The 72,089-nt window shown below is 35.4% G+C and overlaps 1 protein-coding gene across 1 annotated transcript; it reads right to left on the reverse strand.

Moving 5' to 3' along the window:
- Window positions 1-32,233: 32,233 nt before the first annotated feature.
- On the reverse strand, window positions 32,234-36,724 carry LOC131048394 (syntaxin-125). The gene is made up of 2 exons (XM_057982344.2): window positions 35,921-36,724; window positions 32,234-32,904 (listed from the first exon to the last, which is right to left on the reverse strand). Exons 1-2 carry the CDS (start codon window positions 36,397-36,399, stop codon window positions 32,487-32,489), a joined length of 897 nt encoding a protein of 298 aa, XP_057838327.2. The 5' UTR covers window positions 36,400-36,724; the 3' UTR covers window positions 32,234-32,486.
- Between the last annotated feature and the right edge of the window lie 35,365 nt (window positions 36,725-72,089).

Consider the following 72,089-nt stretch of genomic DNA (forward strand, 5'->3'; position numbering starts at 1 on the left):
GTGTTTTTGAGTGCTTTTGAGTTGATTTGCAGGTCAAAAACCCAAAAACAGAGTAGTGCAGGGCTTTCTGAGGACTTATGCACCTGTGTGAGACAACCTGCGCCTGTGTCAAGCAACCCGCGCTTGTGTTGAAGACATTTTGCGCCTGTGTCATGCATTCTGCGCCTGTGTCATGAGTTCTGTGCCTGTGTAAAGTCCAGAACAGAGGTAAAAAGACAGTGTTTTGCTTAAAAATTTGTTTTGTTTTTGCATTCTGTTTTCTATTTTTTGGTTTTTGGCACTAATTATCTGTGCAGCATCTTGGCATACGCATGGAAAAGACAACAAATGAAACTACTAACATGTTTTATGCAGAATCGATAGTCAAAGAATAAACACCTCAAACTTCTAACTTGGGTTTTGCAGGTTGCCTTGGAGAAACAACTAAACTTGGTGTTTGCAGTTAATTTTTAGGCACCTAGTGATTTCTAAATAGGTTGGAATGAACATGTTTTTGCTTTGATTGTTGAGTGTGACATTGGAGTAGGAGAGTATGCTCTCATCCTTCTTAGGGTGATCAGAAATCCAGATCTTTGATACCATGCTCATGTCTTTGATTGTGTGTCACCTTTAGAGGGCCTGCCTTCCCGACCATTTGCTTTTGCAAGCAAGTGATAATCGTGAGAAGGGAATGACCCAAAGTGAGTATGGCTAGAATACATTGGCATTCTAACTCACTATAAACAAATACCTGATGGGCGAAAGCTTTGAAGGAAGGGTTACGTGGGAATTGCAGTTACTTGGGAAGTGATGACCCTTGAACTCTTTCTCATATCAACATCTAAGTAGGACCTCACGGTCTAAATCGTGCTTGCGCGACTACATTTGTTTGGTATCTTGATGGGCTTAATGTCTCAATCACGCTTGTGTGACATCAAGGAGTAACGCTTAACAGAAATCCTGAGGAACCCACTGATAGCTCCTGCCAGCATTGTTAGTAGCGCCAATCCTGTCGCTGTCATGGTATCCCAAGCCACATGTCTCGCCCTCATCTCTAGTCTTGGATCCTGAAACGCTTGTCTCAGTGCATCCCTACCGCCCTCTTGATCGTAAGGAACCAACTCCCCAATGATCGGTATCCTCAGTATCCTGTACACATCTTGTAAGGTGACTATCATCTCACCCATTGACAAATGAAACGTGCATGTCTTTGAGTGCCATCTCTCAGCTAATGTAGTCAGCAATCCCATGTTCGCTCGAAACTCAGGCACATACATAATGTATCACAATCCCATAGCCTCAACTGTAGCTCTATCCTCAAATGTCAACTCTACTTGTAACCCCTGAGTCAAAGGGAATCTCTCCTATGACTCCAACATCGGCAGGTCCTCCTGCAATCAAGCAAATCAATTGTGTCAATCTTAGTGGTACTCCATGTTCATCACAAAGTGCTGATTTTTTATCCTAGTGCCTATATCTATCATATGGCACTCTATCCTAGTAGTACTCCCTGTTCATCACAAAGTGCTACTTTTTTATCCTAGTGCTTATATTTATCATATGGCACTCTATCCTAGTAGTACTCATTGTTCATCACAAAGTGCTTCTTTTTATCTTAGTGCTTATATCTATCATATGACACTCTATCCTAGTAGTACTCCCTGTTCATCACAAAGTGTTGCTTTTATTTTATCTTGTAGGGCACCTACTTGAGTGTATCCTCTTGAGTAGCTTATCCAATTGACAACGTATGTTCTATCACAAAATTGTCAATTTCAGCCTAATTCAATTGGCAATGTATGTTCTATCACAAAATTGCCAATTTCTTTGGTACTCCCTATTCATCACAAAGTGCCTCACTCTATCCTATCCTAGGGCCTCTACTTGAGTGTATCTTCTTGAGTAGTTTCCTGATTGGCAACATATGTTCTATCACAAAATTGCCAATCCTAGCCCTATTTGTTATCCTAGTCTTCCCTAGAGGACCTATTTGAGTGTATCCTCTCAGCAGATTATCCAATCGATAGCATATGTTTATCACAGAACTGCTGATTCGACCTTGAAGACATAAACATGCATTCATGATACAAATGCGCTTACATATTATACAGACATTTCTGCATTTCACAATCGCCCCTGAAACACACAGACGTGCCTCTGTTTTGCATAGACACGCCTGCATTTCGCAAACATTCTCGCATTTGACATAGATGCTTTTAGACTCATAGACACGGTTACATTCTATATAGATGCACCTAACCTACCCGGACACACCTGGCACCAATGGAGACGCGACTTCTCATCTTTTGACCCACTTGACATTTTTTTAGACCTACCTAATGCACATTTATTGACCTACCTAACATGCATTTATGAAAATAATTAATGCAACAAGGTACAGGGAGGTTTTGTGGTACTCACTAGCTCTCCTGCATCTACTAGCCTCTGATATCAGCAAATGCGATCGAATATGTGTACCAATGCCATCGTTGTCGACTGCTCTCTGCTCTCTCTGCACTCTGATCTCTTAGGTGTGTGGATGACAATGAGGATGTTTTCCCTCATAGTCTATCTTATAGACTACCCTAGCCCTAGTTTCCCATGTCAGTCTTCTTTATCCCGTGACTCTGTCACTCTATCCTATCTTGTCAGTCGTTTCTAGCCTTTCTTTCTTATCGAGAGATTGTCTGCAATCTTTTCAGACATTTTCATCCAACTCTCAAGGGGGTATATCATTCCCATCTTGGGGCAACTTTGTATCAGTTCATCTTATCTTCTTTGAAACAACGCGACAAGCTGCATTGTCTCAAAGAGGGGCAAAATGTAGATACCTAAAATTGTCCTGTCTAATTAAATAAATATTTTTATCTATTTAATTATTTTAGCCTAAGTGTTCTATTTATTAAATGAATATTTATTTATTTAATTAATTCATTTATCCTCTTCTGGCCTTATTTCTCATTTAAATAAATACATTTATTTATTTAAATTGTCCTTTCCTAAATTAAATAAATATTTTATTTATTTAATTGATCCCACTTCTTCTATTAATTAAATAAATCTCTATTTATTTAATTAATTCATTAGCCTTTTCTACCCATAACACATGTCATTCATCTCTTAATTCCTACACTACCTACCCTCTTATTATTTTCTTATTTCTTCTACCTACCCTCTAATCCTAGCTGGCCATTTATCTTTTATACCTTTCAATCTTAACCCTCCATTTCTTATAGTGTCTTCTATATAAGAGGATGCTTCTTTCATTATCAATCCTCCTGGACTAGCATTCGAACTTTCATATGTGATCAAGCGTACTTGCAACCACATTTATGTTCTTTGTTGAGCTCTTGTGCACACATAAAATCTGAGAGCAAATATATCAAGCAAGATCAATGGAGATAGGAAGAATGGAGATCCAAACCCTATTAGACATGTGATGGTATCATCTTTGTGATTTTGTTGATTTGCATTGTCTTAGGTAATATTCATATGTTACGGTGGATCTTTGTTGTTGTTAGGCTAGGGTTTTGTGGTTGAATCTATTTTAGTCTTTCAATATTGTTGTTTCCATTTTTACCATAAACAAAAGGTTACTTGTTAATCTGCATAAGGCTTCGATCAAGAGGATCTACTTGGGGAGCATTGTTATAACACCACTTACCACATGGCAAAAAAGATGAGGTCATTCATGGATTTTTTTTGAGAATGAAGATTGAAACTTCATTGAATTTATTTTGGTAGATACTATAGACACCTAAAAATGTCTCATCAATCATGCACTAATTATTCATCTTATTAATTAAATAATTTTTTAATTATTTAATTAAACTAATTAAATTCTTCTAAATTAATTTTAATCATTAGTTCATCTTTTCTAATTATCCCATTCCTCCTCCAATAATCTAATCAATTAATCCCCTTTCTTACATTAATTAAATATTTATTATTTAATTAATTTTGATTTAATTCCTTTAATTAAATAATCTATTATTTAATCAAATTCAATTTCTAAATGGTTAATGCTGTCACAGAGGATTGCACCCATGATGCTAGGTGTGAAACCAAGTAATCCTGTGAAACATGGAAACACCTTTGAGCCCATGGGTTGCTCAAGTTGAAGATGAATCTCCGGAGACCAGGTTGACTTCCTGTCTTGATGGATCTCCTACACTAAATTTTTGTGGGAAAAGGGTAAAAAGCTTCTATGTAACGAAAAACCTATCCTAATGGAGGTGATACAACAAAATGATGCAGTTCTACTTTGTTGTCCTAAAACTATAATCAGCTGCAACAAGACCATAAATTATTTCACAAATCAAATAAGATCATGAAAGTCATAAACATTTCATGTGAAGGCTCAAAGTTATCCAACTTTTGCATGTACGAAAAGTGATTTTTCACAACATGCAAAGAATTGGAAACCAAATGAACACAACCCGCAACTTGAATTTACTATGAAATCTTCCTATTTCAGCAAAGCATAAATGAGACAAAGAAAAAGATTCAAAATTAAATCACAATAACTCTATCCAATCATTTAACTGACAATGGAAAATAAAGAATAATTGACAATAAAACTGAAAACTCTCTATTGCAAACTAAAAATAATCTCTATTACAATGCTGAAAACTGAAAAAAAGTGCTAAGATACAATGTTTTTTGCTGTATGTGTAAGAAAAAAGAAAGAACCAGAGGGAAAAAAGAAGGAGGAGAAATGAATATATAGAACCAATCATGTACATCTCCTTCATAACCTTTAATAGAAAAAAAATGCATGAGAAAAAGCCTTGGGCGAATTTGCCCAAAAAAGCTAAAAAAACTCATGTCAAAAAATGTCAAAAGAAGCTACTGATGCTCAAAAAAGGCCCCAAGAGATGCTGCATGAAAAAGAACTCCCACTGCCAAATAAAGAACTGCCAATCTCGCAAAAAATAGCCCCACTGAAAAAGAAAATTGTCTCAAAAATCTGCATGCTGCTTTGCCAAATATAGCTCAAGAAAAGAAAAACTCCACTGCTAGAAACTGCATGACTCACTAGCATTAAAAATAGTTCATGAAATGAAGAGGCCCCTCTCCCATCTAATCTGCATGCTGCTGATAACTTCTAAGTGCATTTATTATTTAATTATTTCATTTAAATAAATAAAAGTATTCTTTATTTAGCTTTGCATATACTTTTATTCAAGTAAGTGAAATAATTAATTATTTAATTATTATATTTATCTATTAATAATGGTATATGTTTTTTTAATTTTATTTACCATTATTAATAATTAAATATAATAATTAATTACAATAAAAGAATCTTGCACTTTAAAAATAAAATATTAGGGGTTTTAAGCCTCCCACGACTATCATGAACTAGGACTTACAAGTCCGTGTGGGAGTTTGAAAACTTGACCATATTGCATTATAAACAACAACTTTCAAAAAATAAAACAAGCCCATAAAAATTCTAAAAGAATTAGGGCATGGAGGAATAAAAGGTTTCGAAAACCCTAAATACTTTATTTGCATCACTTTGTTTGTGTAAAGTGTTAAAAGCTAGGGTTGTCGTTGCACCAAAAGATCGACCTGTCAATGCCCGATACAACCACTAGACTTATAGAATCCATATGAGGCTATTAAACCATGTTGCAAATCCTCGTGGGGATGCTGACCCACTGCCAACAATTCCCCTCCTAGCGTCATTGGTCACAGCCTGCATGTTTCGAACCTGTGACCAAGCTCTGATACCACTTGTTACAAGCTAGGGTTTTCATTGCACCAAAAGATCGACCTGTCAATGCCCGATACAACCACTAGACTTATAGAATCCAGGGAGGCTGTTAAACCATGTTGTGAATCCCCATGAGGGATGTTGGCCCACTGCCAACAAAAAGAACTTCTGCCGTCATGCATGACTGCTGTGTGAGATCGGACTAGAGTTTCACTGGGACTTTGAACTCGGTCAGGAGCTTGAATTTTTCTCCTCACAGTATGCGTAACTCTTTTCCTCTTTTTAACATTTACAAATAACAAGGAAGTTTTTTGCATATATCTAGGGGTTCACTTGAAATATTTCATTTATGCCCTCTTTCAAGAAATTATTCTGTGCTTTAGCAATAAAGGTCTGTTCACTGGTTTTTTGGACTGAAAATATCTCTGCTTCTTAGATCATTATCTTGGGTAAATAATAGTTACTTGTATCTGTCTTGGTTTCTCTTTAGTGCATTGTTATTTATAATTTAGGCTATCACTTTCATATCATTAAATTGCATCTCTGTTAATTTACTGTGCATAGATTTTAAAAACAAAAAACCCTAGTGGTTTGTGAGGTTTATATCTTTATATGGCTATATGCAATTTTTCACATAATAATTGTAGATCGTCATTAACTATTCTTCAACGGTTGTATGGATTGTACCCTGAAGACTTTCACTACATCTCTATACTTTTTGACACCAACATATTGTGATATCTGTGTTTGAAGGACTTTTAGGTCTGCAACTTTCTAATACTTTTCGGGACTGTATACTTTGTCTATTCATTGTTTATTACATTATTTCTCTGCATATTTTTTCCTTCAATAACTATCATTGTTCAATGAATCTATGACTGTGCAAGTGTAGGGCTGCTCTTGAGACTAAACTCACTGTCTTCTTCCCTTTGTGAAATTCATTGATTGAGCTTGTATTAAGTGAGACTGTGAATCACTGCCAAGCTTGGTATCATGACCAATACATTGAATCATACCATTGTACACTGCAATAGTGATCACTTTACTGTATATGATTAGTATTGCTCTTGAGACTGTAGCTACACATGTAGTGAAATAATTTCTGTTCCCATTGAGATACATATTCATGCATACACCTTCATCTCCATGATAGTAAATATGTTTCCATTTACGTCCAATCTGCCCCAATATTGACATGATGGTCTGTAACTATGAAATTGTCCCCGTCAATGCGCTTTAAATGATTGCACACTAATTTTTCCAACAATCATTTTATGATTGTGATAAAATTCACTTTGTTTCATTGTCATTCTTAACCCTCTATGGCCCTGCTTAGAAGAATGTCTTGATATTGTCATTCATACTTTGTCTGTAACTGCAACAAAGATTGCTGATTGTATAGGTTCTTCTTGCAAATGACTTACTGTTGATGAACATCTCAATTTCCCACCTAGGTACACTATGACTATCAGTGATTTTCTAACTATCATTACATTGTAAATTCTTTGCATAGGTCTTTAAGGGATTTTGACTGATATTCCTAGTGCACTGTGTTATTAGCACTTGCTTCAAAATTTTCTCTTGACCTGTGGATTTATGATTACTGTCTTGAGCTTATAAGGTGTGCAACCTACAAAAGTTGAACCTTTTATCTATGATGCTTGTATTTGTACAATGATTTATATTAGATGTTGGGTTGTCTCAGATACGACTGTCTTGTAATTGCTTATACAAACTTATGACTGTCATAGTCTCTATGAATGTATCTTTTGATGGTGATATGAGTGCTCACTATGACATTGAATCTTGACCGAAGAGGTTGCTCTAACACTACTTATGCCTTATGACTATATTTTTACATTATGATTGTCCTCTTGACAACGAGTCTCCTTTTGAATGTTGCACCTACATTCATTGTGATAACTGCTCTTCATGCTAACATCATATTCATTCTAAGTGATTCAACAATTCCATGATAATGAGATGTATTAAGTTATCCATGAATGCTCACCGTCTGATCTTCTATTATTTTTATTGCTCTCATGACTGGAATTTTGATGGTTATTGACTTTCATAATTTGTTGTGTACTTCTGTCGTTTGAATGAATTCTTTGCATGTCATTAATATTTTCAATATTGGCGTTGATCTGATGAATTGACTTTCTTTTATGACTGTCTACACTTGCATCACTGTCCTGTGCATGTGACTGATAGAATTCTTTGTTCTCATGCATAATTTTACCAATGAATGCTTTGATACCTTTGTTTTTGGAGTTGCATTATCATTATCTTTTGAATGCTCATATGACCTTAAACCTACCACTTTCCTGAGAACTAACACTATGAACAAACAATGAGTTGAGTATTGTCACTATCTTTATTATCTTTTGAATGATGCATTAACATGAATGTTCCTCTGAATACACTTTGACTGTCCTTATGATAGTGACTAGCTCCTTCTATAAAGTTTGTTAGCACCATGATTATCTTTGGCACTGTGATAGAGTTGCCTTTCTCAAGTTAATGATTTGTATAGTGCAGTCATGAAACTGTGATCCTTATTGTAGCAACATTTTATGGACATCTATGGGTTTATGAGTTTGTTTCTTTAGGCATAATAGCTTACTATTTGAATATCCTCTGTGGTGCTCTCCATAAAATATTGTCCTTTATGTGGCTTGGGCTTCAAGATGCATTGTATAATTTTCATATTGCTGTTCATAACCACTGTATACCATGTATTTATTTATTGGAAGACTGTGATCTTATCTCTTATATGCTTGATGATGTACTTTATTGACTGTGTTTACTGATTTAGACTGAATTTTATATTCATAGTCATGTACTGTCCTTTTATTATTAACTATGATTATATTTTGAGTGTGAAAGGTTGCCATTGTATACTGTGTTGTCCTTGATTTCAGTACGACTAAAATCATGAGGTAACCCTACGAAACTGGGCCATTTCGTACCTTTCGTCCTCCGGGAGAGCTTGACCGACTCCGTTGGTTAGCTCCTTTTGCTTTTCACTTTTTGTTTTTATTGTTTTTAAGTTCTTTTATTTTTGCAGTTTTGCCTACAAGTCTGACTTGCAGGGTTTTCCCTAGTGAAGAATTGCACATTGGAAGTCCGATGTACAATGTTTTGGTTCTGCCCCTGCAGATCGGACTTTAAAGTCTGACCTGCAGGTAGTCCTTCTCCTACAGATTGGAATTTAAAGTTTAACCTATAGGGTCTTTGCTCCTGCACATCGGATTTTAAAGTCTAATGTGCAGGTTGTTTGCAATGTCTTGCATGTCGGACTTTAAAGTCCGACTTGCAAGAGGTTTAATCTTGCATGTCGGACTTTAAAGTCGGACATGCATGGTGCACTTAACAATTAATGAGGGTATTAATGGCTAATTTGGGGGTTATGTATTAGAGATTGGTTTTTAATTCCTCATTTAGTTTTGCAATCGCTCCTCCTCGCGTGCCCTCCCGTTCTTCTTCTTCATTTTTGATCTCGATCACCTCATGAAGTCATCATATTTTCTTTGATCAGACTGTTTTGAGGTATGGTTTTCTCTCTTTTGGGTTTTTATGTTGATTTTTCCCTTGGTTCTTCATTCGCATTTTTTCCCTTTCTTTCAAGGTCGAGGGCACATCGGACTTTAATGTCCAATTGCCCTTTGATCTCTTAGTCCATCTTATCCTCACCTGCATGTCGGGTTTTAAATCTTGACATGCAGGCTAACAGACTGAGATGTCTCCCACATACCGGACTTTAAAGTCCAATATGCGGGAGATACCCTCTTGCTAACAAGTTGGGTTTTAAAACTCGACGTGTTAGTAGGAGGGTTACATCCTACATATCAGAGTTTAAAGTCCGGTATGTAGGATGGGTTTGTCTGATTGACATGTCAGGTTTTAAAACCCAACATGTCAATCGATGTTCTTCCCCAATCACATCAGACTTTAAAGTTTGATGTGCTTATCCTATGAATGACCCTTCCCTGCACATCGGACTTTAAAGTCCGATGTGCTAATAACTTTTTCCTCACTTCCACATCGGACTTTAAAGTCCGATGTGCCAATGACTTTTCCCCAACTTGCAAATTGGACTTTAAAGTCCGATATGCAAGTAAGATGTTTTACCTCTGCACATCGGACTTTAAAGTCCAATGTGCAAATTTTGACTCCTAAGGGGTAGGTCGGACTTTTTTTCTCAACCTGCTAGTTTTTGCAAATTTTGTTCCCAAGCCTGTTTCGACTTCGAATTTTCGATCCAGTTGATAAAATTTGGTTTTCTGATGACGATGACTATTGAAGAAGCTAATCCTCGGTGTTAAATGCAGTAATTTGTAAATGTCGAGACCCCCTCATGATAAATCAAAGCCTTCTTCCAGTCAATTGGAATCCTCACCAGACAAGTCATCAACAAAGAAATTGAAGTACAAGTATGATAAATACTTGAATATGTACCTGAAAAGCTCAGTATATTCCAACATCAAGGAGATCAAGGATACAAAGATTGGTCATGTTAATATGCATGAGTTTATTGATCAAGTTGAGAAAGCTCCTTCCTGCTCGACAAACTTGATCAGATCTGAGTTGCACAAATATGCTTCCTTCGCTGTCACAACTCATGATCCAGACTTTGTACTTGCAGTGGTGGATCATTTCGATCCAAATACAAGAAAGGTTAAGGATGCTGATCAAAATGTGGTTATGACATTGGACAGTGTATTTAAGGGTTCTCCAGTCGAGGAAGTGGCCAAAATTTCTCAAGAAAGTGCTTAGGAATATTATGAGAAAAATGAGGTAAAATGCAAGAAAGTAATTAATACAGTTTACCTCTTTGCTGCTATAAATTCTACTACTTCAAGATGGCCTAAATATTTCCATAGAAGTGACTTCAACGAGGAATACAATGATATGGTCACCATGTTGGCACATGTGAAAGGTTTGAAAGACTCTCATTATTTTCAAAACTAGATGTGCTATTATATGAATATAATTAGGAAAGGAGTTGCTAGGATTGATTGGGGTGAGCAGATCAGTGATGCACTCTGCTCACAATTGAAGGAGGTTAAGGTAACATTGAAATTCTATATGACCTCGTACCTGGTATATGTAGGTGCTTCCATGAGGTAATATCCAGGTTTATCTACAAAAGGTGACATGAAGTTAGCGTCTGTCTGGAATTATTATGATCAACTCATGATCAGTAATCAAGGGAACCATTTCAGAAGAGTCAATGACGCTTTCTTTGTTGTATGGAAGTGTATGTTTGACAAAGACTTGTAGAAGAAAAGGTTGTCGGAGGCAGTATATAATAGGGTTTCTCATTTTGGATGTGCTTTTCTTCAGTTCCCAACATTCATTTACATCCGGATAGGATGTTTCTCAGGAGAACCTTTCATTCTACCAAGATATCCATCTAACAAGATTATACTCATGGAGCTATGTTGGCAACTGATTTATGTGCATGAAAAGCAATCACAAGCCCATAAGAATAGATTGAAGTTCACAAAATCTATTGGCTGATATTCAGTTTTGACTAATCCTAAGGCCAAGAACATGGAAAAGGAAATGCAATGAAATACTATGAGGAGGTTCAAAGCACAAAATAATTTTGATTTTCGTGGCATGAAGAATAAGCTCAAAAGAATCTATACCCATGTTTTTAGGTTTGAAGATGTATGGGCGGATTGCCAAGATGAAGAAGACATAAGAAGAATGGATTTCAATCGTCTTACCCTAAAGCAGATTGAAAATCTGGATCTAGCGAAAACCCGAATGACCATGAAGGATACCAATGACATAGTAGACCTAGTCTATTATGAAAAGAATATTGTTGATTCTCCACTCCCATCGGTGCAATGGTTGAAAAAGGAGAGTAAATATATTACTCAAAGAATTTCCCCCATTTTGGCAAATACTAATGCATGGTTGTTGAAGAAGAATCTTAGAATGAAACAACTTCCTGCTAGTTTCGGAGATGATGACAATAGTGATGGTCCATTTTGTAAGATAGCTATGGCTGAAATAAGAACAAAGAGAAAAGCAGGTCAGTAAGCGCCATCCTCAGCTCCTACAACACAATCTAAGGGAAAAGGACCCAAAATCAAATTCACAGTTAAGGGGTCTAAACAAGGTGAGTCATCTTCAGCAACTCAGGAGACAACCACAAAAGAGTCAGAGCGACAATCTACTAAGGAGACTAAGAAAGAAAAGGAACCAGAAGAAGGTGAAATTCCTCATCAAGAGGAAGCACAGGTTGAAGAGCCATCACATCATGGTGAGATTAATATCCTTGCCACCTCACAGGCACCAACCCATTCAGGAGTGGTTGTCCATTCTATCGAATCTGACTCAGATTGAGAGGATGAGGAGTTAGATATGGACATGACACAGTCAGAAGCTGCTCAACAGTTTTTTACATTATCCAATTTTTCCAGTTTGGATGATATTCCTTCAACCACTATCAAATCCTCAATGTTAGATTTTCCTGAAACTATGGAGCAAGCATTTGCAGAACATCAGATGATGACTTTACCTTCTACAACGATCATAACATAAGTTCCACCCTTTGTAAGTACTGACATTATTTCCATTGCACCTTCCACTCTCCCATCTGTGGCTGTAATTGAAGGGGTGTCAGTAGCAACTATTGTTACTACATCAGGTGGCATGTCACCAGATACTTTTGCTTTGATACCAATAACAACATCCACAACCGCTGGAAGTTCAAGTCAGTTTGCTCCTGAAATACCAATTGATACTCACCAAGAAGCTACTACTCCACCCGCCAGCCCAGAATTACCACCTTGGATGGAGGTAGTAGCATCCAAGAGAAAGAAACATGTGATTTCACTGGATGAGTTTAATTTTGAGCAGTTGGTTCCCCCAAAGCCCAAAGGTACAAAAAAGCCGAAGACTGTTTCTTGAGTATTAGTAGATCTAGCTACTAAGAGGAAATATGCTAAGGTCATGGTGCCATCATCAAATAAGAGTAAAGATAATATACAACCCGAGGACTATACCATGCAAACCGTAGAGCTTGGAGTGGAAACGCATGAGAGCATTAAGCTGGATTCTCAAACTGCTTTTGACTCTTTGTTGTAGAGATTTGATCAGGAAAGAGATGCAAAGAATGAGTTAAAACAAAAGTGTGAGCAATTAACCAGTGTTCTTCTCAAGGTTACACAATCCTGCCAAGAAATCGAGCCTATTGGTTCCTCAATAGATATTGAGGCTCTAAAGAAGGTTGAACAGGTGGGAGTCAAGGGCCGAGTAGTAGATGAGTGGATTGCACAATTGAAATCAGAAGGATCCCATCTTCTAAGTTGAACAATTAATTTGTTGACTGATTTTGAAGTAATTCAAAGTCAAATGCAAAGTATTAAGACTTCCTTGTCTCAAGAAATTGAAGATATTGAGAGATGTGCAACTCTTTGGAACAAAATTGAGGACTTTAGGATAAACGTCCTCGTGGAAAATAAAGTAGTTCCAATAAGAGAGAAGTATATCCAAATCTTGTCATTGTTGTCTCACAAGAAAGAGACAATAAGATTGATGATTGCAGAGCTGGATCGAGAAAGGAAGGAAGGTGATGATGAGATTGCTCTCATTTCTGCCAGAATTGCTGACATTCCTTGTTATCTATATGATGACAATTAGAATCTTGTTACTAGTGATGCCACCATGCAGGAGTTTCTTTCCCTAATAGATCACTGCACGGAACAAGATTTCTCTCTAAGTGCATTTGATAAGTTACCAGAGATTCAAGTCATTTTTGAGGTCCTTGCATCCATGTTGAAAGATAGAAAAAAGAAATATATGAAGGCTGAGGATGCAATTTCCTGTGTTCGTATTATCACAGATTCGAACCCAATGCCGGAAAAAAGTTGAGATGGAGTCCATCCTGACCAAGTTCGAAGAATTCCACAAATCGAATGAGGAGGAGAAATATGAATAAAGTGTCCCCTTTTCGACATTTTCTTTTCATGTAGTTGCATTGTTAGATGCTACAAGTTTTCTCGCAGCTGCATATTTTCTTTCTGCTGTAGTTGTAGTCAAGTGGGAGTGTGCAGTTGAATTAGTTAAATGTGCCCACATTTTTCTCTACTCTTTTCATATATAAGGAGGACCCTCATTTGTAAATATTTATCTTTGATTATGCTAAGCAAAAATCTGCCGAATTTTTGCCTCAACTAAGACTTTGAGCTTTTGTTGTGAAGATTCAATCAAGCAAATAAAGAAAGCAATTCTATTTGATCTCAAACTTTGTGTTGTGTCAAAGATTGTTTATATGAGTTAATGTTCCTATGTTCATTACTTATATATGTTCTTTAATTCCTTGATACTGGAGATATTGTTATGTGGGTAAAAGAGCTCTTGAATTGTGGAAGTAGACTTTGTGCTCCTTGCATATTTGAGAAATTTTCTGATGTTAAGTGATTAGTGGTAGGCTTTGTATTGCTGATGTTACTTGTAGTTTTAGGGAGTGGGGAAGTACACTTGAAGACTTTGAGCTACAAGTTAGATTTCTTACCATTTGTGATAATTAGTTTAAGTCAGTGTTACATTCAAGAAAGACTTTGTGCTTCTTGATTGTAAATTTTGGTATAGTTTGTTGGATTAATTTGTTTATTTCTTTAAGTATCAAAAGTGATAGAGAATTGTAACAAAGTGGACGAAGAATACATAAACTTTGAAAAAAGAGAGTTATATGCCTAAAACTAACCCACATATTTTAGTTTCTTGTTAATTAGAGAAGAAATTTCAAAGGGAACCTCCCCTTGACGAGAGGAGAGATTAATTTCTCAACATAGTTGTGTATGAATCATATATTTTATCATTGGTACACTAGCGACAAAATATTCACCCAACATACTATCAACATATTGGAGGCTTTCTGATGTTGCCAAGGTCTGAGATCATTGTTATAATCACAAACTTTGATATAAATTGTCTTGCATCTTGAAATCATAATGGTGATGATAGTCACTATTTTTATTACTAAGGGTATATTTTAAATCATTCACTGTTACTCTTATGATTGTTGTATCTTATAACTTGTACACTAGTGACTATATCATATGCTCTATGTGACTTATATTTCATTGATTTGGATATTCCTAACACTAATCATTACTCATGTGTGCAACCTTGTATGACTAGTTTGAGCTGATAAGTATAGGGAAGGGTAAGTATATGTTCTAGGATCTTGTGTAACATTAACCTCATTATTCCCCCTTATCATATAACTGCCTTGTGATTATGATAACTCCTTAGATCTAGTTAGGGTTTAATCAATCCCCGTCTTAAAGCTTTGACAATGGCTACTCCTTATTGCTCAATACTATTATGATTTTCATGACTACAATCTTTTTTAACTGTATTCACTGTCATATACTTTACTTTATTGGATGCTATGAAATTGTTTGACCTAAGTCCCTCAATATCACTGTCAGAGATTGTAATATACTGCCCTCTTGACTCCATTTATTTGATAGTGATTTAATACTGTATGATCCATTCTTTTATATTCTTTATGTTTTGACAGTCAAATGATGATTGTATCTTTAAGGCTCCTTGATTGTGTCCTTGATTCCTCAATACCTGGTAAGGCTTAATGACTATGAATGAACTGTTATATTAACTATAGCTCCATGGTGACTGTGGTCTAACATTGTTTTGTAAAAAACACTCTATACTCAAATTAAATGTTAAATTAATATATGAGTTTATGTGTGCATACTCTATTGCAGGCGCATAGGGTGATGTTTGAGGATTTGCACATTGCCATCGACCCTGTTCATGAGGAGACACATGTATACATTATAACTTTAAATTAATTGTTTCTTTTAAATATTTAAGTTCTATATTTAAAGGGTTAGGTTCCAAGTTATAAATATATGTGTATGTATATCTAACAAAATTTCACCATTGTAGGATGCACAACTATCAAGCAGGTTGAGTTCCTCGTCACATAGACGTCCTAGAATCTTGCATGCACATGGTGGTGATGTTAGAGAATCTTCAAAGGTATGTTTGTCTACGCACAAATGCTCTTAATCTACGTTACTTAATTTTTTTTACTCTAGTACATTCAAATTAAATGTTTAATGTATGATTTTATGCGTGCATACTCTATTGCAGGCGCATGGATCAGGACATAGTTCAGGACAGGGCCTCGAGTGACCCATTGTTTATATATATGTGCATGTGCACACATTTTATAGACATTTCATATTTGTACATGTGTACTAAACATTTCATACATGTGTATTGTACACATTTCATATGCGTATGTGTACTAGATATTTATTTTCCATATTTCATGTGTGTGTGTGTACTAGACATTTAATACATGTGTACATGCGATAGATAGACATATATGTGTATGTGTTAGGTAGATCTACATTTCATACTACTTTGCATATATATATATATATATATATATATATATATATATATATATATATATATATATATATATGTAAACTCTATAGACATGTGGAAAAAAGATTGTTATTCCCACTTGGGCTAAGACATCACTTTTACCAAAAATTAAATTGAATTCAATTAAGGTAAAGCAAAGTAAGAAACAAACTAAATTGTTTGATTGAATCAACAAATAGCTTTTACAAGTTAGTTATTACGAGTAGTTTTTACAAAGGATCAGATTAATGACGTGTACAATATATATATATATATATATATATATTACGTTTTTGAAAGTTAAGTGTTTAAATGATAGAATCTCTAAGTCATTTGAATTTAGTTAAGTGTTCTAGTTAATTGTATGTGTATGTGAAAGTTAAGTGTTTATGTATATTTTAGTTGTTCATTGTTAAACAAATTTAGTCATTAAAATTTAATTTAGTTGTTCATTTTAGTTAAGTGTTTATGTACATGTTTAATAAACTTACTTCAAAAATTTAATGAACTTATATCCATGACACAAATATCCCCTTAAATCCCCTTAAGACCACTTAAAACACCTTAGGACAACATAATTAGATGAATCCAAACAACATAATTAAATGAAATAATATATGTGTAAATATAAATTAAATGAATGTACATAAATGAATAAAACGAATCCATGCATGTGTAAAAATATAAAAGAATCTATGATGCAAATATCCCCTTAAATCCCCTTAAGACCACTTAAAACACCTTAGGACAACATAATTAGATGAATCCAAAAAACTTAATTAAATAAAACAATATATGTTTAAATATAAATTAAATAAATGTACATAGATGAATAAAATGAATCCATGCATGTGTAAAAGTCTAAAAGAATCAATGATGCAAATATCCCCTTAAATCCCCTTAAGACCACTTAAAACACCTCAGGACAACATAATTAGATGAATCCAAACAACACAATTAAATGAAACAATATATGTGTAAATATAAATTAAATGAATGTACATAGATGAATAAAATGAATCCATGCATGTGTAAAAATATAAAAGAATCAATGATGCAAATATCCCCTTAAATCCCCTCAAGACCACTTAAAACACCTTAGGACAACATAATTAGATAAATCCAAACAACATAATGAAATGAAACAATACATGTGTAAATATAAATTAAATGAATGTACATAAATGAATAAAACGAATCCATGCATGTGTAAAAATATAAAAGAATCAATGACACAAATATCCCCTTAAATCCCCTTAAGCATACAAATTTAGTCGTTAAAATTTAATTTAGTTGTTCATTTTAGTTAAGTGTTTATGTATGTTTAATGAACTTAAAAAATTTAATGAACTTATATCTATATATTTAAACTTAATGAACCTATAAAACATATTTAATTTAAGAATAAAACATGTAAAATCATAGTATAAAACGTAAAATAAATGTGCATCAACAAAAATAAATTTCTACAACTTATCCAAATTGCTACACATGTCTAGAAATATCTAAATATATATATGAGTTTATCAAAATAAGACCTATCTAATATAATTTACTTGTTCAAACATGACAAGTGAACTTAAAGCTCGTGGTACATATAATCTGGATCCTCCCTATGTTTTATAATTTCTAAATTTTTTTCATGATCTTCAATAGGCAACCTCCACTTTTGGTTGCCACGTCCTCTTTTTGGCAATGTCTCCAACTGCAATCTTGTCGCTATTACTAAGTGACTATAGTGTAGAACTTTTTGGCCAGGTATATAATCAATGAATGCTACACCATTTGTATCTATCTTTATTTGTTGATAATAGGTGCCTTCAACAACAACTGAACCAGTGGGATATTGTTGCCCATCATCATCATCGACTGATTTCAATAACTTGCATTTTGATTGTGTGCATCTTAGTAGATAATAATCTACACTTTTAGTATTGTCAGGATCAACAATCACTGCAAAAATATCACCTGTGAAAATAAACCACATGTATATATATTTCAAGCAATATTAGTTCATTACACATTTTTAAATTAATTTTGAACAATATTAAATTAAATAAGAATTAAAAAATTTGTACATGTACATATATATAATTTAAAAAATATGCATGCATGCACCTGTAACAACTAAATTAGAAACACATTCATAAACAAGTGAATATAGAGGATCATGAATATCAATAATGTCACTATCTTCGTAAGGAGGCATTGTGTAAATTTTTTTTATTTCCTATTGCAAAACATATCCATTAGCAATATTTTGATAATGAGTATTTGTGTTGTTCGCAATGCAATCAACACAAAAACATGGTTTTCCTCTTGCAAGAATAACACGAGGCTTGCTAAATCCCGTAGTCATGACTTGATGAAAACTTCTAATACCATTAATTGATTGACAATTATAAGGATTTGATCGATCAATATCTGATAATACAAAAACTATTTAGTCAATTTTAGTTCATTTCACACACACACACACACACACACACACACATACACATACACAAATTTTAAAAATAATTCAAAAACACTTGAATATTTAAGAATATATATATATATATATATATATATATATATATATATATATATATATATATATATATATATATATACCTTTAACTTCCCAAAAATAACGCTTGTTGTAAGTTGTATCACGACCAACAAAATAATTTTTGCACCATTCAATAATATCATTATAATTATGTATGGTGTTACCTGTACATAAGCTCTTTCTTTAGAAAATTGGACAACCCACACTCACACACACACACACACACATAAATTAATCTATGAAGAGAATTAAAACTGTACACAAATATGAAGAGAATTAAATCTGTACACAAATATGAAGAGAATTTACAGGTGCAAGTTTATGTTGGCGAAGTGCAAGCTTCACACAAGCTCCTGCTCGATCATGCTCTCCTTTACCATGTCCACTCTCAAAGAAGTTCCACAAAAACTTTATGGTACGTTGAGCATGTTGTAGGGATAACTAGTTAAAAGCTTTTGCAAACTTAAATTGCGCTGACATGATTAACACACACACACACACACACACACACACACACAAACTTTTGACCTATTATATACAATCAAATCATATATAATAAAAAAACAACTTAAATAATCAATTTCAAATCTAATGTACTTACCGACACATCCATCTGACCAAATCCAATGTTGTGTACATTCTATCCCACGATCTTTAATATCTTCAAAAAACATTCCAAAACAATGTGCTACATAGCTCCTATCATGACACGTATCATCACTGATATAGAAATGGACCTCCTTGATGATAATGCGTTCATTTTCAGTACTCTCTATACCATCCACATGAAATTGTGCATGTGTATAGAAAACTTGTACAAATATTGCAACTTGATCAGAATGATAATATTGACTTTGAATTTTTGTGTGAGGACTAAATGTATAGTTCTCAAAGAAATCTACAATTGATATAATACAACCTGGTGGAAAACAATTCTTTGAATCACGAAATTGTTTAGCCTGTCATCTTGCACCATGACAATGTTGGATATGTGGATATATCATATTACGAAATCTATCTATAAACTGAATGTAGGGCAATTCACTCTCTTTCAACATAATTTTTTTGGTATGTCTCATATTCAAATCTCTTCCATATAACTAGTGCATCAATATCAATATTCTCAGTTTGCAACACAAACTTACTCAAAAATCCATAATCATTGCATTCACCTTTTAGACATTTTATTTTGAACTCATATGAATCTTCTAGTTTATCACATAGAATAGACTTCACAAATTGTGTTGTACTTGTAGGAATGACTAGATTTGGATTAATTGTTGCCATGAACTTCTTATATTACTGCAAGTGTAGATGAAATTCAACATGATTTCGACAACAACAAGTTTCACGTACCTTATTTATGCGTACAAAGAAAGGATGAAATCTCTCAAACATCCTTTGGCAAATCTTTACATCTGAAAATTCTTGCTTGAATGCTTCAAACAATTCACTTTGTGTTGTATCTAAGAATTTTTTTGGATGTGTAATATTTTTACCATTTTCATCTATCATCTATATAGTATCCCTTCTATTGGAAGAAACATGAGATTGGTTGGTCCAATAATCAATGACCTGTCTTTTTAAATCTTCATAAATTTTGTCTTTTCTAGGAACCCTACAGATATTTACCCAATTCTTTTCAATGTTTTCATCCAACATATTTCTCTTCCTAATGTATCTTTGAATAGTTCTTCTAGATACATGCATTAATTGAGAAATTGCATTAACTTGTTTTCTATGAGTCAATTCCTTACTAGCAATCATAGTCATCAATGCTCTACGTGCAACACTTAAATCAACACCTCGACTTGTGTTGTCAATACAATTCAATGCTTCTTGTAAATTTTCAATTATAGTTTGTTTTACTAATGTATCAGGTGAACTTTTCTTATTACCAACACCCAACAACTCCAAAATAGGTTTCATTTCCTTTTTCCTATATAACTTAGCAAATAATTGTGCTTTTCCAATAATAGACTTATTCTTAAAATAATCATCCCACAATTTCTTACAATGCAATTTTAATGTGCTTTCAGGGATCATATCTTTAGATGGAATTTCATTGAAAAGACTATCTTCATCCATTTCCATCAAATTTTTCATACCAGAATTTTTTTTCATCTCGTACCTGAGTAGATGTTTCTTGAACATCATCAGGTTGATCTTGAACAACAATGTATTGTTGTTGACTACGTTTTGTATGACCTTTCATCTTATTGTCCCTTTTATGATCATACAACCTTGATCTAGTCCTCTTATTCCCCATTGCAAACAATATTTAGATCTTCAAAATTTAGTGCTTTGAACTAAAAAGGTTATATATCAGAGTTACTTTTCCTCGGTTCTTAACAAAAAAAATGTAATTAGTGAAATGTATAAATAATTTTACATTTTTAAACTTAACATGTGTAAATTTCATCCATTTAAATCATTTGACTTGAAGTCCAACTTTTATAATTTAGAAAATGAAAAAATAAGGCTCAAGAAATTTAGGAGCATTGATAAAAAGTAAGAAATTAAGTATACTTCAATTAGATACATTTGACTATATGCAATGTACATATGAACGTGATTTAATAACATTAATTGCTTGAAATCATTTAGCTAATATATATAGAATTTGAGTCAAGTATTGGATTCTACATTTGACTATGCAATGTACAATGAACATGATTTAATAACATTAATAACATGATTTAATAACAATAATTGAAAAAATAATTTAAGATAACATAATTGAAAATAAATGATTGAAGCATAATTAACGCATAATAAAATAAAGTTTTAAATTTAATCTAAAAAATATTTAATTTCTAAAAAAACATCTAATATTGTAAATTAAGCATGATTGAAAAAATAATTTAAAATAACATACTTGGAAAGGGTAGACGCCTTCCAAAAAAAATTCAAAATCTTCACCCCTTTATAAAATTAGAAATATTGCACTTATTTGAAAAAAAAATTGATTTTTTTGCAAAAATAACTTTTATTATTTTCGTACTTGATTGTTTTGGTTTTTTAAATGGGAAAAATAACTCTTTTTTATATGTGGTTCAAGCGACCGGTCGCTCAAGTACGACCGGTCCCGTCGGCCCTCACAGTTCCGACCGAAACTATTTTTGAATAGTTCCGACTGGAACCCTTCTAGTCGGAACGACTTATGTGGAATGCCAAGTGGTAGCCACATTACAAAAATGATGATTTTCTCAAACTTGTCACTTCTGCAACAAAATTCAATAGGTAAATTAAACTTATTAAAAAAATTAAAAATACCCTTTTGTAGAGATCGAAGTCATGATTCTACTCATATAATTTTTTTAATGTTTTGATTATATTTAATATATAAAAAATTAAAAATACTACAACTAGGTATTCTTTTGTTCAATAATATGCTGCTTTGAAAAACAAAAAAAAAATCAAATTACTTCAAAAAAATTGAAAAAAATATGGTTCACTAGAAGAGGAGTCTTCTCAAAAAGGGTATTTTTAGTTTTTTGATTATCATAAATTGAATAGACAAATTGTGGTGGGAGACAAAAACTGTCAAATCATGGTGTATTCGTCTTCCAAATGCTATACAAAGAAAATATACATCAATTTTTTTTTTTCATGCACTGTATAAATATGTGATCTATAACGGATATCAAAATTAGAAAAAAAAGGTTGATTTACATTTTCTTTTGAGGTGGGAACTAAACCCCCTGTTTTTCAGCAATAAAAAATGGACTTTAAAGATTAAAAAAACAAATAAATTATTGATTTTTTTTTTTTGAAAAATAGTAGACTTAAACTTCAACAAGTTTTACACATTTCATCAGTTTACATCATCTTCAAATTCAAAATGCAAATGACACTTTTATGGCGACGAAATTGAATAGTTATTGTTGTGTTAGCCTTTTCCTTTGTAAAAGTGTGACACAGGTTTGTACTTTTACCCTAAATCCTTCATTGATTTCTATCTAATATTCTATTGTCATTTATGGAATTGCTTAATTAGAATTGCATATTGGTGGTTTATTCGTTTATTCTAATTATTCACAAGTAATTTTTCCATAGAAACATATACTAGGCATCATAAGTAAGTGATGCAATCAAATAGAGCCAAGACATTATGAAGTTAGATAAGGATGATATCCAATAGGCTCAAAACTAATAAAGATGCATGTTGATCATCATAGAGTTGAGAGAACATTTTAGATTAGAGACATAGTTTTTGTGAGATTGCAACTATATAAGCAATCTTCATTGAAGGTAAGTGGGGTAGAAAATATCAAAAAAAATTTTTGCGGGCCTTACATAAATTTGAGAAGGATTGGTGAAGTGGCCCATGACACAATGTTTTTTATGCATATTTCCTTGAGAAGGTGTCGGGAAAATATATAGAACCCTCGGATGATTTGTTTTCAATTGATGAAGATGAAAAAATAGTTCTCATACTCGAAGCAATCATGGATGTAAGGGAGATGAAGATAAGAAACATAAGCACCAAGGAGTGCCTAATTCAATGAAATAACCTTTCAATGAGGGATGGAGTATGGGAAGACTTAGATAGATTTTGGAGAGTACAAGAATTTTTGGGAGGGCCATTACTTGTAATATATTATTTCCAATTTTATTCTAAGTCTATACATATTAGGTCTGTAATTGTGTCCTACCTATTTTCATCCAGTTTGTGCTTTTCCTTCCTAAGTATGTGTTTTATTCCAACTTTTCTCTTCCCTTCTGCTAGTCAAAATTTCAAACTAAACATTCCATATTAAACTATGCTTTCTTATGCTTTCTTATATGCCTTGTTTAACTATACATTGCATATTTACCACTTATGTTTTCCCATGTTTCTTTCTAGGTTATATGTTCCTATGCTACGTAATTTATGGTGTTCCTATGAGCCATTACTATGTTTAGTTTTAATTCTATCTACAATCCTTGCTTATCTTTTGCTTATAAATGTCTATCATGTTATATGTTTCTCATGTAACATTTACATGTATTCCTATAATTATCATGCTAATAACTTATACTATCATTTTCATGCTTAGATATTTATTTTATGCTCACATTTCTTAAATGTTTAAGATTCTTATTATCCTTATATCTTATGATTCCAATTTTATGATCCTTATCATGCTTATATCATATGATTATATATCATGTTTTTTTGTCATGCACATATCTTTTACATCTTATTTTTGTTGTGCATGATTCTTATCTAGTATTTATGATTATGATTATCATTTGATTTCAATGGGACAATATTGGAGGCATCTTGTCTTTCCCCTATTATATGTACTAATATGATGAGATCTTACCTATGTCCTTATTAGTTATTAGATGATGATATCTTTGACCTATGTACTAATATTCTTTTGTCAGTTGTGTTTCACAAAGACAAGGTCGTAATCATTCTTGTGTTGAGAGGAACTTTACCAATCTTTCCATTTAGTTAGAGTCTCACCACTTTTCTACTTAGTTGAAGCTTTACCACTTTTTTCTTAGATAAAATTTCTTACTCTTATTTTTAAAAATTATTTTTATTTTTAAAAATAAGTTGTACTTAATGCATGTGTAATAGATGCTATTTATTTAATGTTTTCTATGTTTTGCATGTTTCTAATAATATGCTCATTGCAAAGAGAATTTGATATTGACTTGTATACTTTAAACAGGTCATATTCTTTTGTATATTTTAAAAATATTTAATTTCTATATATTAATTCCTCATTTTACTTTGAGATGCATTTATTTAGAATATTGCTTGGATATCAAAGTAGGACAAAACAAAATATAATTAAAAAATCTAGCATATTCTTATATTTTCTACTCGAATGTCTTAAATACAATACCAAATCTACTAATAGCATATTCTTTTGTGAATTCAGATTATAACATTAGCATATCCAAATCCCTTCTCATCCAGAGAATACACGTTTCAAATTAATCTCCTAGAGAGAGAACATTCAAACTAATCTCATACTTCTAGAAGGAAAGAAACGCGACTATGGCTGCACACGTTTTCAGCCGCCATAACTTTTCTACATATTGAACAAGTTAAAAAATATGAGTGTTGACAGGAAATGAAGTTTAAGAGCAATATGAAATTGAATAGAATATAAGGCCACTGTATAAATATCACAATCATGAATATATTACACCTCCAATCTCTTTTACTCCTACAGAGCACAAAGCTCATCAAATTCCTCATCTCTTATTCCAGCGCTATACAATAAAAAGTAATAATTTAAAGGCACAAGATTTACAGTCCCTCTCTCAACAAATGAAAATGAAGATGCAGCCCCTACTTGGGCTTCTATGTCGTTGAATTCTTCCCATTGAGTGTGGACCAGAACAGACATGTCAATCATCTCCGTGGAAGGAGTATGAGATTGCATGTAGAATTGTCATTACAATTTTGGATAGATGTTGTGGATACTGTTGTTTATTTAATAAACATGGGGCGTTTAATTTCTTTTGATGGTAGTATTCTAGAAGAGGCATGAATGGGTGAAAAAGGTAAACTATTTGTTTCTCAAAGATTTTAGGTTTGAACCATTTGCAAAACAAAGCTTTAGGCAAAATCTATAAAGTGTACTTTAATGAATGATTTTGTTCATCATTTATAGAATTACGAAATCATAAAATCATTAGGAGTAGAGATGTGATATTCAATGAGAAGGTCATGTACACAGATTAGTTGCATGGAAAGAAACATGACTAGAAAAACATAGTTGATATGGCATTTGATGAAATCTCAAAAAAATGAAATTTTAGAAGTGCCAGAAAATCAAAATATTCAACAACTATAACAACAGCAAGTACCTCAAACTCATGCAATAAGATCTAGGAGAATAAGATATCTTGAATTATACTCTCCTTCATTGTATTATGTATTGTTGATTGATTTTGGTGAAATAGAAAAAGGTGGAAACAAGGCATGAAAGAGGATATGGAATCATTGATGCTAAACCAAAATTGAGACTTGGTTCAACTGCCTAAAGGTAAAAGAGAATTGTGCAAAACAAATGAGTTTATAAGATCAAGGAAGAAGATGGATGAAAAAGGAGATACAAGACAAGACTTGTTATAAATGGTTTTGCACAAAAGAAGGGTATATATTTTGATGAAATATCATCTCCTATTATTAAAAAGACTTCAATTAAAACTATTTTAAGTCCAGTGATAATAGAAGATATTGGAGTTGATGAAAAATCAACTCTACAACTCCCAAAGATCACCTGCATGCAAACCTGTCACAGAAGGAGAGAAGCAAAAAAGCTATGGAGGCCATAAATTAGAGATCCAAAAAAGAGGAGTCATATTAATTGTGCAACAAGAAAGCAATTCAATAATTACAGTTGTTATGAAAATACAAAGAGAGAATCCTTACAAGAGGATACTCGAAACCCTAAAGAAGAAAAACCCTAAAGAATTATAAGATTCATAAGTTTAGCTTAAACATAGAGTATAATAGACTAATAATTAAATAAATAATTATTAGCTAATAAAAGATAACTCTAACACCCCCCCTTAATATGAACTTAGGGAGTAGCTAAAAAACAACTAAGGACTAAAAAAACATGTAAAAAATGCAGAAAAGCAACAATGGGTCTTGACAACTAGGCCTGATGAGGTACCCAAGTACAATAAAATCTCTGTAAAGTGGACAAAAAAGAGAAAACCCCGTGGGAACAAAAATCTTCTCCAAGAAGAGATGAAAGCTCAAGTGAAGGACTAAGAAGCCTCCAAACAAGAGTGTTCCAGAAGACAGGAACAAAAAAAAGAGAATGAAGAACACCATTGAAGCATGAAATAGCTGCAAACGCTGTCAAAGAGTAACTACCGATCTGAAGAACCTCCACTGAAATAGAACATGACCAGGTAGAGAAGACTGTAATTTGCATGAGTGTCCTCAAATGACACTATTCGAATCAAATGGCAAACAAAGGCAAACAACTGAACTCGAAGATACAGATGACATGAAAACACCGAAGTCTGAAGAGTTTATCAATCGAACCAAGGAAGCATTAGAACCAACATGACAAACCTCCCCATAATGCTGAAAAGGGAGACGGATAGGTACACTGAAAAGAACAGCCAACAAGAATTGTATGACGAAGAACCAGGAACATCGAAGGTGTAGAGAAAGTACATAGTGTCGTGGAAGGAACACTCACTTGACACACATCATGAGACTAATATCATGGAAGGAACACTCATATGACAAAGGTAGATGGCAAACAAAGGCAAATATCAACCCCCCATGGCACTTTATAAGTAGTGCATGTACAGTAAGACACAAGATGTGCAAGATCTCAAGTATAAAATGCATGATGACACTTTATTTCAGTGCGTTTTCATAAATAAAATGCTATAATGATTAGAAGAGACATAAGACTGGAAACAAAAAGAATAGCCAAAGATGATACATCTTACTCAAAGAAAGAGATCCCAAGACTTGAAACATCCAAGATATTCACTAGAGTGCTAAAAAATAAAAAAACTGAATAAAATATACCTGGAGCAAAATTTGGAAAGAAAACTCATATGAATGGAAATAACACAGAACAAGCTTTTCAACTATCTAAAGTTTTCGAAAAATGGAGTTTGGATGCTCAAGTTATGTCTCTTGGAGTACAAAAAGGAACTTTTGGCTTTGATAGCAAAAAAATGCCATAAAAAAAAATAAAATCAAAAGTTAAAACCTCTAGATTTGGATAGAGCTTTCCGACGATATAAGGTTTTTGAAAAAGCGCCTCCGTATGACAAAGTTACGGCCAAAAGAAAAAAAAAACTCTCTTGTAGGGCATAATGAGGGAAATTTTTATTATTATTATTATTATTTTTTTGACGAAAATTTTCTGATGCATTTGCAAGTACAACCGTACAGATTTATGTGCCTCGAAAAATGTGCCAATAAAAAATCATGCCATAGATGCCCCTATCACCGAAAATAGGCAAATTATATATCAAAATTCATGGAATCAACCTTCTGAATCCAATTGTGAGGTCCTTTTGGCACCAAAATGTACCAAAAAATCAGCTACCCACAGAAATGGAAAAAAATAACTGCACAAACCCCCAAATACACATATTTGAAGAACAAGGCCCAAAAACTCTCATGAAGAGAACATGGGCATGCAGATCTGGAGCTCTGATACCATATTGGAGTTGATGAAAAATCAACTCTACAGCTCTCAAAGACCATCTGCATGCAAACCTGTCATAGGAGAGAAGCAAAAAAGCTACGGAGGCCAAAATTCAGAGATCCAGAAAAGAGGAGTCATATCGATTATGCAACAAGAATGCAATTCAATAATTACAGTTGTTATGAAAATACAAAGAGAGAATCCTTATAAGAGGATACTCGAAACCCTAACGGAGAAAAACCCTAAAGAATTATAGGATTCCTAAGTTTAGCTTAAGCATAGAGTATAATAGACTAATAATTAAATAAATAATTATTAGCTAATAAAAGATAACTCTAACAGAAGATTTGCATCTTGAACAAATAGTTTTAAAGACGATTTTTATCTGTGGGAATTTGGAAGAAGGGATTTTTATGTAGTACACATAGGGGTATGAACTCAAAGTTAAGGAGGACTTAGTGTGTAGGTTAAAGAAGAGCTTGTAAGGCTTAAAGCAAGCACCTCGACAATGATATTTAAAATTTGATAGTTTTATGATTGAACAAAGTTACAACAGATGTCATTTTGATAATTGTGTTTACTTCAAGAGATTAAATAATAACAATTGTATTATACTTTTATTATATGTTGATGACATGCTTGTTGCTAGATCTAATATGCAAACATATAAATGGGTTTAAGCAAAAATTAGCAAAGTCAATTGCTATGAAGGATTTGGGTGCAAAAAAATAAATCCTTGGTAAGAGAATAACAAGAGATAAAAAAAAATTGCACATTAACATTGTCTCAAAATGAGTACATAGAGAAGGTGTTGAAAATATTTAAAATATAGGATGTGAAACTAGTTAGTACACATTTGCTTAGTCATTTTAAATTGAGTAAGGAAATGTGTCCCAAGGCATAAGAGGAGATGGAATACATGTCCAAGGTTCCATACTCTTCAACATTTGGCAGCTTTATGTATATCATGGTGTGTATAAGACTGGATATTGCACATATAGTGGGAGTTATGAATAGGTATATAAACAATCTTGAAAAAGAGCAGTAGAATGCAATAAAGTGGATTCTCGAGTATTTGAGAGGTACTACTACCTAGGCATTATGTTTTGGAGATTTCAACTCCACTTCACCAAGATATGTTGATTCAAATTTGGAAGGTGATATGGATAGCAAGAGAAGTACTACATGGTATGTGTTTACTATAGGTGGAACAACAATTAATCAGTTAGTTGGATTTCATGCTTGCAAAGGTTACTGCACTTTCAACAACAATATCATAATATGTTGCTGCTACAATGGCTACTAGAGATGATATGATTACACAAGTTTATGGAGGAATTGGGAAAGCAATAGGAGAATATCAGGTTGTACACTGAAAGTTAGAGTGCCATTCATCTTGCAGAGAACTCGTCCCTTCATTCTAAGACTAAACATATACAACTAAGGTACCATTTCATACAATCAATTTTAAAAGATGGACAACCAAAACTAGAAAAGATACATGTACTAGCCAAAATCTTGTAGAAATCTTAAAAAAGCTAGTAAGTCGAAATAAATTCATTTCTTGGTTTTTGTTGGCCTTTAAAAATGATAATGGTGGAAATAAGAAACAAGCCAAGTCTAGGTGCGTCAATCTAATGGGAGCTACATGAGTAGCAATTTTACTCCACTATTATTCTCCAAGTGGGAGATTGTTTGTTATGGAGTCTGATCAGTCTCCATGTGCAATATTGTTGATATGTGATGATTAATCATGCTACTGGGCTTAATTTAATAGTCGCATTTTCTCCCCAAATAGATTATGAGGGAGTGCATGGGGGCAAAGCCCCTCCTACTTGGCTTGGGGGGCTCATCCCTTTAGTGGGGGCTTATGGGCAAGTCCACAGTAAGGGTTTGTGGGTAACAACCCCAACAAGGTTGTTGGGGGTAGCGCCCCTAACTAGGGGCTTTGAGGAAACACACCTTAAGAAAAAATTGCCCGTCATTTAATAAAAGAGTCGATTATTACTTTGGTATTTAAATTGACTTTTGTAGACCACCAAAAAGACTTGATATATAAGTGGCCATAAAATGTGAAAAGACATGAGATTGTAATTTTTTCTTTGCTGGATAATAGAAGAAAGTGGATGGTTGTTTCTTGATGGATGTAGTCCACATTGAGAGAACCATGTTAAATATGCGAATAGTGAATTGTTATTTTGCTTTTTATTTTGCATTATAATTAGTATTATTTGTTGCTCTAGTTTGCCTAAATGTTAATAGGTTGAACACGTGTTATGTTGTTCATGTCACTTCTTTCTTATGTTTTATATCATTTTCTAGTTTCAAAATTTGTTTATGCTATTAATGTTGTGATACTCCTTTCTTATTTCCCCATTTGCCTTGTGTATCCTTACACATTGACATTTTATCTACTCAAATTCATTGTGAAACTCTTATTTTCATTTCACCTTTTATTTCATTGTTCAAGTTTTGTTTCTCCCACTTTGAAGAACCTTTCATTTTCTATTTTTGCCCCCTCTAATTTCTGTTGTTGTTCATTTAACTCCTATATTAAATGTTTCTCCCCTACTTTCCCATGGGCCATATTTATCTCCCACGGTTTCTAGTATGCCATGTTTAACTTTCGCATCTTCCTACATTGCATATTTTCCACTTATGGTTTCCCATCTTTCTTACTAGCTTATTTGTTCCTATCCTACATGATTTCCTTTTTTCATATATTTCTTCTCTGCTTTCCTATGGGCCATATTTATCTCCCATGCTTTCCTATATGCCTTGTTTAACTTTCACATCTTCCTACATTGCATATTTACCACTCATGCTTTCCCATGTTTCTTACTAGCTTATATGTTCCTATCCTACATGATTTCCTATGTTTTATATGTTTTTTCTGTTACTTTCCTATGGGCCATATTTATCTCCCATGCTTTCCTACATGCCTTGTTTAACTTTCACATCTTCCTACATTGCATATGTACCACTTGTGCTTTCCCATGTTTCATACTAGCTTATATGTTCCTATGCTACATGATTTATGATGTTCCTATGAACCATTATTATGTTTAACTCTCATACTATCTACAATCGATGCTTATCTTTTTCTTATAAATGCCTATTATGTTATATGCTTCTCATTTAACATTTACATGTTTTCCTATGGTTATCATGCTAATGCCTTATACTATCATTTGTAAGCTTAGATATTTATTTTATGCTCACATGCCTTACATGTTTTAGATTCTTATCATCTTTATATTTTATGTCATGCTTATATCATACAATTACATGTCATGATATTTGTCATGCTTATATCTTTTACATCTTATTTTTGTTGTACATTATCCTTATCTAGCATTTATGACTATCATTATCATTTTTCTTCAATAGGACAACATTAGGGGCATCTTGCCTTTCCCTTATTATATGTACTACTGTCAACACATCTTTACCCATATCCTTATTTGTTATTATCCAATGATATCTTTAATGATTTTACATGTCTTGTTATGATTATATTTTTTCTCCTTTCTTCCAATTCCTTGCATCTTTTATATGCAACTTTTTGGGTGGAGCATATATGACTAACATTCACTTTGTGCGTTATGTTTTGTAGTGACAAGCTCGTAATCATTTTTGTGATGAGGTGAACGTTACCAATCTTTCCACGTAGTTAGAGTCTCACTACTTTTCTACTTAGTTGAAGCTTCACCACTTTTTGCTTAGACCAAATTTGTTACCCTTGTTTTTAAAAAAAATACTTCTATAGAGTATTATTTTTAAAACCGAGTTGTATTTGGTGCATGTTCCATGGATGTTACTCATTGCATGTTTTGTATGTTAATCGTAAAGAGAATTTGAGATTGACTTTGAAAATATCAATATTATTTTGTCTGTTTGAAAAATATATATTTTTTATATGTTAATTGTTTGTTTTACTTTGGAATGCATTTACCTAATACATTAATGAACATCAAAATGGAACCAAAATATAATGATAAAAATTCAACACAATCATTAATATTTTTTCTATATTTTATGTGCACTTTAATTAAGATGTCCTTAATAGAATACCAATTCTACCAATAATTTTTTTTTTTTTGTGAATTCATCTCATGAGAAATTTAGCATATTCAAATCCTCGCTCACACCTAAAGATTAGCCTTGATACCAGGAGCCTCCATTCACGACCTAGAATGTGGGAATGAAACGTTGAAAACACGGATTGCGCTAAAGTCAATACACGTTTTAAATTAATCTAATTCTCTGAGATTATTCCCCTAAAAAGAGAACATTCAGACTAATCTCATACTTCTAGAAGGAAAGAAACTGCACACGTTTTCAGCCGCCACAACTTTTCTACACGTTGAACAAGTTAAAAAGAAATTTGAGTGTTGACAGGAAAGGTGAATAGAATATAAAGCCACTGTATAAATATCACAATCACGAATATATTACAACTCCAATCTCTTTTACTACTACAGAGAGCACAAAGCTCATCAAACCTCTCATCTCTTATTCCACCGCTATACAATAAAAAATAATAATTCAAAAGCACCAAATACTGCAGTGAATTAAATTGCGACAAATCCAGGCATGACCATCAGACTCTTCAAATACAAAGGCTAAATTATAGGCTTCCAACTGTGAATGGGTGTATTTAATTTTTGAGCAGTATTGGAAGTAGTATAATGAGAAGTATGATAATAAGTATGATTATGGCTATGCAAGTCCACTTTCTAGTGTTCTTCTGAAGTTTTCTGGCTCCTGCAAGCTTCACTGTGCCTCTCTGAACAAATGAAGATGCAGCCCCTACTTGGGCTTCTATGTCGTCGAGTTGTTCCCCCTGAGTTTGGACCAGAACAGACATGTCAAGAAACAACTGGTGTAGTTCCAGCAAGTTCTTTTCTATGTCTTTCACTGCATCATGTCGCTCTTGAATCTCGCGGATCACTTCGATTATCTGACCTCTGCCCTGTTCTTGAATGGCCCTCTGCAACATGTTCTCGCTCTCCCCTGTTTCTATAATATGTTCGATTGTCTCTTCGTCTGCCTTCTCACCAGTAACCGTGAAATATCTGTTGCAGAAACAAGAGAGAAATTGATTTTCGTTATTCAAATTGGTTAATTTAGGGAAAGCTTTAAACAAATTGAACAATGTAATTGCAATTAAATTGTTAGAAAAAAAGAGTTATAAAATCAGTAGTGGTGGTCGATCATAATGGGAGGTTTCCATACAGAGAACTGGTGGATCATGGTGAGAGGGTTTTTCAGTTATAGAATTAGAGGAAATGGTGGATCATGATGAAAGGGTTTTCTAGTTATAAAATGGTGGATCATGATGAAAGTGTTTTCTAGTTATAAAATGGCGGATCGTGGTGATCATGGTGAGAGTGTTTTTCAGTTATAGAATCAGAGGAAGTGGCAGATCATGATGAGAGGGTTTCCTAGTTATAGAACCAGAGGAAGTGGAGGATCATGATGAGAGAGTTTCCCATTTATAAAATTAGAGAAGTGGTCAATCATAATAAGAGGGTTTCCTACTTACTAAATTAGAGTAAGTGGCCAATCATGATGAGAGGGTTTACTAGTTACAAAACTAGAGAAGTAACAGATCGTGTTTTCCAGTTATAAAATTAGAGGAAGGGGTGCATCATAATGAGAGGGTTTACTAGTTATAGAACTAGAAGAAGTGGGAGATTATGATGAGAGGGTTTTCTTTTGTTAGAACTAAAGGGAATGGCCAATAATAAGAGGGTTTCCCAGTTATAAACCCAGAGGAAGTGGTGGATCATGATGAGAAGGTTTACTAGTTATCAAATCAGAGGATGTGACACATCATAATGGAGTGTTTTCCAATTATAAAACTAGAGGAAGCATGAATCATAATGAGAGGGTTTCTCTTTTATAGAACTGAAGGAAGTGGCCAATCATAATAAGAAGGTTTACGAGTGAAGAAGTGGCCCATCATGATGAGAGAGTTTACTAGTTATAAAACTGGAGGAAGTGGCGGATCATAATAAGAGGGTGGTTTTCCCAATCATTGACTATAAATTATTGGCTCCCACCCCATAATTTTTTCGTATTTAATTATGACACCTTCCTCAAAGAAATAGCCAAACTCAACCAATTCACAATTTTTTAATTAAACATTTTAAATTTTATTGAATTAGTCAAACATATGAATTTTAAAAAAATCCAAATAAAATTCATTTATTTATTTTGTGTTAAAATATTATATTCATCAATCAAACATTATAGTAAAAACCACCCAAAGTAGACTTAGGATGGTTGAATAAAGATGGGAAGGCACTCTTACTTAGACAAAGATAGAAATCAATATAAATAAATAGAGATAACTATTACATCATATAAATAATAATAATATAATGATTGGATAATATAAATAAAGATAAAAATAAATTTAAGTATTTTAATTTATAAGTATAATCGAATGATTTAAAAAATATAATTAAAAATAGATACATTCAAATTTTTGAGCAATAAACTATAATTAATATATTAGTATTACAATTATAAAACTTCATTACAAAATATATTAGATATTTTAATAATAAAAAAACTGAAAATAAAAAATTATCAAAAATTCATTAAAAACATACTGAATAATTTAAAACCAATATATAAACCTAAAAAATAAATAGAGTCATTTTATTTGTGACAATTTTTATTTTAAAAAATATGTAAGACCCTTACTCATTCAACTTTCTAAAAATAAAAAATTAGAATTTATAAACAGAACACAGTCAAAACAATACACTCTACTGATATCACGTATATCTTGATAAGTTTGCAAAGCTAAGAAAGCAAATCAGATCATATAGTTAGATATTATATAACCTAAAAATGAGTTAGAGAAAATGACAAGTCATAAACAGTTGTGTCATGGATAACTCTGGCCTAGATTTTTTCAATTCAATCCCACAGATTCTAGACCAGTGTCTTCCACGTAGGTAAGTAAAACAATTCCTCCATTGAAGAGTGAGTCGGCTAGTTTTGTGGGGTTTGAACAAAACGGTTAAATTTAAACTAACCCAGGTTACAGGGGAAGATTCCAGGGAATAGAATTTCAGTAGGCTGTTTGTAAACATCTCAAATTAAATGTACGAAATTCTACAGTCTGATAAAATAACTTGATCGTTGATCGTTTTTGGATTTGACTGTATTCTCAAATGATTTAAATAGATCATTTTCATGATCTATTACCTTTGGATGAGCTAAGGAGAACCAGTAAGATTATGTTCTGGAGTTAAGATAAGAAATACTGAGATTCCCCAATCCATGAGGATAAACCCAAAATTTTAAGTTTTGATCTGTCCTGAGGGCTATGATTTTCTGGCAATTCCAAAGAATTTCCCATTTCTATGATCTAAAGATTCAGTCTCCATGACAACCTCAATCAAAATTTTGAAAAAATCCAACCTGAACTTGACATAGGCAAACCAGTGGATCTTCTCTGTAGTTTATAATTTCCGAAAGGTATTTGAAGATTAAAAATTGTGTGTGTCAACTTGTTATGGTGTATGAGAATTGGGCATCTTTAGAGATTCACGCTGGAGTTATGAAGATGTTCAATTATAGGGGAGGTATGAAATGTATTCAAAGATCAAATTTTTGATCTCTTATGATAATAAGGCATCTTCATAGATTGAAGGGAGTTATGAACATGTTCAATTACAGGGAAGTTATGAAAGGTATTCAAAGATTAAATTTGTGATGGTGTATGGTAATGGAATATCGATTTAGAGAAGTTATGAAAATGCTCAAAACTTATCATAGGTATTGGGAGATTAAACTTATGATGGTCTATGATAATTAGGCATCTTCAGAAATTCAGATCATTAGGCATCTTCAGAAATTCAGGGGAATACCCAATTACAGGGGAGTAAGGGAACTATGAAAGGTATTCAAAGATTACGATGATGAAAGGTATTCAAAGATTAATATCTTAATAACTTCCCTGAATCTCACTCATAAGATGGGCACTGCAAATTCCTCATTAAGGCACAAATACTGTCTCCAAATACCCAAAAAGACCAAAGGAAGAGAACAGGGGAAAGAGTTTGAAAGTACCTTCTTTCAATGGTCTCCTTATACTCAGAGGTGATGGCCTGTCTGAGCTTCTGAAACTCCCCCATCAAATTCTTGAGAGAAGTTCTGAGGCCATTAGTGGTGGCCATGCGAGTTCTGTCAGTGGAACTATTTTCCTGACACCCAGGAACTCTACGGCTCGCCTCATTGGCCTTGTCCAGCTGCTCCAATTTCCCCTTAAGAACCTTAACCCTCCTCAAAACCTGCTCCACATCCTTCTCCATTCGCTCTTTCAGTGCCTTCATAGCCTGGGCTTTGTGGATGGTTTTGCTTTCTTCATTAGCCTCTTTCAATTTGAGCAGCAGCTGTTTGATCTGCTCCATTTCTCCTTTGATGAATCCCACCTCTGAGAAAAATGGTGCAAGATTCTTCTCTGGGTCCATTTCAGCCATCTCTAGGTCTATGGATTCATAGCTTTTATCCTTCTCCAGAGAGAAGGATCTTGACAACAAATCGTTCATGGTGATGCACAAAAAGGATGAAAGAAAAGAAAAAAACCAAAAAACCAAATCTCAGATTGATAAAAGAGGAAGAACTAAATCTCAGAGGATGGTCAGAACAGATGTTCTGAATGGAAGATTAGCCAAACTTTTTTATAGCTCTGCTGTGAAAAAAAGATTGGTTTCAAGAAATTTGACTGGGGAAGAGTTCTTTCCTGGCTGCTTCTTAACAGTGCTTCTAGATGGAATGGATGGAGATTTCGTGTTGATGATGATAATTGGAACTCGGGTGTCCAAGACCGTGTTGAATTTTTCACTTGTTTAAAACAAGTCGTTGAGGATGACGACACATATTAGAGAAGTAGGTTCTCCTCCAGTATATGTAAGGTGGGTAGGACTTAGAGGGTTATTGACAAAGTCAACATTTGGTGGCCCATCAACCGTGCATTTTTGAATACATCAGACGGCTATTGACTATATTGCCCCTCGTTTAAAGCTAAATCAATGTGGCGATAATAAATAGAATTATGTGCCCTCTTAATGGGTTAAAAGTCAGTAAGAAAAATGGGAATTTGAGCATAAAGACAAATTTTTAAGGTAAGTGTATGAGTAAATATCTTATATATTTTGTATAAAGAAGTATTTTATATTATATTAAAGAATTGACTAGAATGACATCATATCTTAAAGTTTAGGTTATGTAAAGTTTCAATAAAGGTATCAAAATAAGATCAGTAAAGATAAGTGATTAGATAGCCAAGAAACAAGAGTTATTAATTTAACAAGTAATTGTAGTGAATCATGGTCATTTGGCTTACCCCAACCATTGGCAAGGTCTTGGCCATTAGTCCTAGATCAAAATGGCTCCTTCGTCATTATAATGCTCTCCATTTGATTGTTGAGTTTTGTTCCTAGTGGGAGAAATGACCATAACAAGCAATAATCTTTGCCATTGTCTAGCCAATTGAGAGCACATTTTTCATGGGGTCATGAGGTAACAAAATACATGCAAGCTTACTAAGACCACCCATATGTAGTGTAAAACCAAGCTTTGTGTTGAGACGGGAAACCACATGAGCCATTACAATTGTCTTACAATTATATCCATGTTGATGCCCATGAGAAGGAGACTAACCCTTATGAGGAGTAGAGGTTAGTTGGACTCTAATAATTATACATGACACACTTTCCTAATGGTCAAGAAGTTCAACTTCTTGTAGATGTAGATGACAAAATTTATTAGCTTGAACTTGTTTTTGTCTGAGAAAATTAGAGAAAATCATGGATTTAGTATACATAGATAAGTTAATATCAATATAAAAACCTAAAAAGGGAGATAAATTTCTCTCTTTCTAATTGCTAAATAAGATTTCCACATTAAAAGTATGTCATATCTAGGTGAATTTAGCATGAATTCTAGGCCAATCCCTTAAAAGAATCATATGCCAAGTAAAAAGATTAGGTTTGAAAGGCTTGGAGAAGTATTATGAGTAAATATCTTATGTATTTTGTATAAAGAAATATTTTATATTATATTAAAGAAAGATGAATGATATCATATTTTAAAATTTAGGTAAGGTGAAATTTTAACAAAAGCATCAAAATAAGATCAATACAAATAATTAATTAAATAATCAATTAATAAGAGTCATTAATCCAAAAAACAATGGTAGCAGATCATAGTCATTGGGATTGCCTCGACCATTTGTAAGGTCTTGACCATTAGGAATTCCCTCCTAATTCATAATGGCTCCTTCATCATTATAATACTCTTCATTTGATTGTCGAGTTTCACTTTTAGAGGGAGAAATGATCAAAATAAGTGAGAATCTTTGTCATCGTCTAACCAAACAAGAACATATTTGCCATGGAGTTATGAGCTAACATAAGCAATGCAAACTTACTAAGACCAATCATGTGTAGTATAAACCCAAGCTTGTGTTGAGATGAGAAACCATGAGAACCATGACAATTATGTTAGCATTGCAATTATATCTATGTTGATGTCCATGAGAAGGGCACCAACCCTTGTGAGAAGTAGAGGTTAGTGGGACTCTAACAATCATACATGTCACACTTTCCCAATGGTCAAGAAGTTCACATGAGAAATTTTATTAGCTTGCACTTGTATTTAAATGAGAACATTAGAGAAAGTCATGAATTTCGTATACATGATGAATTAATGTCAATAGAAACTCCTAAAAAAGAGAGCTAATTTCTATCTTTCCAATTGCTAAATAAGATTTTCACTCTGAAAGCATGTCATATTTAGATAAATTTAGTAAGAATTCTAGACCACTTCACTAAAGAGACACATGCCACCTTCGATTACATTTATAATTTATATTTTTTTAAAATTTAGAAATTATGATTTTGATTAAAAATATGCAACTTTTTTCTACAATTTTCTTTTCAAAAATTCAAAACATGTGATTTTAAAAAATTGTTCATTTTTGAAAAAAATTAAAACATTAATAAAAACTACAAATTGACAATCCTAAATAATTCCTAAAATTATGCCATTTACTCCACCTAATGTCGACATGGATGAAGGAAAGAAATTAAACTTTAATTAGGAAAAAAAATCTTGTGGAAAAAAAGGAGGAGAAGCTCATTTCATGACACACACTTGGAGAAATTTTTTCTCTCATAAGAAGTCACCAAAATCAAGTGAAATCCATTCCAAGCAATCCATTTTTCCACAAATTCTATTTCATTTTATAGTTTTTAAGATAAGAGGAAGAAATAGAATTATTTGAGAATAAGAAGTCTATTTTTCCTTTTATCTCTTTTTTTTTTTTTTCGTGTATTTCATTTTTTCTTTTCTAGTTTTTCCATATATTCTTTTTAATTCTTTCTATTTTTCTTTTCATAAAAATAACATTACAATTATAATAAAAAATGAATGGTAAATATGTAAGTTAATTTAATCTAATTAATATTTTTGAATAATCAAGATATTAAATTAATTAAATTAAATTATTTCTTAATTAAGAATTATTTTATTTCAATAAATAATTTATTTAATATCTTCTATCAAAATATAATAATGCGATAAACCTTTTTCTAATAAGAGATGATTTTTTTTTAGCAATGGAGGCATTGCGAAAGACTCCTACAGTTAGGGCTTTTTCGAAAACTTGTAGCAGCGTTGTGCAAGATGGAAGACAAGGGGAATGGGGAATGGGCCTCGGTGGGTCGGGATGGCCCGTTCTAAAGGAATTGGACCCCCCTCAATTCGTAGTAGACACGAAACGACAGAAAGTGGGGGAGGGTTTGGAACGGTGTGCATTCCCGGTATAAGCAGGACAATAGACAGGTGTGACCAGCATGGGGTTTGTGTTTTCCAGGAAAATTCTATGTTTGGCTTTCCATCCTCATCCGACCATTTGCAGGTGCCTCCAAGGACATTCATGTTGTGGGATGATGGTGCAAGAGGTGAGGAAATGGTGTGCCCCTATCCAAAATCTTTGTCCGTGGAGTTGGTTGGAGAGATCGAAGAGGAGGTGGCGCATAATGTGAATTTTTTTAAGGGCTTGGACCGATTGGTCGGTTTAGAGGTTTATGGCCAAGTTTAAAGGATCCGCATAAATGGATTTCGGAGAACTGGGAAACCATTTTGGTTGGGTGTGTTTAGATTTATCCTTGTGCTAGTGGATTTTTTTATTGTAGTCTTCGAAAATGTGGATGATAGGATTAAGGTTTTGTGTGAACAACAATGTTGTTGGGAGAACACGTACATGCTTTTGTTAAAGCCATGATACATGATTTCAATCCCTCTACAAAATCTTTTGATCGGATGCTTTTGTGGGTAAGACTTCCAAACCTACCTCTTCACTTTTGGTTTGATTCCTGTTTTGTAAAATTAGGGGATTCTTTAGGCAGCTTCTTAATGGTTGATGAGGGTTTGTCTAATCTTCTACACTCTACCTTTGCAGGGATTTTGGTGGAGATGGATGTTAATGTTGGTCTCCCAAATGAGATTTTCATCAAAACATCGAAGGGTTGTTGGGTACAACCTTTGGATCATGAAGGGATTCCATTTAGGTGTAGGAGATGTTTTCTGACTGGTCGCTTGGCGAATCAATTTGGCAAACAAAAAACAGAGAGAACTGCTTCTTGGTGGAAAGATGTTTCTACTCTCCATTACTCTGTGGAGAAAATGATTGAGAATACAAAGGATTTCTCACTTTCCCCAGGTGGGTGGGGGGGCGGGGAAGGGGTTGGTGAGCCAGTTGTGGAACCTCTTTCAGTTGGTCTCTTAGAAGGTAATATGAATCTTGCTCTTAACAATGTTAATGTTGTTGTGGGTTCGGGTTCAAAGCAGGAGGATACTCCTTTGGTATCGAAGCGTGTGCAGTCAGGTGGTTTTGGGTCATTGTGAGAAAAGGGGTTGGAGGGGCTGCCCATTGCAGGGTCTACTGGGAAGGTGCTTTCTTGAGATAAGGGGTTGGAGGAGTAGGTTAATGTTGGCTCAACGATTGGGTATGTCTCAGGGGAGATTACAGAGAACCATATATCTTTGCAAAATTCAGTGGATGGGGGGAAGGATGGGTTAGGTATTTCTAATTTGGAATTATTGGAAGATACAAGATAGGATGGATGGATAAAGGTTAAGAGGAAGCGAGAAAGGAGAGTATCAGTTTGTCCCTTCACTCTTAGGAGATTGGGAGGGTTAAATCAACACTGTAATCCCTGTTCCCCATTGGGATCAGATGCTTATGGGGAGGTGGCTCCCTAAATGTAGGCCTAACTGGTTCGGGTCAACTTAAAACCCGATTTCTCAATAAAATCAACTACTATTACCGACCAAAAAAAAAGAGATGATTTTTTTTTATGCAAGCATTGTATTATTTCAACACACAATAAACATAAATGCAATACAAAAGATAAATAAAATAAATATAAATGGATCAACTATACTTTATAGTGTGTAATTACTATCATGAGTGGCGAGAGGAGTGGCGAAAGGTTAGGTGGGAAGGGAGTTTTCAAATCTACAACATGTAGGGAGAGAAATCTTGATTCAAATCTAGAGGTAGAAGAGGATGGATTGGGTGCAGGGGAAGGATAAAATGACTCAAAAGTTATCTCTGGAGGTAAGCTTGATGGGCCCAAGGTAGTTATCATGGATCCCAGAGGAATTGAAAGTTCTAGAGTTCCCCATCCAATAGAAATGAATATTATGACTCAGATTCTTAGGGACCCATGTGCACATGTTGAGTTAGAAAAGGGGATGCCAAGTTTTGAAACTAGACCCAAGTTGAATTATAAACCATGGGTTTCGCTTCTTGGGGTGAAACCTATTGGTAAATCTTCCCATTCTCTAATTAGTAACATATCAAATTCAAAGTTAGGTAAGTTTTCTATTGCAGTTCCTGATTCAGTAATTGATTATAGCATCTCTAATGGGTTCTTCCTTGGTAAATTTATGGGACCAAGACCCAACATTGAAAATGTGAGATCTTTTGTGAAAAGACAATGGTGTCTCAAAGGTCAAGTGGAGGGTTTTGCTTTACCAAAAGTGCTTTTTCCTTTGGGTTCTCTTGTGAAGAGGACTTGTCTATTATTCTATGTGGGGGACCATGGGTAATTAGAAAAGCCTCATTGGCTTTAAAAAAATGGTCTTCAAAGCTGGATCTTTTGGACTTTGTGTTTGAAGTTGTTTTGGTTTGGGTCCACCTAATTGTATTACCAATGGAGTATTGGAATGAGGATTTTTTTAAGGGCATTGCTAGTTCTTTTGGAGAACTCATTGTTATACAATTTAGTTTTTAAGCCTAAATTACAATATAAGGGGCCTTTTGTTTGTCTTCTTTAAGTTTTTTTTAAAAAAGTTTTAGTTGTTATATTTGGGGTTCAATAAATTCTAGTCTTAGTTGGTCTCATTACAGATGTCAAAATTGCTTTTACTCCATTCAACATATTGTAAATTCTTGACAAACAAGTTCTCCACGTCTATTTTGAGGAAAATGTTCAACTTGATATTAGACGGAAATTTGAATTTCCATATGGTCAAACTTCTTAACCCTAGGCTCTAACTCTGATTAGGTAAGAGTGAAAGAGAAAATCAACTCCATATTCACACCTCTACTCTCCATGGTCGCCAAATGAGAAGTCCTAGTAAGATAATGTTCAACACTTGCAGAGAGAAACAAGGCAAGTTTGTGGAGTTAACAATACTGCGTGGAGAAGGAACACAAATCTCAAGGCAGAAATGTGCTAGATTATTAGCTAGGAGTAGTAGATATAAGGATATGGAATGCCAAATCTGTATTTGGACAGCAATTTCAATGGATAAACAATAGGTAAGAGAGTTAATGTGGCAGTAGTTTCAATAAAAAGTGAAAGCATTTGTTAAGAGGCACCAATTAGCCAATGCCACGTTCTCAAACTTCAAGGGAAGATGACAGAGACTTTCTTAAAAGAAGAGGAGGTAGGGTTTCATTCTTTGCCACCTTTAAGCATCTTTTCATCTTTATTCATGCATTTGAACCCTTCATTAACCTCTAAGTGCAAAAATGATGATCTTATTCACTATCCATCTTAGAAGCATCACTATTTTGTTGTTCTTTTTGGTTTTTTAAGCTTCCCAAACCAATGAAAGAAATGTTAAGACAAAAGGGCCATAGTAGTATATTTTAAAACCTATAGGACAATAAAGACATTTGTAATAGTCTTAATGAGTCAAAGCAAATGGAAAAGGTTTTGTGACAATCATTGCAATGACTGATATAGAAGGTACTATCAATACAGAGTGCTAACAATCCTTTGAAAAGTATGCATACAATAAAGAAGTTTCAAGGTGAAAATGTAGTAGTATAGATGTTACCAGAATAACAAATGAAGCCTAAAAAAGGTAAAATCAATCACTGTTTGAAGGGCAATGATATCATATGTAGACGTATAAAAATGACCATATTCCTAAATGAATATTTAATGTTCATTTTATTCTCATTCCTCTATTTAGTTAAATCTAATTTAATTAAATTATCCACATTCCTCTATTTGATTAAATAAATTATTCAATTTATTTATTTAAATTCACTTAAACCTTTCACATCATTTAATTGAATAAATCATTTTATTTAATTAAATCCCTTCTCTCTACTTTTAATTAAATTTCCATTTAATGAAATAGTTCACCCCAAATAAATAAATCTAATTTATTTAATCCTCCACTTGCAACCACAATTGAAATAAAGCAATTTATTTTTAATTCTATTATTCCTCACCCACTTGCATTATCCTACATCTCCCACTTGCCTCCTAAACCCCCTTTCTAAATTCTTCTAGAACCCATCTAATCCTAATCAATTAGCCTAAACCTTTCAATTATCACCTTTCCCTAAATTTGAGGATGTCACTTCTCAAATTTGGAGTAAAGTCTTCAAAAGGCATTAAAGCCTTTATGCCTTCAACAAGCTAACTTGTTGAATACCCCCAAATTTGGAAGGACTCTTACAAATTTGTCCCCAAAGTCTTCCAAACCATTAATGGTTAACTAACCTTTTGTGGCGTGGTTAGAGACTTTTTGCCTAACTCAACCCTCATCTAACCCAGGGGTCTCATCAAGCACTCATGACTTTACCCTTGGTTATCCCTTTAACCCTTGTACAAGAGTTTACCCCTTGGGTAAAAGCTTTATCCATTGGATAACCCTAACCTAACCTTAACCCTTACCTCCTAAGGTAACCTTCATGTCTTCTCAATCATTTAATGCTTCTTACATCCCCTCTCAACCAGTCTTATGTTGACAATTGTCACCATCTCATTGGTGAGAATTGTAAACATGGATTGATAACTTTCAATCCTGGCCCTTGATAAGATCCTTCAATCCTAACCATCCATTGCCCCGTTTTTCCTATAAATAGAGCCCTCATCCCTCCATTTTATCATCCAAGTCTTTAGCATTATACTTATACTCAATTTTAGCAAGCATCTAGCCTCTCTTTGCAATAGAAATAAATCCAATAATCATTTTAGAAGCATTTCTATCATCTTAGTTAAATCATATAACTAGTATATCATGTTAGGATAGTATTTTTACTAATCTTGTCATCTTATCATCTAGTTTAGTTCATTTGTTAGAATCATGAATAGATGGGATGCATTCATACTAAATTTGATCTAAAATATCCCTCATTCTTACATTTGTCATCCCTAAGTCACTTTGCTTAGTGATCTGGAAGTAAAGGCATTGGCTTGAGGGATCTTGTGAGATAGAGAACAATGGAACACCCCTTGGGAAGTTGAGCTATTCCTCACAGCTCCATAACTTGCACCAAGAGTCCCATTGGTGTGTGGGCAAGTCTTTGAATAATTTTCATAATTTCAGTTTCATTGAACCGCTTTTTCCGCATACATTTCTGGCGCCCACCATGGGGCATAACCCCTTTAATCAAATCGATTTTTGAATATGACCAACTTTGCAGGTACGCGGGAAACGAGAATCGATGTGTATGGAACATTTCTTAGCGCATCCTCTTTAATACTGTTTAGCGCGTTGGACTCATCTCTTAGCACGTAGGAACCCATCTTTAGCGCATAACATTTTTAAATATTTCCTGTAGCTTTTAGCGCTTGAATTTAATAGGCCAGTGCATCTAGCAAACAATTCAGTGCATCGGGTCTTTTCGATAGCGCATCCAGTGCATTCTGTAGCACATCACAGATAGAAAGTAGGAAATAATTTGTAACAAAAACCTCAAATTAGACTTGTGGAAGTCCACGAAACCATATTTTTTGCTAACTGATTAACTAGTTTTCTGCAGGTGACTAACCGTTTGATTGCAGGTTAGGAGGTTTATTTTCACTTAAGGATTGAAGTAGTTTAATTTTTTTTACTAACTTTGCTAAGTTAGTTAAAAATTAATTTTTTTTTCATTTCTTGTTTAACTAAAACTGAACTCACCTTTTACTTTGGATACCTAAAAAGAACAACAACAAAGAATATTTCTTGCTTTCTTAGGAGAAAATCTTCATTTTGGGCATCTAAAAAGAACCAACAAAATTTTATTTTTGGCAAAGAACTTTAAAAAGAACCTCACCATCCTTTGGTGTTTAAAAGGATCAATTTTAATTTTGCAAAATAAAAGAACCTCACCTGTCAAATTTTATTCCAAGTAAAAGAGGGAAATTCTTCCCCTTTGTCAATTTATTTTTGTTGACCAAGTCGAAACCTTTGCTTTGTTGACCAGGTTTCTTTTCACTAGATTAGACAATCACTGATTTGGGGCAATAAAATAAACAACATGCTTTTATGGAGCAATATCTCCATGTAGACTTTAACAAATCATTGCAAATAAAAAGATAAAAAGAACACTTGTGTGCCTTGCTTCGAAAGTGGAAGGTATATGCTCTCCCCTTAACTAGGTGATCAAAAAGCCAAACCACTCTTACACTTTCAGTGTTTTAAAGCATTTTTAAATCCTTTAGCAGGCCTGCCCTCCCGAGGAGTTAACAACTCTTAAAGCCATTCTTTGGCTGATGTGAGGGGAACGACCTAAGTGGGAAACAACTTTGATGCTAAGTGTTCCAACCCACTATAATCAAAAGTGGAAGGTGACATAAGTCCTTTTCAATGGTTGCACGCAGCGATTAGCCTTCCCCCAGTATCTTTACGATAAGTTAAGTCTTTGTTTTAAAGGTTGGGAAGCTTGAGGGAGTTTATCACTGACGGCCAAATAGGAAGCCTAATTACGAACCTTAGCATTAGAAACTTTGAGCCAAGTCAGTATCCAAACATTTGTAATAACATAGTGTAAGGGTGGGGAAGAATCCGCCCCCAAGATTATTCACTATATATCTCCCAAGATAACTACTCAATTGTGAAGCAATTCACTTTGAGTTAATTTCTGACAGAAGGCAAAAAAATGGGCGCCCCCTAGGGGGTGACAAGGTTGTTTGAGATGATGGAGTATCGAGACTAGTGGGCTATGGTATTGTCGACGACCCTTGAATAAAGAGTTTGACTGAATTATATTATCTGTATCAAAACTTATTAAAACACCGGGGATTTGAACACATCCTCGCAGAATATACACTCTTTGTTTAGAATAAGCAAAATGGTTCTCTTTTATGCTATGTTTTCATGTTATACTTCAAAAAAATATCCATCACAGTTGAGAAAAAATTGAAAATCATAGAAAAACCACCAAGACAAAACAACCAGGATAGTTTAGCGCATAATAGCAACATCTTAGCGCTTTGGAGCCATCTTTTAGCGCGTACAAGCTTCAACATAGCGCATCAGTTCTGAATTTTAGCGCATAAACAATCCCAACATTCAATAGTTCAAACCTTAGCGCTTGCTGAGAATAGCCTAGCGCGTTGGAGCAACAGCTTAGCGTGTTACGATCAAACATTAGCCCGTTGAGGTCAAAAGATAGTGCATTGGTAGGACATATTAGCGCATAGCTTTCAAATACAGATCAAAAGCAAACTGTTGGTGTAAATAAATATTCATTATGGATATTATTACACTTTACTTAAGTTAACTTAGGGTAATGCATTTCTTCGTAGTTTGGATTTGAGACACTTAGGGAAGTGTGCACATAGGGATAAAGCGTGTAGGAGAAATTCCATCTTTTGTGGTCTTGTTTTGTTGTTACACTCCACATTCGGTGGGTCATCCACCTCTCGTGGAATATTATATTATTTCTCCTACCTACATTCTTACCTACCCTTGTTTCTCATTGAGCCACATGTCATGATTGTGTGCTCATACATCCATATGACCTTGCCTATATAAGAAGGCCTATATTCATTGTATTGGTGAATCCAGTTGATCATTTTCATATTGATGAGAATACAGTTTGTTCTTGTCATTCTTTTGTCTCTATTTTAATACTTTTCATTGTGCCTTTGATCTTGGCAAAATCTCACATGGTATCAGAGCCATTGGGGCTTCATTGATTGGTTTTTGGAGACATCGTGGAAGGCTTCTATTTTCGGATCTGAGGAACTGCGCTTTTTGGAGGCATCTTGGAGTGTTTTCGACCTCACCATTGCATCTAGGAGGCTGTTTCCATAAAAATCAAGTATAAATTCGACCTATTTTGGGAAAAATCAATTTTTGGGTGTGGAGGAAATTTTCTGCCCAATTCGGGCAGTACAGTATGAAATTTTTGGAATTTTTTCCAAAAAAAAAGAAAAAAAGAAAAAAAAATTTCTAAAAATTATTTTTTAGTTTGAAATTTTTTTTTGAAAAAAAAAAAAAAATTTGAAAATTATTTTTGGGATCCGTACCTTCTGCCCAGTCAACAACACACAGTCAGCGCCCAGTTGGCGCCTAGTCAGCATTTTCTTTGGAAATTTTTAGACCCCTCTCCGTTGAGCAGTTTGGATTTTTGGGTCAACTTTGGAGGCCCATAACTTGCTCAATTTTGCTCATTTTTGGGTGCAATTTTTTTTGATTTGGGCTAATTTTTCGTTTTCTTCGCAGTGGTGTGGTTATTTTCTAGTTTTGGTGTATAGGTTTTTCAGAATTTTCAGCTTCTCTCAGCTATACTTGTCCAATCCTTAATTCTGCAACTTCAAAGGCCTCGTTTGAGCTCATACGACCTCCTTTTCAAGTGCCGTTTTTTTTGAAAGTGCATGTTTTTTCATCTACTTTCATAATCTATGATCAGATTTTAGATATTTTAAGTAGAAATTGTACTTTCAAATATTGATCTTATTTAGCCTATTTGGTACTTTTAAATTGCTTGGATCTAAGTTTAGATCTCTTGCATTATTAGTTTGAGTCTCTTTTGGCCTTATTGAGACAGTTGTAAAATTGAAATCAGAAGTCCACTTTGCCATTTTTTGCAAGTGGCCCATTGTACATGCACTAAGTATAAAGTGTCGAATCATCACTTTTGGGGAGGTTCTTTGATTGAGTGAATTTGGGGGGGTGTCTTGTGTGATTGTGCCTCTCTTTCCTTGTGCTCTTTCATTTTTGTTGCAATGAGTCCTCATAAATTTCCACCTTTAACTCCACATAATTATGCATCATGGAAAATTAAAGTATGGAGCAAATCAATGGAAAAAGGTCTCACGCATTACATAGATGGAACAATAGTAGCACCAATTGATCCTAAGGCTGATCCTAATTCTCAATTAGAATGGCTCACTAAGAATTGCATGGCTCTTGGAACTTTGTGCAAGTATGTCAGATGACCTCATCTTTCATATTGAAAAATGTACTACAATCAAAGATGCTTGGGATATGTTTCAGAAATTGTATGGTCAAGTTGATGAAATCAGAGGTTATAAGATTGACAATGAGCTCACCAACTTGGATCCCAAGAGTTTTGATACAATCCAAGATTATGTCACCAAAGCAAATGAGCTAAGAGCAAAGCTTAAGGATTGTGGAATTGACAAAAAGGATGCTCAGTTGATATTCAACTTGTTGGACAAGCTTGCACTAGAATATGTAGCATTTGTGTCTAGCTTCCAAACTCATCGTTTGACAGTGGGGAGTTCCTATGTTATGCCTTCTTTTGATGCTTTCACAGAAATGTTGATATTGGAACAATCTAAGTTGTTGAACATGGGGTTTCTTAAGTCTTCAAAGTCCAAGGCTTTGGTGGCTAATCAAGGGAATCAAGGAAGTCAAGGCAAAGATTCCAACAAGAAGAAAAAGTAATCTAAGTCACAGCCACAACAGGAAAGAGGACAATCATCCTCTCCATCACAAGGCAATTTTTCATCCTCTTCTAAGAAGGGGACACCACCTAAGAAGGATAAGCCAACTTGTGCATATTGCAAGAAGTATGGTCATGATGAGCATCGATGCCACACAAAACAAGTTGATGAGTTAACTAATCTTCTTAAGAAAAACAACATCAACTTGCCATTCGCCTACACAAAGAAGGATTCATCTCCTTCCTCTTCCTCACAGTCTAAGGGAAAAGGGCAAGCATTTGTGGCTACAACAAGTTCTTCACAGCAGTGGATACTTGACTCAGGTGCCTCATATCACATGGGTTCTACAAAGGAGCAGTTTTCTTCATTGGAGCCATCTAAGGTACCTCACATTTACATAGGTGATGATACATAAGTAGAGGTTGAAGGGAAAGGTTTAGTTGACATGGATGATGGAACATTTGAGAATTTTCTCTATGTTCCTAACTTGTCTACCAACCTTCTCTCTATCTACCAAATCACTCACTATGGGAATGGGAAAAAGGTTGAGTTTACACCAGATTCAGTTGTGGTAAAGGAACTTGATGATGATGCCTTGGTAGCAGTGGGACAAGTCAATGACAACTCAAGGCTTTATTCATTCTCCCACTTTGTGCCAAGTTCACCTTCTAGGGCCTTGCTTACTCATTCAAATTCAGAAAGTAAGCTATGGCATGAGCGTTTTGGTCACCTCAACTACCGCTATCTTCAGTAGCTCAGCACTAAGGACATGGTCATAGGTCTACCTCGAATTAGTTTTTTAGAGGGTGTATGTTCAGGTTGTTCCATGGGCAAGCATCCCGAGGAAAATTTTGATAAAGGGAAAGCTTGGAGAGCTTTGGAAGTTCTTCAACTTGTTCACAGCGATGTAGCAGGTCCATTTCCAGCACCTTCATTTAGTAAGGCCCGCTATGTCCTCACCTTCATTGATGACTACTCCTGCTTCACTTGGGTCTACTTTCTCATTCATAAGAGTGAAGTATTTGACAGATTTAAGGATTTCAAGATTCGTGTGGAGAAGCAATCCAGGAAAGTGGTCAAGATTCTTCATACAAATAATGGAAGGGAATATGTGAACAAGAGACTTGAGGATTTTTGTACATTTGAGGGGATTCATCTTCAACATTGTATAGCATACACTCCACAACAGAACGGAGTTGTAGAACGCAAGAATAGAACTCTCAAAGAAATGGCTAGCTGTATGATTCATGCACGTTCTCTTGATCCCACCTTTTGGGCCGAGGCTATCAGTTGTGCCACACACATCCAGAATTGGGTTCCTCACAAAGCTTTGCAAGGTATTACTCCTTTTGAAGGTTGGGCTGGTAGGAAACCAATTGTGAGACATTTAAGAGTCTTTGGGTGTCTAGCATGGGCTCACATACCTTCGGAGAAACGCAAGGCATTGGACCCATAAAGTCAACTTTGCATATTTGTTGGATACCCTGAGGGTGTTAAGGCATATAGATTGATGGATCCTGAGACACATGAGGTGTTCATTGAGAGGAATGTTCACTTTGAGGAAAGCTCTCCTAGCTTAGCCTCTCTACCTCCTCCACCTTACTCCATTGTGGATAGTGATGTTAGTGATTCAGATGATGAGACTCCTTCAACTCTGAATCACAGGGTTACACCTCCGCAGGGTCCACTTGCAGCTGAGGAGCCTTGTTCTCCACCTCCACCTAGACCTCGTTGGGCTCAATAGACACTTGAGTCCGCGAGTTCTGTTGTTGGGGATCCTTCAGATACACGGAGAACTCAATCACAACATCAAGATCTTCCACATGCATTCATTGCTACCGCTTCCGATCCACAGACATTTCGGGAAGCATCAGGGGTTCCTGAGTGGGACCAAGCTATGGAGGAAGAGTATAGTTCCTTGATGAGGAATAACACATGGGATTTAGTCCATGTCCCTAAGGGGAGAAAGATGGTTCGATGTAAGTGGATCTATCGGACCCAGTTTGCAGTGGATGGTAGTGTGGATAAGTACAAGGCTCGACTTGTTGCGAAAGGTTTCTCCCAGGTAGCAGGTGTTGACTATACTGCGACCTTTGTGCCCGTAGCCAAGATGAACTCCATTCGCTTAACACTTGCTATTGCTGCAACTCATGGTTGGGTTGTACATCAGATGGATGTGAAGAGTTCTTTTCTTCATGGTGTCCTTGATGAGGAGATTTATATGGAGCAGCCGAAGGGTTTCATCTAGGATACTTCCTTGGTTTGCAGACTAAGGAAATCTCTCTATGGCCTTAAGTAGGCTCTTAGGGCTTGGTATGCTAAGATGGATTCCTTTCTTCTCTCCGTAGGGTTCACTAGGTGTCATTCCGATCCGAATGTCTACATTTTGCGACAGGATGACTCTCTCTTGATACTTGTGCTCTATGTTGATGACTTGATCATTACAGGGAGTACTGTATCCATCATTAGCAGGGTCAAATTTGCTTTGCATGACAAATTTTCTATGACTGACTTGGGTCTTTTGCACTACTTTCTCGGGATAGAGATTTCACAGTCACCTTCTGGGATTACACTATCGCAGCCCAAGTATGCTCTTGATCTACTTGCACGCTTTCATATGGCTGATTGTAAGCCTACACCAACTCCCTTTCTTTCTGGAGTCAAGCTTGAGGCTCAGTGTTCTTCTCCACCAGTTGATGCCACTTTGTATCGTCAGCTTGTGGGTAGTCTCATCTACTTGACCCATACACGCCCTAATATTTCATTTGCAGTTGGCATGGTTTCTTGCTTCATGCAGGAGCCACATGAGCTTCATTGGAAATCCGCCAAACGCATCCTTCATTACATCCAAGGTACACATCACTACGGGATTCACTATGCAGTAGGCACAAAACTTCGCTTGGTTGGTTACACAGACTCTGATTGGGTTGGCAATCTTGATGATCGTAAGTCTACTTCTGGTTATAGTTTTCACCTTGGTTTAGGCCTCATTTGTTGGCAGAGCAAGAAGCAGCATGCTATTGCTCTTTCTTCGACTGAGGCTGAGTATTGAGGCGTTGTTCACGCAGCGACTGAGACCATTTGGCTCCAGTAGATTCTCACAGAGTTTGGGTTCACCACTCCATGGCTGACAGTTCTACATTGCGACAATCAGAGTGCTATTGCAATCTCAAAGAACCTGGTCCAGCACCAGTGGACCAAACACATCGAGATTCATATGCACTATATCCGAGAGCTCATTCAGGAGCAGGTCATTGATTTGCAGTATTGTCCTACAACGGAGCAGGTTGTTGACATATTCACCAAACCTTTCACTGAGAGTAAGTTCTAGCAGTTGCGAGCTCTCTTGGGGGTGCAGGATGTGTCATTAGGGGGGGTCAGCTGACTTCTCCTTCCTCTCTTATGGGGGGGAGTTTTTCGTCTTTGAGGTTTTGTCCTTCTTCTTTGAGAGTCTTTTGTACTTTCACCTCTCTTTTGGGGGGGGGGGGGTTTCGCACTGGGTTTTCTCCTTTTCTTCATTTGTGAGAGATTGCATTGCATGGTTTTGCTTGCATTTGCATATTGTACATGGGTACCTATCATGGCCTAGTAGCCAGGACCCATCTTGCATTGTTGACTTGAGTCTTCATTCCCCTAAGTTTCACTTAAGGGGGGGTGTTGGTGTAAATAAATATTCATTATGGATATTATTACACTTTACTTAAGTTAACTTAGGATAATGCATTTCTTCGTAGTTTGGATTTGAGACACTTAGGGAAGTGTGCACATAGGGATAGAGCTTGTAGGAGAAATTCCACCTTTTGTGGTTTTGTTTTGTTGTTACACTCTACATTTGGTGGGTCATCCACCTCTCGTGGAATATTATATTATTTCTCCTACCTACCCCTAGTATTTCTTACCTACCCTTGTTTCTCATTGAGCCACATGTCATGGTTGTGTGCTCATACATCCATATGGCCTTGCCTATATAAAAAGGCCTATATTCATTGTATTGGTGAATCCAGTTGATCATTTTCATATTGATGAGAATACAATTTGTTCTTGTCATTCTTTTGTCTCTATTTTAATACTTTTCATTGTGCCCTTATGTTACTACTTATCAAGTTGCTATTAGTTCTTATATTCAAAGTCATACTATATATTCTAGTCAGTTAGCACTACCGAATCATGCAGTTGGTATAAACAGAGAAGTCAGTATGCACAGTCTAGTCGGTTACAGAAGAAAGCAGTCACATAACGCAGTATACACCGAGCTATTTATCGAGTATCTTTTTATGGCTACCGAGTAGTAAAGTTAACACACCGAGTTGATATTCACCAAGTGAAACGTGTTACCAGATACATTGAACCTGGACATGCATATGAAAACGTGTTACAAGATCGAGGCACATCTAATCGTTATTACATTGAAAATTGCACTAGAAGATTGTGTATGATTGCGAGGTCAATCTAACCAATGAAATATTTTGTTTAGTTATTCATTCGAGGAATCTTGTTTGTAAGATCGAAGCAATGAATTGGATCACTGTTTTAAGAGATTTATTTATACAACATTATTGAAGTGTATGTATGCATGAAGGAAGACTATTACAGAGACATAGAGGTCACCGAGAAGGTTTTCAGAGAACAGTCGAAGAACAGAGTAAATAGAAGGGTTTATCGAGTTACTATATGAGTTACCGAGGTCTGTTATAAGCAAGGTAATCTTATCCTGAGCACATATAATCTGCTATAACATTTCAGATGTAAAGTTGTAGATGTTTGTAATGATTTTATTGTAATATTGTGAAGTTGAAAGAGAAACCTTTAACAGGGTAAAAGACTCTAACCAAGTCTATAAATTGTAAAGCCTCTAACCAGGTGCAACATTCGGAATAAATGTTGTAAAATCCTTTAGCAAGGTAGATCTAACAGATCTTGTTACTCCTAACAGGGTAAGCTATTAGAAATAGCTAAATGTAGCTCTAATCGAGCATTCTTTATTATTGCAGTAGTGAAGTTGTGGGTGCCATCCCCACCGCAGTTTTTCTCTCTAACCAAGAGTTTCTGCGTAACCAAAATATATGTGTTATGGAGTGAATCATGCATGATTGTTATCTGTTTGTTTAAACTTTATTTTATGTTACTGCACTATTTTGTTTATGCATAATAGTAAGGTTATTATTAAAGAAAGGTTTTGGAGTACTGATTCACCCCTCCCCTCTCAATACATTAGCTTTCCATATTGGGCCTAACAATTGGTATCAGAGCTTGAATCTTGAAAAAGGGTTTAACTACCTAAAGAGAAAGATCTTATCAATGGAAGGCTATAAACAGTCTCAGAGGATTGTGTATCTACAAGAAGAGCTGGATCATGCAAATTAAGTGATTGCAAACATGCAAAGGCAAATGCAAAAATCTCTGAAAGTAAGAAGAAGATTATCTGATGACTTGCAGGATTCTCAAGAGTTAGTGGAACAAATTGAGACATCATCTGAGAATAGTATATCTGAAGAGACAGAAGAAATGATTGGAGTATTGAAAGAAAAGAACAAAGCATTGGCTGATCAACTAAAAGCAATGAAAAGAGAACATGAACATTTCAGTACACAGATGACTGAAAATCTTGATGCATTGAGGACAACAGAGGATAAAGCAAGAGATCTACAAAGAGAGAAACAACAACTTGAAGTCTTAGTATCTGATAAGAATGATGAAATCATAAGGTTAACTGAGATTCAACAAAATATGACAGATCAACTAGGTTATGCACATCATGAAGCAATTCTAAAGAATGATGAAAATCAAGCATTAAAACTTGAAGTATCAAGGTTGACTGATGAACTTGAAACATAGAAGAAATCCAAAGAAACATTGAAGAAGAGTTATGATGCATCAAAGATGTTGGATGAGCAACTGAATACAAGAAGACCCAACAAAGATGCAGGACTCGGTTACAAAGGAAAAGAATCAACCAAGAAAGGAATTCATACTACAGAGATAGGAGAATCATCAAAGCAAGCTGGAAACAAGAATGACATCAAAAGGAAGAAGTCTATTTGCTACTACCATGGAAATCAATGTCATACTGCCAACATATGCTAGATTAGAAAAGGTAAGCAACCGAATATCACTAAGTCCAATGGATATTGTTACAATTGCAATAAATATGGTCACACATCTAATCAATGTAGGACAAAGTCTGTTAACAACTATCAGAAGGCAAAATTCAAAGGGTTTTGTAGAAACTACAATAGATATGGACATAGTACCAAGAAGTGTTGGTCTAAGCAAAAGAACTACATGCGGTGTCCACACCGAGCAGACACTAGAGGTTACCGAACTCACACAGATCTTTACCGACAATATGCAGCAGTACCATAAGATTACAATACAAGGATATGGTGCGAATGTTGTGGAAGATATGGACATATTAGTGCCAACTGTTTTATAAGGTTTGGAATGAACAACCAAAGATCATGGAGAAATCCTGGTATGGCATGTTTTCATTGTCACAAAGCTAGACATTTAGCAGGAGATTGTAGAGATCAACCTAGAAGAGACACTGAAGAGATAAAAGAAAAATTTAAGATGATTTGGAAAAAGAAGGAAATCATGTCAGATGAAGAAAGCACCTTACCTATCGAGTTAGGTGCACCTATTCCAAATTAATCAGAAAAGGTATGAAGGGATTGCATTCTCTAAAGGTTAAATCATAATAGTTCCCATTCTATTATGTACAAAATTCAAAATCTGCATAGTTAAGATGCATTAGTGAGTTTGAAATTCTATCAAAAGTACTTTACAGGAAACCTGTCAAGTCGGTGTATACAGGAAGCCTGTCAAGTCAGTAAATGAAGGAAATTTGGTTACTCGGTTAAAACAAAAAAAAGGAGTAAATCGGTTAAAGGTGAACCGAGTGCATTTAATGTTTTGACCTAACTCGCACGGAGCCCGATAAGGTATTTTGTGTACTTAAAGGTATTTTCGCAATCATTTTCATTCACCAAGTTTTCAAGAGAGCAGAGCAGAGCAAATCAAGGTGATCAAACTTCATTCAGAGCGAATTTCAAGGTATTTACATCAAATCTCATCACATTGTTAAGCTGGTTTCCGATCTTGTCAAATTTCTATTATCTACTGAGTGTGAAGCGTCAGTCATTTATAAACTGTCAAACCCTAAGGATAGTTTTCTAAGTTTTTACGTGAAATCTACAATGGTGCCCAAGATCCAAGATCTCGTAGTTGTCAAGAATGTGGAGAAGCCCTTGCTGAAGTACTCTTTGACTCCTAAAGTCACCTCTGAACCGGATGATAAAACTGCATTTTCACTCATCCCTGATCGAGTCTTGTTAGTTGAAGATGTTAGATTCTTCACCAAATGCCATGTTGAAGAACTCAGTCATGTTGAGATTAGTGACACATATGATGAACTTTGTACCGATGGCAAAATGGATAGCAAGTACAAGCATATCAAAATCAAGGGATTAACTGAAGCCCTAGCCTATCCCCGTGTGTTCAAACCCTAGTGGGTTAAGTTTGTTTTAAGTAGAGTTCATGATGATTTTATGTGGCTAGAGGAGAAACCATTCAAAATCACCAAGGAAATCATTCATGTGATCACCGGGTATCCTATCTATGATCATGCACGAGCACAGAAAATGATATCACAGAAGGAGTTAATCAGTCTAACTGGAGTAGAATTTGATTACCGAGGACTGAAATTGAACAATGTCACTGATGCAGAACTTAAGTTTACAATTAGAGTAATTGGTTATTGTTTCTTCCAATCAGCAAGGGAAAACAGTGTACCATGTGCCACAGTTGACTTAACCTATAAAATAGTGAAAAAGGGAATGAAAGTAGATTTATGTGAAGTGCTACTAAAGAACTTGTTTGAGAACCTGAACACAATAAGGAAGCTGAAGAAGAACAACTCGACAAACACACTGAAGTTTGGTTCACTTCTTGTATGCATGTTTTTCTACTTTGAGAAGTTCTTTCCCTCAGTCGGTAAAGTAGTTTGGGAGCTACACCGACCTATCACCCATCAAATCAATGATTTTATCAAGAAATTGGGAGATAATTTTAATGATATCATGGATGACTATTTCAACAAATTTCAAGAGAAGATGCACAATAGGTACTGGATTCCACCACAGCTGGTAGAGAAATATAAGGATGATATATGTTTTCAGGTAGACACCGATTACTGTTATATGAATGCTGTTGAACCAAGGACTCAATCTTTGCCACCAATGGGTTATGAGATTGACTATGATATCAAACCACAGCAAATTGATGCCTATATTTCATTGCCAAGGCATGCTACCGAACTAAGATATGGAATTTATGAAGAGGTGAAAAAAAAAGTAAAAAGGAGCATTGTAGTACCCAAGGCTACAAGAAAGGCTACAAAGATGATAAAGGTTTTATCTGAGAAATTCAGAGAAGAATCCTCCTCTACACCTGTCAAAGGCACTCTTGCCATTACCGAAGAGGAATCAGAAGCTCAAGAGGCAGGAATAACATTAAGTACCAAGTTGCCTAAGGGTAAAGTTTTGAAAAGAAAGAAACAGGACATTTCAAAGGCCCTACCGACTCCACCAACAAAGAGACCTAACACTAGAGCATCAACTGCATCACTGAGTAAGAAACAAAAGAGTGTTACTGCACCCAAGGTAACCAAGACCTACAAGAAATCTACTCTGAGACTCATTTTGGCAAAAGAGTCTAGTGATACAAAATCCGATGATGCAAACAAATTTCAGATTGTAAAAAGCAAGAAGGTAAATATTCATAGCGTTGAAAACTTTTGTGCCAATCTTAAAGAATATGGTGGATTTGCAGGATTTAGATATGTCAAGTATGAGACTAGGAATAATGATGAGAAGCAACAAATTGAAGAATCTGTCATCTGCACACTTCTAAAGTTTCGGCTAGCTCCATTAGAACTAGTAAAGTCACTTCCGAGTGAATTATACTTACATATTGATAACAGATGGAAATATGCAATGGACTCAGAGAAAAAAATAAGAGAAAGAAGTCTAGTCCATCTATTTCCTGATATGTCTGTAGCAGAAATTAAAGAACATTTGACAACATACAATTCTAAATTTCTTGTCAAACAGAGAGCCTTAAAATTGATGAATGGGCTATACATTGATGTAGAAAATGAGACAAAAGCCAAGTGGCGGGAAATCTTCAAAATAAAGGATGCCGGTGAACAATCTCAAGTTGAAATTATTGATGTCACCGAGCAAGATCCTGATGCCACCGAGCAAGGTCCTGATGCTACCAAGCAAGACCCAGTTGACACTATTCAAATTGATGAAGATGTCATGGATGCAGAAGCACCGGAGTAGGAAATGATAGAAGGGACTACCTATGCAAAACTTGTATCTAGTGAATCTATCTTAGAACAAGTTCAGCCTTATCCATCGGTCAAGCCACCTGTCTCTACCAAAGCTCCTAAGGATACAAAACTAGGCACCGAAGGTCAAAAGTCTGAAGCAGCAGAAGATACAACTAAAGATCAGACGTCTCAAGCACCGTCAAGCACTGAAAATGTTACAGCTGAGACCCCTAGTACCGAGACACCCAAGGACACCACAATGGCTACAGGAATTGACCAAAGTGTTGCATCTACCGAGCAACCTACCGAGGGTCAGCAAGCCTCACAAGCACTTGTCTTAGTACAATCGATCAAAGGTAAAGAGAAGAAGGTGAGAAAGCATAGTTTCAAAGTTGATTTAACTAAACCAATAGTGTTTCCCAATGTGGATATCTCAAAATTAAAAGGGCAAGCACTTATTGATTTCGGTGAACTATGCAAAGCAAAGGCCGAAGAAGAAAAATAATTGGTCATTCAAAAGAAGAATAAAGTACTACAGAAGGTAAAGACACTACTAACATATATGCTACCTTCAACAATAGTGTCAACCGATGCAACCATCCACATTCAACTGGATGAACTCCTTACTCAAATAGAAACATTTGGAGTTGATGCATCTGAGTACTTGAGCAAGCTAAAAGATAAAGAGCTTACTGCAAAGATGATAGAAGAGGTACAAAAAGCTCTCACTATAGGAAAAGTAAAGCTTGTCAGATTCATTGCTGAGTTGTCCCCTCAACTCAAGCATATTCTTTATTTATTTCAGAAACTTTGTACATTTTCCTTATTCATTAAAGATATCAAGATTAAAACTGATGCAATTGAGAAAGAGATCACCGATCTCTCAACTAAGTTGACCACCGAGCCTAATTCAGTTCAGAATTTTTATACCAAGCTTCAATAGCTCATGGCTCAACAGTTAGAACTCAATAAGAATAGTGCACCTAGAATTTTTGAGAACTAGGTTGTTATACTTTTGATTATTATTCTGAACCATGAGCTATTGATATAAACAAAATAGTGCAGTAATGTAAAATAATGATCAAAAGTATAACAACCTAGTTCTCAAAAACTTGCTAAACAGAATAGGTTTTTATACATCAATCACCAACTCTTCAAATCTCATCGAACATTCCTCCGTCATATGCGCTTGTATCTTCAAGACAAAAAAAAAGAATTTGACAAGGAACTAGTGAGGAGTAGGGAATTTTGTCAAAAAGCGGCATTTAGCCAAAGCTTGAATCGCAGAGGAAAAATCAATCCAGCTTTCTTCCCAGATGTTTTCATTACTTACAACGTACCTTGAGTAAAGCCGCCAACTTCTAAACAAAACATAGATGAGGAATTCGTTCCCTTCATCACAAAAAGTTTCTACTAGATGCCCGCTATCACTCGCTCTCAACGAAACAAACAAAGCAAAAGACAACAAGAGTCTAGTATGGGATGAAGATTATCAAATCCCTTTGACTATCCAAATCTAGAAGACATGGAGATCACTGAAGAGCTCCTCCAAGAATGTCAAGAAAGTGCCTCATTCCAAAGACTTATGGAAAGACTCATAGAGGCTGACAAGGAAAAATACCTACTCATGCTCGCAAGCAAAGGAGTTAGGATTCCCGAAGACTTTGATACAAACATTTTTAGAACAAGGGCTTGACTTTATACTTATCAAGAACAACAAAGAGAAGAGGACACATGCGACCTTGAGCAAAACATACCTAAGAAAAACATACCCAAGCAAAATATCCCTGAGCAAAACATACCGCTACACACCCCATTCCAAACTAGAAACAATGAGAAGGAAGCACTCTTCCCTCGACAAACAAATGCACCATTGGTTGCTCTCACACAACAAATGAAAATGCAAGACATGCAACAAGGATCAACCAGTATGATATTCCTTGAATGAAATTTGTCCTTATCCTTTTGACAGAAGGTTAAACATGGTACCTTTTCCCCCAAATTCACACATTCCCAAATTTGACAAATATGATGGGAAAAGCGATACATGTGATCATGTCCAGGAATTTTGTACTATGAGCCTGGAATTTGTCCATGATGACACTTATTTAATGAGATTATTCCCAAGAAGCTTGGGAGGGAAAACAATGGAATGGTTATCCAAAATCACACCTCCTATCAGATCCTTTGATGAATTAGTCAACAAATTTATCACTTAATATTCCTACAACATTCAACATGCCATTACCATGCTAGATGTCTGCAATACCAAATAGAAGAACAGTGAAACATTCATGGTGTTCCTTCAACATTGGCGACGAATGGTCTCGAGATATCCTCGAGATGTGCCTGAAAAGGAAAAGATGGAAATTTTCATCGACAATTTGAATAGCAAGATGAGTTACATACTCAAACTCCAATGCATACCATCTTTTGCCAAATTGATTAAAAATGGCATCCAAGTAGAGGAGGCATGTGTCAAGAAAGGAACATTAAAATTCTTCAAAGAAGGAACAAATTCATCCAACTCTCATTACAATAACCAAAACAAAAATAACTTAGACAAATCCAGGATTTGGACTAGAAACAAAAATACTGGAAATGAAGGAGGAAATGAAGCTAATGATGTGAAGTCCAAACAACCAGTGTTAGCTTTATCAGGAAATCCTCAGACTACCAAGAATCAAAAGGGTGCTAACCAAGGTACTAACACTTATGCACCAACTACCAACAAGATCATCTTAACACAAACAACACCAACAATGCCCAAAACAATAACACCAATCGAGAACCTGATACAAACTCACAAGGTAACACCAACAACTTTCCAAAATGCGTCTACACACCATTAGGACAATCATTGGAGTCTGCATTTAGAGAGCTCCTGACAAAAAAAATTATCTTCTTATTAGTAATAAACAACTTTGAACCACAAGTCAAACCACCTTGGTGGAATGACTCACACTTTTGTGATTTTCACTGAAAAAAAGGACATCAAACAAATGATTGCATGAGGCTGAAAAACATTGTTCAAGACATGATTGATAGAGGTGATTTAACAGTCGATGGTCTCAAGACAAATGGTGACCATGGCACCTTTATGAATCCTCTTCCTAACTACAACAAGGATGGAGCTTCGACCTCAAACGATAGACGTGGAGCTCATATCAATCACATATACAATAACACCATCAATCATATATCAACCAATGACAATCAAGTAAATGTTTATTACAATCAAGGACAAACGCGAACATGAATCAATCAATGTAACCACCAGAGCTCAAAAATATGTCTTGAAGGGACATACGTCAGCAACAAACATCATCCCCAAAATTCAATATGACCTGGCCAGTCAACTGCGCAAAACTCCTTCTCAAATATCTATACTTGAGTTGGTGAAACTTTCACCAAAACACAAAGACATCTTGGAACAAGCACTATTGGAAACAAATGTATCCCAGGATTTGGATACTGACAAATTCTAAGCCATGGTGGCTCACATGATAGGGCCTTATAATCTCACCTTTTCTGAATAGGATAATATTTCATTGAGCCATCCACACAATATTCCACTCCACATTGAAGTCTTGGTCTACAAACATCGAGTCAAAAGAGTATTAATAGATGGAGGAGCTAAACTCAATATCTGTACCTTAAAACTTATCTGTGCATTAGGCTTCTCTGAGTAGTCTATTGATCCACACAAAAAGATCACTATCAAAGCATATGATGATGAAGAAAGATCATCCAAGGGAACAATGGTGTTGCCAATTCAAGTAGGACCGATACAAAAGTACACTATGTGCCAAGTCTTAGACATAGGCCTCACATACAATATTTTATTGGGTCGACCTTGGATACATGAAATGCAAGCAGTACCCTCAACTTACCACCAGTGTGTCAAGTTCCCATACAATGGGCAGGAGATTTCTATATCAGCAGATCATAACCCTTATCAACATTGTAATGCTATGGGGGCAGCCCAAGACAGTTTGGTTCCACATAACATAGAAAAACAAATTTCCTCAACACCAGATCTTCAACAAGAAAAGCCTAAATCTCTATATATGGATTTCAAACAGAAAATGAAAATCAAAGAACAAGGCATGGGAGAGTACTCTTTGGAACCCTTGTGTTTAATCAACTTACCAACATCACCTAAATCTCATGGGTTACCTTCAGCATCAGTACATCAAGCAACACAACCCATCACCAAGTTTGATGGCAAATTTATTCAACTAGGCACCCTAGCTCACGAATCAGAGGAAAAGAACATCCTTAGTTGGCTATACAAGGATGAGGAAGAAGACATAGTAGCTACTATGGAAGTAGCTATACCAACACAACTGTATGGAAAAGGCTACTTGATCATGCAACAAATGGGATACACTGGCAAAGGACCTATCGGCAAGCATCAGGAAGGTGTCAAAAAACCATTGGATCCTCCTTCACAGTTTTCTAAGGACAAAACATGATTGGGCTATGAACGCACTCTACCCCACACCAAGTAAATATCAAAAACCTTAGTATAAAGCAAAGAAGAAATACAAGGAGGATTCTTGGCAGGAGGCACTATTTGAATTAGCAAAAATAATATGAAAGGAACGTGAGTACCAGGAAAAAGAGAACCAACACGAGGAGTCATCCATTCAACAAAAATAAACACCTTGTGCAGAAGTACATCATGTTCAAGAACCTGTTTCAAACAAAGAAGAATCACCCCCTGATAACATCACTACTCCCCGAGGAGAGACAATATATGAGAAGATGCAAAGAGTAGAAGCAAGATCTGATACAGAATCGAGAAAACTATCAAACTAGTATCAATCATCAAAGACATGTTTTCACCCTACAACATACCAGTCCACAACACTAAAAGAATCTGGGATACTACCTCTGAGACTGATTCAAATGAATATGAATGGGGTAGCTGTTCCAATGTTACTGAAGATATTTCTGCAAATGCCAGCCATACACCCCTTTCTCAAGAAGATCAAGGCACATAGCTTAGACCACTTGAATTTGGTCCACAAAATATCTATGACGCCAAGGAAAATGAGCAATGACATTATGAGCAAGTCTACATGGAAGATGATACCATTGAAGACCTCGACAAAATCATTAACTTAATTAATATCCCGACCAACCTTGATGATACCTCCATCCTAACACTTACAACAGCTGAACTCGACCCACCCAATGACTCTTTACCACTCATCTTTCCTAACCTCATAGACTGGGATGAACCTGAAAATCATGACATACCAATTTTCCCAAATGATGATTCCATTATCCATTACTTGTGTACGGTCAACCCAAAAACAGACTCTACCAGTGAACAAAGTAACAACATCTGCAATCAGGGGAGTGCCAAGTCTCTTAGTCACAAAAATGAAAGAAATAAATGATCTACTGCTGAAAACCAGTCAATGGTAGCACTAGATCACAAAAAATTAAAAATAAAGGACGCATATGTAGGTGAAAACCTTTTTGAGGCACCTAAAGATGGGAGACTTGACACTCTTCCTGAACATTATTAGGAGCAATCACCCATATTGATTGAGCCCACTCAATCAATCAACATTGGTACAATAGAAGCAGCCAAAAACATACTATCATAATCTTTGATAGAGGAAGAAAGATCAGAGTTTATCGAATTATTTAAAGAAAAGCAAATCAATTTTGCTTGGTCATATGCAGATATGTCCGGGATTGATCCACACTTAATCATGCACCACTTATCCATTGCTCTAGGAGCTAAGCCAGTTAAGAAAAAATTGAGAAAAATGAATCCACATGTAGCACTCATGGTCAAAGCTGAGCTAAAGAAACTATTAGACATTGGATTTATTCGACCTATCGACTATGCTGAATGGATTTCCAACATTGTGCCAGTTTCAAAACCAGATGGCAGTATCCAGATATGCACCGATTTTAGAGATGTCAATAAAGCCTGTCCAAAGGATGACTTTCCTTTGCCCAGTATCGACATAATTGTAGACCTCACAATAGGACAAGCAATGTTATCATTAATGGATGGTTTTTTTGGATATAATCAAATCAAGATAGCTCTAGAGGATCAAGATAAAATAATGCTTACCTGTCATTGGGGAATGTACTATTGGAATGTCATGCCTTTTGTCTTAAAGAATGCTGGAGCGACTTATCAACGAGCAATGACAATAATATTTCATGACATGATGCATACCTTCATGGAAGACTATGTGGATGATTTACTAGCTAAGTCATTTACCCGGGTAGAACATCTGGGCATATTAGAGAATTTTTTTGAAAGGTTGGAGAAATTTCGAGTTAGGCTCAACCCTAAAAAAGTGTGTCTTCGGGGTAACATCAGGCAAGTTGTTAGGCTACATTGTCTCAGAAAAAGGCATTGAAGTAGATCTAGCAAAGGTACAAGCCATCATGGAGATGCCACCACCTAAGAACATCAGCCAACTTAGATCCTTACAGGGATGGCTCCAGTCAATCAGGCGATTCATCACCCAACTAGTGGATAAAAGTCTACCTTTCAATCATTTGCTACATAAGAATGTACCATTCAGAAGGGAAGCCAAATGTGCAGAATCATTCTATCAAATCAAGCAATACCTAATGAACCCACCAGTTCTGGTACCACCAATAGCAGGGAAGCCACTTCTTCTCTACGTATCAACAACATACATATCATTGGGGGCACTATTAGCACAAGAAAATCAAGAAGGCAAAGAACGAGCTATCTATTACATTAGTAGAACTTTGAATGGATATGAGCTCAATTATACATTCATTGAGAAGGCTGTTTAACAGTAGTATTTGCTTCTCAAAAGTTCTGACACTACATGCTAGCTCACACAATCAAGCTAGTAGCAAAAATTGATCCTCTAAAGTACTTACTCAACAAAGCAGCTCTCACAGGCCGATTAGCTAAATGGGTAATGATTCTCAGCGAATTTGATATCCACTACACAGAGCGTCGAGTTATCAAAGGACAAGTAATTGCAAATCAATTAGCTAATGCACCACTACCAGATAAACAACCAATGGAAATCAATTTTCTAGATAGGGATGTTCTTGCTATTTCCACCAAGCAATGGACCCTATACTTTGATGGTTCCTACACTCAACATGGCTCAGGTGCTGGCATTCTGTTCATCACTCCTAACGAACACACCATACCAAGATCATATAGGCTCATGTTTCCATGCACAAATAACATTGCTGAATATGAGGCACTGGTAAAATGACCGTGGAATGGAGAATCACAAAATTAAAAGTCTACGGAGATTCACAACTAGTCATCAATCAAGTCAACAATGATTATCAGACAAAAGATGACAAACTGCTACCATACAAACGAATGGTGGATGATTTCAAACAATATTTTGTACACATCACCTTTGAGAAAATACCAAGGTTGGACAACAGAGAAGCCGATGCAATGTCTACTATCGCTTCACTGCTACAAATTCTAAAACAACAGAGTCATTATGAGTTTCTGGTAGAGCAACTGTTTTCCCTAGCCTATGACAATTCCGCATCCCATGTTATCTATGCCCTAATTGGTTCAGACTCTCTGTTATATAGAATAATATACGACTATCTCAAAACCAATATCCTACCCATTGATATCTTGAAATAAAAAAAATGTAACTTTATCCGACAAGCCGCCCATTACACTCTGACTATTGATACTCTATACCGTCGAGGTCTAGATGGTACTCTTCTCCGTTGCCTTGATCGTAATGAATCTGACTCTGCTTTACAAGAGCTTCACAAAGGTATCTGTGGCACACATTGAAGTGGTCCTACTCTTGCTAAAAAACTTCTAAGAATGGGATATTATTGGCCGACAATGGAAAAGGATTCTTATCATTTTTCAAAGAAATATCCTAAATGCCAAATCCATGGCAATCTTATAGATGCACCAACACAGGAATTGCAGCCATTCACAACATCCTAGCCTTTTTTCCAGTGGGGACTAGACTTAGTAGGCAAAATACACCCTTCATCTTCAAATGGACACAAGTTCATTATCACTGCAACAAAATATTTTACGAAATGGATTGAAGCCGTCCCCATGACCACAATCACTGGAAAACAAATTGCCTCTTTCATTCTTAATTATATGATCTGCATATATGGCATTCCAAGTTCCATCATCATGGATAATGGATGACCTTTCAAAAACCAGGATGTGTGAGAACTATGTGAACGATTTAAAATCCAACATCATTTCTCTACACCTTACTACCTACAGGGGAATGGTCAAGCCGAGGCATCCAATAAAACAATATTGAAAATCCTCAAGAAAATAGTAAATGATGCAGGAAAACATTGGCATGTGCAACTCAATCCAGCACTTTGGGCATACAAAACTAGCATCCGCACACCTACAGGAGCTACGTCATATTCATTGGTGGATGGACCAGAAGCAATTTTACCCCTGGAGGTAGAAATCCCATATCTCAGAGTATCTTTGAAAGGACTCATTCCAGATGAAGAGTATAGAGTAAACTGACTGCAAGAGCTAGAACTTCTAGATGAAAAGCGACAACATGCCTATACTCACCTCAAAGCATATCAGCAACACATGTGCCGAAGCTACAACCACAAAGTCATCCCTCAGATTTTTAAAATTGGTGGTCTCGTACTCAAAGAAAATCCTCGAAATCAACAGGATCGAGAAAAGAAAAGGAAGTTTGAACCTAACTGGTTAGGTCCCTATGTCATCATATTAGCCTATGGATTAGGAGCCTATCAGTGAACAACTTCAGAAGGAGATGTGCTCGACGAACCAACTAACAACATCCATTTGAAGAAATACTATACTTGAGCAGTCTAATGCACAAAAAAGTTAGAAAATAAAAAAACATCAAAAAATACAAAAATACAAAAAAATCAAAAATCAAAAAAAGAAAACAAAAAGGTGCAATAAAAACAACCGGTGAAAACTTGGTGTAGTCACATAAATCTGTCCACTTAATTAAATGAATATTTAGTATTTATTTGATTATTTAACCATCAATCAATAATTAATTAAATTAATATTTAATTAATTCATCTTAACCCTCTTCTCCTATTAATTAAATAAATTATTCAATTTATTTGATTTAATTCACTGAACCAAATTCAGACCATAAATTAAATAAATAAATCATATTTATTTAATTAAATATTCTCTCACATTTAAATAAATTAATATTTATTTAAATCCCACCTCTCACATTTAAATAAATTAACATTTATTTAAATCACCTTTATCCTCTACCCACTTGCATTTTCCTACAAAAGCAAGTTGCACAATTATTTTAAATAAATAATTTATTTAAATCACCTTTATCCTCCACCCACTTGTATTTTCCTACAAAAGCAAGTTGCACTACTATTTTAAATAAATTATCTATTTAAAATCCTATTTATCCTCACCCACTTGAAACCTTTAATGGTTTCCCTTAAAGTATTCAAACTTGATGGCTTTAAAGTCTTCAAACTTGATGGCTTCCTTCTATAGTCTTCTTAAGACTTTAATGGTTTTCCTTAAAGTCTTCAAGCCTTTAATGGTTTCCCTCAAAGTCTTCAAGCATTTTAATGCTTTATCTTCATTTTTCTCATTTAAATAAATTAATATTTATTTGAATATTTATCCAAATGCAAATTACACCATTTAATTGAAATAAATGATTTTATTTTAATTGAAAATACCAAAATTTCTCCCACTTGCATTTTCCTACAAAATCCACTTGCATGCCTAAACCCCTTCTAGAATTTTCTAATCACTTCTAAATAACCTAACCCCTTCTCTAAACTTTGTCACATTCCTAAGCAAAAGGGAAGTCACTTCTCAAACCCTCAAAGTCTTTGATAACCATTAAAGGCTTTCAACCTTCAACCACTAAATGGCTCAAAGTCTTTGATAACCATTGAAGGCTTTCAACCTTCAACCACTTAATCCCCAAAGTCTCCAATAACCATTAATGGTTACCTCACACCCTCCCACATGGTTAAAACATTTGTTTTGACTCAACCTCTACCCAACCCAAAGGTCTCATCAGGCCATTAATGCTTTGACCATGATTATCTCTTAAACATTTGCACAAAGGTTTATCCTTGGATTAACTCTTAATCCAGTGGGTAATCTTAATTTGGACTTGACCCTTAGCCTCTAGATAACCATGAGGTCTTCTCAGGCCTTTAATGCCTCCAACCTCTTCTCTCAACCCAATCCTATGTTGACTCTTGTCACCATTTTATTGGTGCCAATTGTGCACATGGATCCCCAACTTTCAAACTTGGCCCTTGATTAAACCATTCAATCTTAACCCTTCATTTCCCCATTTCTTCTATAAATAGAACCTTTCTCCTCAAGCAAAAGGAAGCATTTAGAGTATTGTTGTTATACTGGCATTAGCATAGAGCTTTTTCATAGCATCACTATCTACTCTTGCATAGTATTTGCTTATCATATTCAACCATCTTGAATCTCCATATGGCATCCATGGCTAGTGCTAAAAGCTGAGAGCTACACTCATTTGGGACTTGGAGAGGAGAGGAACAAGGGAGGAGCAACTATGAGCATCTTGATTAGCTATTTTATTCTATGTTTATATGCTTTCTATTTCATGCTTAATATCTCTCTTGATATGCCTGTTTAGGATAATCTTTTGTTGCTAACACTAACGTTTGTTTCTTGTGCTCTTGTGTGTGTTGCCATCAAACAGATTTTCTAATCCTTTTTGCAGAGCATCACTTGGCAATAGGCACTATTGTGAGAGAAAAAATCCTCTATCTATCTATACTAAAGAACTTTTATATCCACAATCCAACACTACTGGCCATCGCCCAACACTTTATCAAAATAGCATTATCCAGGACATACTTAGCATAGTCACTATCCTGGTTTATCTGAATATCATCTCATCATATCCCACCATGGCTTGGTAATCCCTGCACATATCCACGTCAGGAGGTAAATTTAGCTATGGGCAACATTGATAAACATTCCATCCAAAGTCAAAACTTGCAGCAGACTAAGAGCCTCATGTCCAGCAAACAAATAAACAATCAAGAGAACAAAACATTGACCGCTTAACAGATCCACAAAACATCATGGATGATTTGTTGAAGTATAAAATGTTTGCATTTTGCATGAAGTTTTGACTATTTTTGCCCTTAAACTATTTTGAACTATTGGATCCCCTAAATTGTTCTCAACGATGCATCGACCTAGAGAAAGTAATTGGGACTCCAATATTTTTTAGTTCTCTAGTCTGTGAAGTGATCACTTGTACTATGCAAATACTTGTCTCGCGACGTGATTCAAAGCATATCACTGAAGACATGGTTCCACTTTTCACATATAAATGGTTTAATCTTGTTTGTTTATATGCAAGCCACACTTAGGTTGTCTTGGTTCAATTATACCTCGATGTTTGTGCCATCTTGCAAAATAAAAAATCATGTAAATTTTTCTCAAGTCATTATGGTTCAATTATACCATTATGCTTGTATAAATTTTCAACATATCCCAATAGCTCAATGATGATAAACACAAAGAAAGCAACAACATGTGACTATACAGGAATGACAAATGAAAGAATGAGGATGATCAATTAGTTGCATATCATTTTACAATTAGTTGCATATCATTATCATACACCTCATTTTCAAGATACATCTCACATATCATGCATCATCATATCATATCCATCAAATATCAAATCACATGCATCTATCTAAGCATTGCAACATCATGATAGAATCATCAAGATTATATATAAAGCATCATCCATCAAACACATCACATGTGGATCAAAGAAAATGGTTTTGTATATATATATATCTCAAAAATGATCAAGTACACAAAAAATGTCATGTCTATCCCAAAATACAACAAATGATCAAAATACAATAAAGACAAGGTCTCTCAGGTATGACTATCTCCTGAGGGTGATGGTCTCGCGACAGATGTCCCAGCACCTGGATCTCCAGGCCAATCATGTCGAGGTGGCCAAGTCACACCCCTACTCTCTGTCCTTGACTAACTCTGAGATGACCGACTAGCATTAAAGCTAGGGGCCCTCTGCTCTCTGGGGACTAGGTCCTCATACAACCTCCTATAGTAGTCGACCACCATGGTAGTATGTCATATCTCCCTTAGTGTGTCTCACATCGGGGCACCTATTGTCGCTCTCTATAGTCTCTCTGCAAGCTCCTCTGCTCGACCCCAATGCTCTCTCTGTGTGTCCCGCTCTGCAGTAAGATGAGTAATCTAACATTGATGCACTAGTAACTGTGTCTGTAGATGCTACACTGACAATGGTAAGGATCTAATCTGAGCATCCTCTTGGTGAGTAGGAATCCAAATCTGGAGGGGTACCTATGTCGTGGTACCCCCTGTCCCTCTCCTTGTCCTCGGCAATGGTGGGGGTAGAACATCTGATCTCCTCCTTTGAGTAGGTCATCTGAAATCATTCGTCTCACCCATAGCTACTATAACCTCCCCTGCTCACCTACCACCCCCAGCTCCAATCGCCCAACCTCCCCTACCTCTATCCTCCACTGCTTGCCGCACTACTCTCTCAACCCGTATCCCTCTATCCCCACCAACTACACCTCTATCTCCTCTCCTCCTTTGATCTCCTCTCCCTGCTCTATCTCCACGTCAACCTCGACCACCTCCTCCACCCTCTCCATCGTCATCACCTCCACCATCCCTACCTCCCTCATCAAACTCCTCTCCCTCCTCTCTCTCTCTCTCTCTCTCTTTCTCTATCTCTCTCTCTCCCTAGCCTCTCGGGCTGCTCATCCTCATCGTCATCAAAAGTAGGAATCATCTCCACTGGATCAGATATCCTGGCTACAACATGAGCCACAAAAAGCACTGAGAACTCCTTAGTCATCCCTGCATCCACTACCCTATAAGCATAGTCCCATATCTGGTCGACTAGTTGCATATACTCCTTAACCGCCACAACACTATCAATGGTTGATCCCCACTCTGGCACATCCTACCTCCATCAAGCATATAAGCATTCTCCCTATGGTATCCCCTGCTGTCGTCTGTACTGTCGCTGAACTCGACTATGCAGGAATCTCTCAATAACAAAGGGCGTTTGCCCTATCAAAAATTGAGACATACAGACATAGGGCATCTCCATCCCATCCTCCTCCCACACCTTGCACTCCATATATGGTCTCCAGACAACCGTATCAATATCATCAAGAACCCTCCTCTAGTGCTCTAGTTTGCCCAGCTTACGCTAGACAACTATCCTTGTATATCCATATGCATAGGCCCATCCAACTAGCCTATCCCTATCTGCAAGTGGCCTCTCCATGGGAATGTGCTCCCACTCCCATACCTGTAGCAATGTAACCCTAGCTGATAGACTCCCATACCCCAAGTATACCACCTGATGCAAGTCCCTGTATAAGTGGGCCAACATAACAGACCCCCATGCAAACCGGTGACCCTGCGTCACCATGTCCTCCAAGACCAACCCCCATCCCATTGCCAGTCCCTTCGATCTACAATCAAGACACAAAAATCCACTTGTGAAACCTGCCAGTACTGATGGTAGAGGGGCGTAATCCAAATCAATAAACTCCTGCTAGGGAATCTCATATCCACAAATCATATCATCCCACAGAATCCGGCGAAGAGCCTCTGTCCTGCCCTCCTTAGTCTGCTCATATGGCAAAAGTGCACCTATCATAGGAATCCACAAAATCTGATAGTAAT

The sequence above is a fragment of the Cryptomeria japonica genome, chromosome 8, assembly GCF_030272615.1.
Source record: "Cryptomeria japonica chromosome 8, Sugi_1.0, whole genome shotgun sequence".
NCBI classification, from domain to species: domain Eukaryota; kingdom Viridiplantae; phylum Streptophyta; class Pinopsida; order Cupressales; family Cupressaceae; genus Cryptomeria; species Cryptomeria japonica.

Bases quoted from the DNA above. Each gene is read 5' to 3' on its own strand.
- LOC131048394 (XM_057982344.2), bottom strand. From the start codon at position 36,399: ATGAACGATTTGTTGTCAAGATCCTTCTCTCTGGAGAAGGATAAAAGC. The intron at 32,905-35,920 runs GTACTTTCAAAC...TTTCTGCAACAG, and splicing joins AAGGAGACCATTGAAAGAAG to ATATTTCACGGTTACTGGTG.